We start from the raw sequence: 72,089 nt of genomic DNA on the forward strand, positions 1-72,089 counted from the left end.
CACGTTTGCTGTACTAGAACGGTTGTTCGTAGGATTCAGCAGCACTACTCCGAGGCCAGTTGTGACGAAATTCCTGAACAAGGTCGCAAGAAAGTAAAATCAACGAGGCGGACAAACAAGCGTTCTAGTACCAAAGGGATGCTGAGCTGAGATTTGGAGAGCACGAAACGAGGCAGGAGCACTAGGTGGGATGCTGCAAACCCTAGAACGTAACTTATATGAAGGTATCTTTTACGGATGGCTGTATTTTTGGAAATTATGGGCATGATTGAACAAAGCTTGTGACATCTATATTTTATTTTTTCCTTCGCCTCTTCGCCGCACCATTCGGGCAATTGAGGTCCCGTAGGGAAATGTCAGATTCAGGTCGGAATGAAAAATGCCGGTTCCGCCTAGACCCAAAATTGGGGTACCAGTTTGTATCCAGCCTGGAACCGCGCAGTTCTATCCCCAGTTTTAAACTCTGGACCGTCGCACCACCGGAATTCCCGCTGCGCTCACCAGTCGACTCTACAAAAGAATTTCGTGTTATGCCCTTAGCCGTTAAAACCAAGAGATCGTCGCGATTTCAGACCCAGGCGGACTGGGTCTGAAATCGCGACGATCTCTCGGTTGTAACCGCTAAGGGCATAACACGAAATTCTTTTGTAGAGTCCAGTGGTGAGCGCAGCGGGAATTCCGGCGGTGCAACGGTCCTGGGTTTAAAATTGGGGCTGGAACTGCGCGGTTCCAGGCTGGATACAAACTGGTGCCCCAATTTCGGGTCTAGGCAGAACCGGCATTTTTCATTCCGGCCTGAATCTGACATGTTCGTACGGGCTCATTGGCAGGCGAGGGGGCAAAGTCAGGCGTGGAAGCGAGAAACTGGGAGAACTGTGACGTCACACGCCTTGCTCAATTGCGGCTTTCTTTTCTGAAAATATGGCCAACCATTTGAGGTACTGCTGCACGAGATTTGTCTTGGGGTCAGTAGCATCCCACTTTGTGCTTCTGGTGCCTTGTTTTGTAAATTCTGTAACGGCAGGGCCAGCAACATGGTCTGGCAACTCAGCCACCTCATATAGGGGCTCGAGACACGAGCGCCCAACCCGCCATTAGAGGCTCGACGTTCGTTCGGTTCACACCGTTGTCTTGGTTCCTCGCTGGTTTCCGATACATGGTGTCAGAAGTGGCCTGCTGACTGTCCCTGCACCGACATAAGCCACAACGCCAGCTATAGAGGGATTCAAGCCCCCAGAGGGACTCAGACTCAGCGGAAACCTCGCCCAAAACCGGAAAAAATTCCGTCAACAGCTGGAGCTGTTCCTGGAAGCCACGGAGCCAGAAAAACCACGCTCGACGAAACAAAAAGCGGCAATACTCCTACACATCGCAGGACCGGACGCTCTGGAAGTGTACAATACCTTCCAGTGCACAGATGCAGAACGCGGAAACTACAACCTCCTCCTTGAGAAGTTCGAGACCTACAGCACGCCTCGCTGCAACGAGACGTGTGAGCGCTACGTATTCCGGTCTAGGATGCAGAAAGAAGGTGAGCCGTTTGAAAACTACTTTCGGGACCTCCAACTCAAGGTGCAATCTTGCACCTTTGGTACCCTCGCCGACTCGATGACGCGTGACCAAATCGTCTACGGAACCGCTGACAAAAAACTACGGGAGCGCATGCTTCGTGAAGACACCTTAACTCTAGAGAAGGCTGTCCAGTTCTGCAAAACAGGTGAGCTAACGGAAACTCACAAAAAGGCCTCGGAGGCACCAGAGCACCTCCTCGATCCAGTATCGGCATCGCAGAAAGAAGTCGAAGCACAGAAATGTAGCAGGTGCAATCGACAGCACGAGCCAAGGCGCTGCCCCGCATATGGACAATTCTGCTCGAAGTGCAAGAAAAAAAATCCCTGGGCAGCGTGTTGCAGATCGCGAGTATACGGGCACGACGATCGGAGGGTAACCGACGGCGTCACGTGCGAACATGTGACTTTGCGGTGCTGGAAGTGCAAGCTGTCACAGGAGACAAAGCCGACTGGCTGGTGGAAGCGTCGGTGGTTAACCAAAAGGTCCTACTTAAGGTCAGGGCCGTACCCAGAAAAAAATTTCGGGGGGGGTTTTCGGGGACAACGGCGGCCATTTTGAAAGTGTCTATTGCCTATTTTCGCCTATGAATCATGTGCGTCGGTGGCATATAATGGAGAGTTAGAGCAAACCGGAGAACCGGTCCCGGTTTGGTACCCGGTAGCCGACCGGCGCCACTGCCCGTGCGCAGAGGTGGAGATTAAAATCGGCTGGCTGCCAGTGCACCGACCAGGGCCGTACCCAGAAAAAAATTTCGGGGGGGGGGGGGGGGTCAGAACCCCCTAACCCCCCCCCCCCCCCCTGGTTACGGCCCTGCTTAAGGTAGATACCGGAGCACAAGTGAACATTCTGCCACACTGTGTATTTAAAAGGCTTAACAAGGCGGGACAGACGCGACCGAACGGTGCCATTTTGAGAAGCTACAGCGGCGACCAGATTAGTCACCTAGGAACAGTGTGTCTTCCAGTAGAATTCGACTCTCAAAAAATTGAAAGCCGTTTACCACTCCCTGTAATGCCGAATTGGAGCGCAGCTCTTGAGGAGGGGAGGGTACTGAGGGCCACGTGTTCTGGGGGAGGGGGTCACGTGACCTCCCGAGGGCACGTGACCTTGGTGGGGTTACGTGGGGGCAAACACGTGCCCCCTCAGAGGTCACGTGACCTCGGGGTGTCACGTGACTCTCCAGGTCACGTGACCAAAATTTTTCCGCTAGATTTAGCGGGAAATTTTTTCCGCTAGATTTAGCGGGGAAATTTTTTTGCTAGATTTAGCGGGAAAATTTTCCGCTAGATTTAGCGGGAAATTTTCCGCTAGATTTAGCGGGGAAATTTTTTCCGCTAGATTTAGCGGGGAAATGTTTCCGCTAGATTTAGCGGGGAAATTTTTTCCGCTAGATTTAGCGGGGATATTTTTTTCGCCAGATTTAGCGGGGAAATTTACCCATAATGCACCGCGCGGTTACGCCGACGGCGACGGCGACGCCGCTCAAGCCGGAAACGGGCGCCTAAGAGCTGCGCTCTAAAAGGCGACAATTGAATTCTTTGTCGTGAAGAAAGCTCGGCAGGCACTCTTAAGCCTTCGGGCAAGCGAAACCTTCGGGCTCGTGAGTCGAGTCGACAGCGTCATAAAAAAGACAGACCTGGAGCGGAAGGTTGCTTCGGACTTTCCGAAGCTCTTCGAGGGCCTCGGCTGTATAAACAACCCTTACAAAATGGTCCTGAAGGACGGCTCTCAGCCTGTTATTAAGCCGGCGCGAAGAGTACCTCACATGTTGAAGGAACCACTCAAGAGAGAGCTGGACAGAATGGAAGCCGCAGGGGTCATCACCAAAATGAGCGAACCCACTGACTGGGTAAGCCCACTAGTAATTGTCCGTAAAAAGGATGGCAAAATCAGAGTCTGCATGGACCCAAGGCACATAAATGAATTCCTCAAGAGAGAGCATTACCAGATGCCAAAAGAGAAGACATTGAGGCAGACCTGAAAAATGCAACACTTTTTTCACGCCTAGATGCCAACTCAGGATTTCATCGAATTCCCCTGGACGACGAAACCTCAAAAATTTACACGTTTGGCACGCCTTTTGGGCGCTATTGTTTCAAACGACTGCCGTTCGGCATCGCCTCGGCACCTGAAGTTTTCCAAAAAAGAATGTCCCAAGTTTTTGAAGATTTGCCAGGTGTAAAAGTCTACATGGATGACATTATCATCTGGGGGGCCACGGAAGCCGAGCACGAGGCACGGCTCCGTACAGCTCTACGGGCGGCCGGTCGTGCAGGACTCACCTTGAACGCGGAGAAATGCAGGTTTGGTGTGAAGGAGGTGGTTTTCCTGGGAGACAGGATCAGTGCACTTGGCATACAGCCTGACAAGAGCTTGGTGGACAGCGTAGCGAATATGCCAGTTCCCAAAGTCAAGAAGGATGTTCAACGCATGCTGGGTGTGTTCACTTATGTCAGCAAGTACCTGCCTAGGTTCTTGGATCGGACCACCCTCCTACGGAACCTGCTCAAGACGGAGTCGGTATTCGAGTGGACCCCCAACCATGATAACGAGTGGAAGACCCTCAAAACCTCGCTGACCACAGCACCAGTCCTTGCCTTCTACAATGAAGCACTGGATACTAAAGTGTCCACGGATGCGTCTAGCTATGGCCTTGGCGCAGCTCTCTTCCAACACCATGACACAGAGTGGAGGCCTGTAGCTTATGGATCCCGAGTGCTGACAGAATGCGAATCTCGATACTCCCAAATTGAAAAGGAAGCACTGGGAAGCACGTTTGGTTGTGAGCGGTTTCACGATTTCATTTATGGAAGACCCATAACCTTGGAAACGGACCACCAACCCCTCATCGCTATTGCAAAAAAAGAATGTAGGGGACATGCCCCCTCGCCTCCAGCGCTTCTTTCTCAGACTGGTGAAGTATAACTACAAGTTTCAATTCGTTCCGGGCAAGCAGCTAGTACTTGCAGATGCGTTGTCACGCGCACCGGCCCCAAGAGACTCACAACCCGTGCCTGAGGAACATGACGCCGAAGGGCATGCGGTCGAAACACTGTCAGACCTGGTGAGCGACACCACAATGACCAAGCTCGCTGCAGCTACAGCCGAGGACAAGGTATTGTCCGAAGTCATCAACGGCCTCCAGGATCACCGACCGCTGCCTTAGTCATCCCCCTACAGGTCATGCGCCGAAGAAATGTCCGTCGTTCAAGGAGTGCTTCTTAAAGGACTAAAGGTGGTTATTCCGAAGAGCCTTAGAGGAGAGATGCTTAAAAGGTTACATGATGGTCATTTGGGAGTGAACAAATGCAAAGCAAAGGCCCGTCTCCTAATGTTTTGTCCTGGAATGTCAGCGGACATTGCACAAATGGTTAACAACTGTTCAACGTGCAAGCATCATGCATATCAACAACCAGCAGAGCCACTGTCGATGAGAGCAGTGCCACTTCGCCCATGGGCGCGCGTTGGTGTGGACTTATTTCAGTATGGCGGGCAGACATACATGGTTGCTTTTGATGCCTACTCGAATTTCCCGGAGGTTGAGCACCTTACACATACCACGACAGATGCGGTGGTCAATGCGCTGTCGGCGATCGTCGCAAGGCATGGACTACCAATTGAAGTGTGCTCCGACAATGGGCCCCAGTTTAGTTCCAGCGATTTTAAGGCTTTCGCGCTCAAATACGACTTTCGGCACGTCACTTCGAGTCCACACTTCCCGTGCTCAAATGGTCTAGCCGAAAAAGGTGTTCAGATAGTCAAGAGGATCATGAAGAAATCAGAGCATGCACAAGAAGATTACAGGCTAGGACTTCTCAACTACAGATCTTCGCCTCTGGAAGACGGCCGATCACCAAGTGAACTTTTTATGGGAAGAAGAATCAGGTCGCGCCTGCCCGACTTCACTGAACCGGCTCCAAATGCAGTGCACAAGCATCAGCAGAGCAGCTGGGGCAGAAGACCGCTTCAGCCACTTACTCCAGGGAAGGTGGTTCACCTCAGGGAAAATAATTCCTGGGCAACGAAGGCTAAAGTCCAGGACTTGGTGGCCCCAAGATCCTACCAGGTCATCACGGAAGCGGGCAGAACACTGCGAAGAAACCGACGACACCTCCTTCCAACCCCGGAGGACTTTACCCCTGAAGGGGAAGACGGCGAAGCGGAGGACCACACATGCTTGGCTCCAACAACCAGACCCTCATTTGGAGACCAGCCTACTGGGATGGACACGGCGTCTACGGCCCCAGGGCCAGCAACCCGGTCACCGGCCCCAGTGTCAGCGACTGTGCCTCCAGCTCTAATGGGAGTTACTGTGCCGCCCGCGGACTATAATAGAAGTGGACGACGCCTGCGTCGTCCACCTCGGAGGCTGACGTACAATGAAGCTTTCCGTCAACGGCCTTGACAATAGTGTTGTTGTCCTGCCCTAAGAGAAGGGGGGTGTAACGGCAGGGCCAGCAACATGGTCTGGCAACTCAGCCACCTCATATAGGGGCTCGAGACACGGGCGCCCAATCCGCCATTAAAGGCTCGACGTTCGTTCGGTTCACACCGTTGTCTTGGTTCCTCGCTGGTTTCCGATACTAATTCAAATTTCAGTACATCGCCCCTTTAATTTTAACTTTCTAACTAAAAGTGTAGCTTGAGTTTTATTCAACTTAAGGGTCGTAAATGGAAGTTTCGTGTGCAATGGAAAAAAAAAAGTATTCACTCGTAACGGAAGATGTTTAGATTCCTCCTCTGTTCTAGTCATATTATCGAGAACAATTGTGATGTACTGAGGTAATGTGTATTTATTTTTGTTTTTTTCTTATAATTTTTGCTAGTTTGCTAGCATCTTAAGCACATGCTGTGGTATTTAAAAATATATGTGGTTATTTGTATGGAGGACATACCTGGTTATGAAAGTCACGTGTGCAATGGAAAAAAATGTATACACTCGAAACGGAAGGCGTCTAAATTGCTCATCTATTCTAGTCATTTTGTGGAGAACCATTGTGATGTACTCAGGTAATCTGTATTTTTGTTTTTTCTTATAATTTTCGCTAGCAACTTAAGCCGATGCTGCGATATTTAAAACAATATATGGTTATTGGTATGGAGGACATGCCTGGTTATGAAAGTCTCATGTGCAATGGAAAAAAAAAGTATACACTCGAAACGGAAGGCGTCTAAAGTGCTCCTCTATTCTAGTCATTTTATGGAGAACCATTTTGATGTACTTAGGTAATCTGTATTTTTGTTTTTTCTTATAATTTTTGCTAGCATCTTAAGCCTATGTTGTGAAATTAAAAAAATATATGTGGTTATTTTTATGGAGGACATACCTGGTTATGAAAGTCTCACGTGCAATGGAGAAAAAGTATACACTCGAAACAGAAGACGTCTAAATTGCTCCTCTATTCTAGTCATTCTATGGAGAACCATTTTGATGTATTCGGGTAATCTGTATTTTTGTTTTTTCTTATAATTTTTGCTAGCATTTAAGCCTATGCTGTGATATTAAAAAAAATATATGTGGTTATTGGTATGGAGGACATACCTGGTTATTTTGTGCTCACGTAATAGTTCAATAAATGATTATTTATTTAGTTTGGCTTTTATTGACTGAATTTTTTTCTAGATTTTTACTAGCATCTAGGCCTATATCTGTTGTGATATTTAATAGAATGCCTCAAGTTTTGTATTTTGATATGTGTGGGGAGGACATACCTCGTCATTTTTTTTGTGCTGACATGATAGCTCAGTAAATAGTGATTAATTTAGTTTTCCTTTGTTTTGTTTTTTCTCGTTTTATAACAACTTTTACTTGCAGCTTTATCACGTGCTGTTTGAATCCAGCCGATGCCACTTGCCATGCCTTGGGCAAATCTGTAAAGGTACTACAGCACACCAAGTATGACAACTCGTAACCACCTCATATGCAAGGCAAATGACCGACGAGCCAGAGCAGGGGGCCAGGACCAAGTATCGAGATTGAACAAGCTAAGCTCCTTGTTGTTTATGTTTGTACCATACACTTTTTAACATTGCATAGTTTGCATGAGGTAGCGCTCATTATGCATGTGGTGCATGTCACACTTCAAATTGGACACTTGTAATGACTCATTGAGATTGGTGGCAGACTCCTTTAAGAATTATGATTGAGAATGTATCCCACTGATCAATTCATAGAGGAAACTTTGATCTGTTTTGTGGAAGTATACGTGTATTAAGACATATCAAGCAATTAATAAATTCAGAAGCCTTAGGTATGAAACAAATTCTGTGATATTTTTTTTTTTATTTTCCTTCCAAATTTTGTGGGAAGTAAAGCTTAAATCATGGAAGAATTTCCTCTAACTTCCATTTGCACATAAGTTAAGCTTCACATTAAAATATTACCTTTTCTGCCATGCACATCTTGCCATCATTATCTGACAGGGCATCAAATGAAAAGCTGCTTCAAGTAGCATATGTGCCTATGCATTGCATACATATCAAATAATGAATTCAGTTTCTGTAACGAGGTCCTATGCTGGCACTGTACTTTTGCATCTCTTTATTTCTTCAGTTATGTGCTCTGCATACTCGCTGGCTTTCTGGTTGCCAACCTTGTATACTGACCCCAGTTTGACAGGTGCTGAGATACAGGGTGATTCATTCTCATCGAAACAGATTTTTGTAAACTTAAACTTCTGTTTTATGCAAATTATCTTTTTACAGTTGAGTTATACTTGTGCTTGCAGATACTTTATACAAGCAAGATGGCAGCTGAAAGTGGACTTATTGCCTAGAATCCATGAGTTGCTTTTTAGTTACTTGTTCAATGGCACCAGGACATATTTTAAAAATGGATGCAGTCACCTTCTTAGACCAGCTTATTTTTTGTGAGATGAGCACTAACCTCAGAAAAAACGAGTGAGAAAGATTCTTGCGCACAAAACGGGTTGTGGGATACAATACTTTCTAGACCACTACATACCGCTGCCTTTGGTGAAATAATATTTTCTTTCTTTTTGGTCTGTGTGCTCATTTCAGGATTTATAAAAAAAATGACTGGTTTAAGGAGGTGACTGTCTTCAATTTCACAAAAGCTGTCAGACCAGTAATTGAAAAAGTTAATTAACTAATTTTGGATAATAGTCCACTTTTAGTGCCACCCTGCCATACAAAGTGTCGGCTTGGCTAAGTGCTCATTTGTAACGAGATCTGTGTAAATAAGATAAGTTTTGTTTTACAAAAGTCTATTTCGATTAGAATGAATTGCCCTCGAGCACCCATTAAAATCACCTTCAGCACCCTTGGTTTGGGGTGCATTGCACCGTGCACCCTATACTACTTCACACCCCTATAGGGTGCTTGGCCCAGGGGTGCTCGTTTGCACCCTCAAAGGGTGCTCGTCCTGGGACAAGTGCTTTACACCCCTAAGGGGTGTAAAAAAGTTTAGTGTGTACGTCAAATGACAGCTTCCCTCTGAAGTCTCGCTATTCAACTCCCACCGCTGCCAGTCCTTTTGGCCTAACTTCCTCTCGAGTGTGCGCGCGCACTGTTAGTGACGTCGAAGATAACTGGGCGTCGGGAAATAGCGATTGGAACTGACGTAGTGAAGTGATCAACACTGCCGCCCCTGTATCTTGTTCAATTCGTAGTGAGGCATTCCCGACCTTGAGCGTGTACCAAAAAGGGACGATCGTTATTTTAATGCGAAAGCATTTACTGTCCCATGGAGCGAGCCAACGTCATCAGTTTGAAGCACGCCAAACGGCAGCTTAAATCCTTTCTGTAAGTGAAGCCAGCTCCCAGCTATGAAACCACGCAAAAAGCCTGGACAACGGCTCTTAGCTTTCCCGATCCCAAGGAAGCGGAGTAAAGCTGATGCATTTCGGCTTCGTCCAATTGGCTGGCGCGCGGCGACGAGGCTCCCATTGGCCGCTAAGTGTCATTTTCAACGACCACCACCCCATGGCGCTGCGTGTCCGCGAGGCGCGGTTCCACGCCCAAGGTCAGGGCGCGCGCTCGACGGTCGACGCAAGTACGAGGCAGACGACAGAAGGGAGCGGAGGAGCGGCGTGCATACTTTCGTATTTACAACTCATAAGAAATGGTTAGGTGTACCTCGAGCCTTTTTATCTTCGAGCCCATACTTTTTTTGCTGTCATCAGTTTTATCTGTTGCGACGTTTCAAATTCCCTTTATCTTTTCGATTTTGCTGAGTCGCCGCCCTGCAGAAAAGTTGAAAATAACCTTCGCGGTTGCACCGATAACAAATAGCGTTTCGAGACGGGCATGACGGAGCGCTGTGCCTAGGCAAGCTACATCCACTGTCTTTTGCATCACCGCTGTGAGTTTCTGCAATTCAGACTTGTAGTTATATTTTGCATAACATGCCTAGACGTCCATGGTGGCTCTCTCTATAGTCAAGGCTTTTTTTACCGCCTTCCTTAACGGCAAATCCTCGTCTACGGCACACAAAACTCGCTTTTGTTTGCTGAAACGTAGTTTCTTTTTTTCTGTAACAACTTTGTCACACCTGTTGACCAGTATCCTCTCCTTTGGGCTTGCCCAGAGTTGGAAAAGAGTAGACGGAAGCACGTACCACCAGACGTCACCAGCCTAGAGGAATGGACTCCTCCTGAGGGTCCTCTCGACAAACGTCGAGCTGTCATGACCTCTCTTTTGGATTTTATCCACAAGGCGGGGCTGACAGCCTATTTATCTATAAGTCCCCAAAACCCCCTTCCCCGGCATTGACCCAAGCTCGTAAGCTACCGGTCCTATCCCCTCCCTTCCTTCCCTAAGACCAATAGACGATTTCTGAATCTGAACCATAAACACCTGTGACCAAGGGACCGAGCTGGTCCCGAAATGTAGGGTATTTTGTTTTTATTCAAATTTGGTTAGAGTTTTAATTTTTTCAGTAAATCGATGTATTTCCTGACCAGACAGATTTCGCTCGAATATGTTTGCATTCAAAGGTTTTTAGTTGTACAAGACATATGAGAGCCCAACTACCCACAACAGAATTGGCGGCTGGAAATTCGACTTCTTTCCGCCCGAAAACCGCCGATCGAGGACTGGCCGGTATGAGTCGCGCTCACTCTCTTCTCCGTGGTAACGGGCCGTTTTCTGAGGTTTAGACACAACCACCAAATCTAATCCAAGTCGTGGGTCACTGAGGCACAGACATTCCATATCAAAATTTAAGAAGACATAAAATCGATTTTTTTAAGGCCGCAATACGTTGATTGAAAAAATCATGCACGCGGAAACATCTTACGTGCGGACTAACAAAAATATGTAGTTATCACTGACTAACAACCAATAAAGTAAGAAAGGAGCAAACTGCAGCTTTCACTCAAGGATTTTAGCTAACACAGTGATGTAATTTGTCTAAGTAATTTTGTTCCAGCAAACAGAAGTGGAACAGCAGAAGCTTATCCATTATTTTCGTGCGTTCGATTGCAATACAATCTTGAAAGTTCGTATGTCCAGCTAAAACACAATGCCTTTTTGTTCTTACGCTACTTCGTTCCCATTTGTTATTATACTTAAAGAGCAGTTTTATTGCCTCAAACACCCATCCAGATGTTTAAGTGTACTCAAAAGTAGAGCAGTTCTTTTTATTTAAATTATATGATAACAACGGCACAATAATAGACATCCGTATTGGTTGTACTCAACGAATATAAGGTTAGGGTGCATAATATTTTTCAAGAGCAAACTTGAAGTTTTGTACAAATTCCATAGATTGTGTAGAAGAGCAAAAACGACGTGAAAGAAAAGCGCTCCAAGACACACGTGCTAAGAACCAGCGTTGATGACGCGATTCACATGAGGCAAGGGCACGGAGCTAGCCATCACACCGTTCCAACCACAAACCGCCCGATGAGCAATCTTTAATTGTAGGTTCTTGTAGATATGTAAATATATTATTTTTTCTGTTTGCACTACTTCTAATTGTAATCAAACCATCTACAATTGGTGACCCGGACGTGATGGCTAGCTCCAGACTATAGATAAGTTGGTTCGGGATTCCCTCTACTGTCACGACTGATCGCGGACGACAGTTAGGATCATCTCTTCTTCGCCATCTTTCGCAGTTCATGGGGGTTAACCATATTCACACCACGTCATACCACCCACAAGCCAACGGGATGGTTGAAAGATTACACCGGCAACTAAAAACAGCTCTCATGGCACAATCCGTGAATCCTTCCTTCATCATGGGTTAACGTTTTGCCATTGGTGCTGCTCAGAGTCCGTTCCGCGCTCGAGAATGACCTGCATTGCAACACTGCTGAGCTAGTGTATGGCACATCTTTACGTATTCCAGGGGAATTTATTGAACCTCCCACAGAACACGACATTGTTTATATACAGGATTTCGCATGCCGTGTACGTCAACGCATTGTGCAGCTGCGACCCTGTCCCACAAGAACCACTCAACTGACTTCAATATTCATGAATCCAGCATTGACAGATGCCACCCACGTTTTCGTTCGGAACGATGGAGTGAAACGTTCACTGCAACCACCGTATAACGGACCGTTCAGGATACTTCGCAGGAACCCCAAACACATGACTCTGCTCATCAACAGCCGAAGAAATACAGTTTCTATCAATCGATTCAAACCTGCGTTCTAAGAATCTCTTCAAACTACCGCGTCAGGTCAATCAAAAAGAAAGTCCGCTTTTTTTTTCTTTTTTTTTTAATCACGCCCAACTTAACACTCGTCACCAGGCTCCCTCACTAAAAAAAAGGGGGGGGGGTGGATATCTGTAGAAGCACAAAAACGACGTGAAAGAAAAGCGCTCCAAGACACACGCGCCAAGAACCAGCGTTGATGACGCGATTCACATGAGGCATGGGCACGGAGCTAAACATCATACCGTTCCAACCACAAACCGCCCGATGAGCAATCTTTAATTATAGGTTCTTGTAAATATGTAAATGTATTATCTTTGCTGTTTGCACTATTTCTGATTGTAATCAAACCTGCTACAATTGCAATGAAACTGTAATGCTTTTTTCAGCTAGCAAACAAAGCTTTTGTGAGTTATTATACGCACAAACTACCTTTTATAATCAATTTTACATGCTTATCAGTACACAAAAATATGATGTGCTCTGCAAGTTTTTGTTGCCCATCCAAAATATCTCAGACCAATAACATTATTCAGTTACTTGGAAAATGAAACCAATGATTGAAAGTTCCATAGAGTTTTCTTGATTATACCATTTTTGTTTGTTACTCCCTGGAAACTAGATGTTTTAGGTGTTCGTGTAAAGGACATTAAGTTCAACTCAATTTTTTTTTTTTTGCCGACTGATGTTTTTTATGAAGAAACAGGCTGTGAATTCCGCTGTGCGACAAATAGTTAGTATGGCTATAGGCGTACAAACGAATAAATTCTATAAAAAATAAAACAAATATTTAGAATTTCATATATTTGTGAGAATGCGTTCTCTGATTACTATCTTGGTTGTCATGGCAATATTGCAGCGATATTCCTTAAAACCTCTATAAAACCTCAATAATTTGGATCAATCCTTACAACATTACTCTTTCGTCTGGCGGATGCATACAATGCGTGATCAAGAAGTTCTCATACTAATTTTGGACCGGAAAAAGCGAGGGCAGCACCGTGACGCTTGCGCGGCAGTCGAACGCAGGGACCTTCCTCCGTCATTGAGCCAAAAGGCGTCATTTTGCGAACATTTAGAAGTGCGCTACACAAGTTCTTTTTTACCACATTCACGATCATAATGGCGATCTCTTCATAGACTGCAGACCAAAGCGAGAGCGAACATCAATTTTACGTAAAAATCAGCAAATCGAAATCAGAGATCTCTGAAATTGTTTAGAAGGCTTATGTCAAAAAAGCAGCGAAGTGTGCGAGGTGTTTTGGGTAGCACTTTCGCCTCAATAACGGCGGAACGTCCTTGAAGTCAAGGAGAGGTTGGATAAAGAAGAGTTAAAAGTTCGACTAGTTGGTAGCAGTTCGTAATAGAATAGAAAGCGCACAAAAACAAGGACGAAAAAGAGAGGAAACGTACGACAAACAAGCGCTTGTCTGTCGTACGTGTCTTCTCCTTTTCGTCCTTGTCTTTTGCGCGCTTTCTATTCTATCAAGAGGTCGGATAAAGTCGCCCAACCGCATTTCGTCTTCCAGCGATGTTCGGCCGTTCCTGAAGTGCGAGGGTCACTTAAAACACTTCGCAACTTTCAGTGCTTTTTCGACAAGCCTTTTGAATCATTTCAAAGGTCTCGGTTCTATATCTTCCGAGTTTGACACAGAATCGATGTCCGGGCTCCTTCTGTTTTGAAGTATATAATGAAATTTTAAATGAATATACATATCTCGGTGTACACTTGTGGGAGCCGGGGGTGAAAGACGAGGCAGAGGGCACGTGACAGGCGGCCGGCAGAGAAGACATGAGCTGGCGCGAGACATTGCGAGCTGAGCGAGGCTGGAAGCTGGACAAAGAACGACGGAGCCGGGGCTGCCTAGCCTGGCCCATAACGAACCCCGGAGCGGTCCACCAGCGAGGTCTGGAGCAATACCGGTGGAAACGGCGAGCCCGGGCCATATGACCTGGGCTATGACGATCCCGGGGTGGTTCCGCAGCGAGACTCGGGCATTGATAGCCCGGGACAGCCAGCCTACGCAGCGCTGGCGTGGAAAAGCGATCCGCAGGCCTGGACACGGACCCCGACTGTGAGCTCTGATCGACGGGCGACAACAAGGGTCGGCGGGCCTGGACTACCGGCTCTCGACCACGGGCAACCGAGAGGTACAGTAAACCCATTCGCTGTCTTCTCGTTGCTGTATGTCACTCCCTGGGTGACGGGCGGAGCGCATACCGATCGGGCGGGATTATTAGTAGAGGGATCTCCATAAAGAAACCCACATTAAAATGGCGCATCCAACGTGGGGCCCGTTCGGTATGCCTCTGCTTCTAGTCGTCCCCAGAGAGTCCCACGGATTCGTTGAGCGGGTTGTTCAGTAACGCTAACGATGCCCGTTGAGACAAAGCATGTTGGAGTTTTGGTGACTTGTCTCACAGCAGAGCTCAGCAGGTGTCTCCTCGAATCGAGTACTTGAAGGTCTCGAAGGACGAGGTTGCGGACGCGCTTTCTCGGGTACCCCAGAATAGTGGTTGGCAGAAGGTGCCGTAACCGGGGGGAACACGAGGAGCGCGGTTAAGATGTAAGAAAGTCGTCTTCGGAGGCAGAGGAGAGCCACGGCATGTTCGCTGGAAGGCAGGATAGCGACTGGCAGGAGGGAACACAGCCAGGACTTATTCCACATTTAGGATTTAGGCTTGGAGTGATGCGGTAGGCAAGCAAGCGCTTGTCGAGGCCCGGGGTGCAGATGGGGTTTTGTCAGTGGGTGTCGGAAAGATTGCGGGAATTGCAGTCGACACCGGGAACACGGGCGATCGAGATTGTCAGCGGGTGTTGGGTAAACTGGCGTAAATTGCAGTTGACACCGGGAACGCTGGCAGGCGAGTTAAGGAGCAGTATGATTTGTAACCGCTGGGCCAAGACGGCTAGTTGTTTCGCGTCACTCCAACAACCGACGAAGGGCAGAGGAACGACTCTCCCTTGAGGGGGGTCGTTCCGAGAAAGCTACGAAATGTTTTATAGGATACTTTTTCGGCTTCACTCTGGCCGGTCGTGGCAGTGACAGCAAGACTTTTGATAAGTTATGTCGCGTCACGACCTGGCCGGGGATGAGGCGGTAGCCATTTAGGTGGCTTGTAGTTGTCCAGCTTGCCTTGAGGCGTGAACGGTTTAAGCGGGCTTGCTCGCTGAGCTACCGCCCCCTCCGAGGACCGAGCAGTCTCTAGAGCTCGTATGCACGTGGACGGAATGGGACGCTGACGCTTACATCGAGTACCAAATGGTATATGTAGCCGTTTTGGAGCGCGGGTATGGAATATCACCGTCCCGCCACAGGCTTTGGATCCCTTCGCTTGCGGAAAAGATGGACTAGGTTTACTCCATCATTACCTGTTCAGAAGGAAACTCACGAGTTGAGCAATGCAGCTAGTGGTTTTGCCGCATCGCTTGCTCCGAGGTGAGAAGGGCACCCGAGGTATAAAGACGCGAGCGTCGTGTCTTACTTCTAGGCTTACTCGGCGAGATACAAACGAGGAGGCTTGCCCGGTTCACATCGCTGACTTGAAAGGGTACTACCGTTGTCGCGATGGGGAATACGTATAACATGAGGTTGCGGTAGGACACAAGAAATCCCCTGTTCTTGGCAACCGAGGAGCGAGCTCTGGAATGCAGACTTGCTGAGTTAGCCGCATGGTACATGAACCCGTCGGCAAGCTATGTGGCGGTAGTGGCTATGGCCACTGCCACATTCTGCGGCAGAGTATTTGTTCGTTGTGTGTTGTTTTAACAGTTTGTTCTGCGCAGAATAGCTTCTTGGAAAGACGGCCATAGACGCTGTAACCCAGGAAGCCCACCGGGAGGGAAGACGGGACCATTCGTTTTCCCAAGTGCTCAGGGTGGCTGACAGTTGTTAGGCCTGACGAACGGTTCAGGCGGGCAGTTCTAAGCCCGCTGTGACCTCTAAGCGGAACGGGGCAAGTCCGTCTGCGTCAGCCGGACCAGCTTAGAGCAGGCCCCCTGCTGCATCGCGGTGAGTGGGACAGCGAGCGACAGACAGGTCGGCATTGTCTGCCGGCTTCGCTAGCCACCACCACCTACGCCGCTTTCGGACGCTGCAACGTGGCCACTCCGGCAACAGCAACAGCGGCCGCCCATGAAACCCAGCGGCTCCCAGAGGCCCATGAAGTCCCCCGAAGTCCGGGCCTTGAGGGGGGAGAGTGTGGGAGCCGGGGGCGAAAGACGAGGCAGAGGGCACGTGACAGGCGGCCGGCAGAGAAGACATGAGCTGGCGCGAGACATTGCGAGCTGAGCGAGGCTGGAAGCTGGACAAAGAACGACGGAGCCGGGGCTGCCTAGCCTGGCCCATAACGAACCCCAGAGCGGTCCACCAGCGAGGTCTGGAGCAAGACCGGTGGAAACGGCGAGCCCGGGCCATATGACCTGGGCTATGACGATCCCGGGGTGGTTCCGCAGCGAGACTCGGGCATTGATAGCCCGGGACAGCCAGCCTACGCAGCGCTGGCGTGGAAAAGCGATCCGCAGGCCTGGACACGGACCCCGACTGTGAGCTCTGATCGACGGGCGACAACAAGGGTCGGCGGGCCTGGACCACCGGCTCTCGACGACGGGCAACCGAGAGGTACAGTAAACCCATTCGCTGTCTTCTCGTTGCTGTATGTCACTCCCTGAGTGACGGGCGGAGCGCATACCGATCGGGCGGGATTATTAGTAGAGGGATCTCCATAAAGAAACCCACATTAAACCCACTTTACCCACTTTACATCCGATCTGCGTTTAAATTCGCATGTTGAATATGTTTCCTTTAAGGCCTCACGGACTCTAGGGTTTTTTGCGTCAAAAACTTCAGAACTGTACCTCAGTCGCTCAGAGAAGCCATTAACGTTTTACACGTTCGTTCTATTCTGAAATATGCCTGCGTTGTCTGGGAACTTTATACCGCCTTTTTGAACCAAAAACTTGAAAAAATACAACATTTTTCTTTGAGGTTTGTTTTAAATAATTACGATCGGTGACTAAGTATGACCGACTGGAAACATAAGCTTAAGAGGCAATTATAAAATGATCGCAAAAAGTTCCTCCGTCTCAAATGTTTTACCGATATTTATTACGGTAAAACCGGTGTAGAAAATGATACATATATGGAAGCACCTTTAAACGTATCCAGTGGGAACGACTATGCTTTAAAAATTTTAGAAATTACTCTTAAGGGGAACGTACAGCGACAATCTTTTTTGTAGAGACCGATCACCATTGGAACTCCCTTCCATCGCGCTCTCTCCCGATAGGTTCCAATCACGCCTTTTTTCACGCTCTGAATGTGTGAATAGTTTTGTGCGTCTATATATTCTTTGTCCCCCCCCCTCAGTGTAATGCCTGATGGCGAAGTGTGTACCTGACTAAGGATAAAGATATAAAGAAATTGCCATTGTGCCACGGCTCGTGGAAACAAAAACGCGTGTAGAGCAACTCCAAATGTTCACAGAGCGACGCCCTTCTGTAGAACGAGACACGAAGCTTCCTTCCTTTCGCTGATGCGCTCGCATCACTTCGCCGTCCTCTCTTTTTACGCTACAAAGTCAGACCTTACGATTTTTATCACGCCTCGTATATCTCATATTTTGCACCTCAGTTGTTCAACAAAGGACCAGCCAGGACGTCCTGCCTTTAAGAAGTTAATGGAGACCAGCTCTTAAAGAAGAGATGACCTTTGGAGAGCTGTTATTCACTGTGTGGACAAGAAAATTAACTAGTTCGCTTGAAGCATGGAGTAGTATGTGCACAGCAGCTCAATGTGATAAATACAAACACGAATCACGGTTACAGGCAGGCAATAGTGGCTACCATGTGCCGCGATACCTTTTAATGTGGAGGAAGGTTTAACTTGCAATCTAAATGGTAAAGCATAATACAGATATATTTTATTCACTCAAGCGCGTTGGGAATACCTTAGTCAATATTACCTCTAAATCAGATGCCCTTGCCGAATCGAGATGCTTGACCCAAACTGCAGCATCCTGCCTAATTGTAGAATCTAGCCAAATTGCAAATTTCGCCGAATTGAAGCGTTTTGGCAGAATTGAAGATTCTAGCCAGTTTAGGCGTTTACCCTCAATGAACCCTTCGGCCAAATCGGTGCTTTCAGCCATATTGAGCAATCAGCTAAACGGACGCTTTGGGCGGGTTTGGGTGACATCATACCTCCCAAGTGTGGAGTGTATGACTACGCCTCCCTAAGCACGTGTAAATATATTCTTGGTGGCAAACATCTCTGCCCGAACCTTGGTGTTCTAAATATTTTTTCCTAGTAAAAACAATTGAGGGGTAGAATTTATTGGCTTCGCACCTTTTTGTTGAGATTTATAATTCAGAATAGTTTGAAAAACTATTACTTGATTTTTATTTAAACCATGAAACGGTGTTGGTGCTGATTTTCTGGACGCTCATGTTTGGCGGAAAAATCACCAGAGGGATGATTGCGTTTGTGGTGATTGGTTGATGAACAGGTTTTTTTTTAATTTTTTCCCAGCTGTCTTTTTACACGTAATCTTGAGATTTCTATTTGCGTTCTAAATAAACGAGTGTTGTAAATGAATGCATGTCGAAGCATTCCCTGTGCGAAGCGCATAAGAAACTATTGTCTTTACTTTTTGTATAAAACTTAAGGACAAATAGCGCTCGCTCCAGCAGTGTGTTTGGACTGTCAGCAGCTCGCCTCGCAAAACTGAACAGCCGCGTCGTCATCAATAGTTGCTGGAAGAGAAGCTAGGCCGCCCTAGGGTGCTTAATGTCACATTCTGTTTAGGCTTATGCCACCCTTTGTAATACTCGATGCCGACAGCACGCGCCCGCGGGTGACATACAAAGAAATCGACGAAAACACAATGTCGCCATAGCACAGTCAGCGCCACAAACGCGTGCAGGGAAACGCTCTTTCACACGCTTCTGAACAAAAACAAAAAAATAAAACTGTCAGTCTTTCCACTCTGGTGAAGAAGGAAGACCAGCGAAGCTGTACTATGGTAGGAATGAAGTAATGGCTGTCCGCAAGTGGCAAGCCAGAGTTGAAAGGCTGGAAAGGTTGTTGCGATATATGAGCGACGGCAGCAAACAGACGACCGGCAGACACAACACTCTGGACAGCTACCGGCATCTGTAAGCGACGGCGGCAACCAGAGTTTTGTGTCAACATTTGTTTGGTACCGGACACAATCCTAGGGAACCTAGCTCTTAGCAGCTCCGCTTTAAAAGTGTGGAACAAAATGGCCAGATGTTTTCATCCTCGGCCAAGCGCCTAAGTGGCCCAAGTCTTAGATCATAAGGGATCGTGCAAAGGTATCACGTTTTGGGCTGAAATTAAATACACAACAAAATTACGTCCTGTGTTTTCGGTATATTCTTGAGGAACTGTTGGTGCAGAGCGTTTATAGCTCCCCTGTAACATCACGGTGTCCTCTTACGCCACAATGTCACGTGAGACCGTCACGCCTACATCGGTCATCATGCGACACCATCACGTCATCGGAGCTACAGTCGACACGAGGGAACTAAAGCGCTCAGAGCTGAACTGGCCCTATAGAGGCTAGAGCACTGCACGGGCCCGGGCCAGCCCAAAAACCCGAGCCCGGCCCGGCCCGCGGGCCGGGCTCGGGCCGGGTAGCACGCATTTTCTCAGGCCCGGGCCGGGCTCGGGCTTGAACAAAATATTATCCGGGCCATGTCGGCCCGGGCCGGCCCGGGGCGTGGCTGAGCAGTCGTGTGCGACAAATTTTAAATTGTTGATAACGAAAAAGGTGCCCATTGATCTTCTCGGTTCAATGAAAACAAACAAGCGAAATGCAAAATTACTAAACTGCTGTTAAAAAAAAAAAAAAAAAAAAGACGCCTTGCATTTGGAAAGCTTTCACGTGGATAAAAGGAAACGTATGGATTCCTCCACCATAGTGGGAAAGTACGGTCAAGAAACCGAGGGCACTCCAGTCGCAGGTTACAACATGAGTGCATTTTTCCTCTGCGTTTCAAACTGAACACAAGAAAAATAACGTGAGCTTGATTTTGCTTTTGTGCAGGGAGCCTTACTATGCCGCCAAGGATAAGCTAACTAGATATTTTTATGCTTATACAGCTTTTTGAATATGCACTTGCGTGATTGTGATTGTTTCTTCACAAAAACATGTAGAGAGAAAAGTTCTCTAACACGAATCGGAGAACGAAAAGCGCGATATCTCTTCAAGAAATGCATAAATAAAGAATACGGCACTTTTTTCGTTAAATCACTTATACAATGCATATTTCGCCAATATTCTCGAAAATACACCAAGTCGGGATATTTATTTTGTCAAAAAATCTCGATCCAAGTCCAAAAGGAATTTAAATCAAATATGCTCGCTTTATGCTTAGACAGTATTTAGGTTGAAGCCTGCAAACTTTTTTGGGCTCATGAATATAAACTGTCGGGCTCGGGCCTGACTCAGGTTTATATTTAAAACATTTTTGTCGGGCTCGGGCCGGGCTCCAACTTCTGTCTAAAAATTCTGCCGGGCCCGGGCTATGTCTCTTCCGGGCCGGGTTGGGCCGGGCCTAGAAATTAAATATTCTGTCGGGCTCGGGCCGGGCCCGGGCCGTGCCTCTGCCAGGCCGGGTCGGGCCGGGCCTAGAAAATCCGGCCCATGCAGGGCTCTAATAGAGGCTGCGTATATAATTAAGCACTTGATACAAACGTTACTAATAAAGAGTTCTAGAATAAGGGACCCCAAGACATTGGGCCTCCAGAGCCGCTTGGGGCGTCGCATTAAGAATGCGTAGAACTTCTGCGCCTGCGGAGCGCGATGTCCCAACTTGAACCGGGCCTTCTATTCTAAAATTTTCTATTTATTCCTGGGACGGACCATATTAGAATTAAATTCAGAGAAACTAGTGAGAGAACCTCAAAAATGCCGCACAGCCGGCCAGGACTGGACCACCTTCGCAATGAATAACGAGATACTGTATAAAGCAGTAACACTTTATGTGGGCACGATATCCAGCGACGCTTGAGTTGAGCTCTGGTGTGTCGCAGCTCTCGTCGTAGATGTCGTACTTCTGAGACGAGCCGGAGAGCATGGTGTAAATAAAATCGCAGCAGCTGGCATTCCGACCATAGTTCTCGTAGTGAGACTTGGTCACAAACACTTGCAGTGCGTCGTCTGCATAAATACAAAAAAAGACAAATCGTATTATACTCGATGTCTCCTAATGGATTCGTGTAAAAGCAAAATTATATTAGAAAAACATTTTGCACAGTTTGTTTTTGTTACTGACAGCTTACGAAATGCAGGGCAGGGCGAGTCCCGGGATTCTTATCATATCCGAGTTCCACTAGAGCGAAAAGAGAAACAACCGACAAGCCTCGAAGGCGTGCAGCATTCACGGGACTGTAGCTTTGGCAGGCTTGCAGTCTTTCAGCGCTCGTGAAGTAAGCACGAGAAATTGCAAGCCTGCCTAAGGTACCTTATGCATGATGTACGTATTTGAGCCATAGTGTTGTAATAACGGTATTGTTTGAGGATTGTCGGTGTCGGTAGTTTTTGCTTGTTACTTCTGTTTGTTTGTCAATCACAGAAAATGAATCATTAAGAGACAGGTACAAGTTCTTTGGAGGAATATTCGGTGGCCACGGTCAGTTTAAGAAACTCAGGTCTTCAAGGGCTACCTTGCGTTTTAATATATGTCCTTCACTAATGAGATCGCTGTATTGGGAGATTAGAACGACGAATGCGAGATGAAGAAGCGCGCATATAATGAGCCACGCACCTCGTTTTTTTTTTTTTTTTTAAGTTGTTAATATATATTAGCGCTGAGATGTTTCCGTGGCGCCCTCTTACGTTTTCCGTTCGTAACGGCACGATCAGGATTTGCCTCGCCGTGATTGGCAGGGTTTTCTTCTGCCTCGCCATGATCGGCAGGATTTGCCTCGCCATGAACTGACAATTCCGCAGCCCTTATTGGTATAGAGGAATTTATGGTATGGCCGATCGCAAATTTCTCCCACAGCGACCCTTTTGGTCGCGCGCGCGACGACAATAGTGTGTTTAAAGACAGGTGCAAGCTGTTTCGCGGAATACTTTAACAATCAAGATCAACACAGCGTTGAAAACTTGGCACCGCGTCTGCGCTGCTACGCGAGTCTAGCGGTCAAAAAAAAATTATACTATTTCTATATTTGCGAGAAAAAAAAAAGAACTATCGCTCCCGTCTGCCGTATGCAAAGTCATATTGAAGTTTATATTTAAGGCCGATGCTTCAGGCAGATTAATATCCGAAGAGCAAAGTAACAATGCCGCAATTTTTAAAGTCCGAAGTAAAGCGTCTAATACCCTGGTTACACTACCGCTCTCAACTCTCATAAAGCCAACGATCGTTGGCCTCTCCCAACAGCCGCTGAGCTCAACTAAGCTGTCCGGTGTTACACAGTGCATAAGCCTTGCAACCCCAGTCGAGATTCGCGTCAAGGGACACAGTTGCAACCGAAACGAAACAAAAACTGATGTCAAATTACCTTTTCTTAAAGTGGTGGAAATGAATTATAAGCACAGGTTTCATTCATTATAAACGCTAATAAAAAATATTTTTTTTTTACAGTAAGGAAACGACACTCAGAACGTTTCACACAAATTCAAGTAAGAGAGATAACGAAAGCCTTATCGTAATCGACATCACAATGGCCGCCTTCGTCGAGCTGTGGATTCCGCGACGTGCCGTGATCGTTCTGGCGGCAGCTCTGGCCCCGAATCAGACCTCCTCCAACAATGCTTGCTGCTACGATACTTTCTAGATACGTCCCCCAATCTTCCGCAGCCGTAAGTGCTTAGCTGGCGCTGGCCATGGGTAGCGATGCGGCGGACGCCGCCATCTTTAGCTTTATTGGGGCGAACCCCCACCAGTTGTTGACTCTGGTAGGCCAGCTCAGCAGATCAGCAGATTCGTAGAATCTACTGATTTTTGTGCAAATCTACTAACTTCTTGGGGATCAATCTGTTGAATTTTTTTTCTCCGTCTGGCAACACTGTACTCCTGTTTGCTTACAAGAAACTGGCTTAAGTTACATGTAACACCATATTTTCAACTTATGATTATCTGAATGCTTAAAAACCTAATCCGTTCAATAATCTAATCTTCCGCATATCTGCGACATCTGCCGTAATTTTCTCTGTGATCCGCCTATAGAGCTGGCAACTACAACTTAATAGAAGCATGGCGTGTCAAGGCCCGAGCATCTCATAATCATTATCGCTCTGCAATCAGTTCTATTGCTGCATTAGCTGACAATAAAGCGGAAGAGTGAATAACGTGGCAAGAACCGTGAGCATCGTAAGGCCACGCCTTGAGTTTCTTAAGCAGTGGCTATATTAACAAATCAGGGGAAGATTCGGTTTGAGTAATTGCAATGGAGACGTATTTCTATGACTGGGGCCACCCGGCCATTTTGTTGAAAGAGATCAGGCTGCATTTTCTGCATTGATGTGTACTCAAAAATGAGAATTCTGTGCCCTTGACAGAAGATGACCAATGTATGGTGCTTCGTCTCTATTGCTCGTAAACCTCTGCTGATCTAGTGTTTGATCGTAACCTACTCAAAATATAATAGTTGAATTAGGACGTCGATGGTTCATACTATGAGGAACACAATCACTGCAGGTCGTACCTTTGTAATAAAAAAACATCGCAACCTGTTCATAAAATATTTTTTTTTAAATCTTTATCGGGTCAATGCCCGACGGGCCTATACGGGTATTTGTTCTCTAGACACCTGATTAACTGGACTTTGCTCTTTTTTTTAATAATTCTGTGATTTCATGCGCAACCATATGGGATAGCAGTAGTCTTTGTTATACGAAAAAAAATAAGTTGCATCAAAAAAGGTTTTGCGCGGCGACTGGTTGCCTAATTTTTTTTTTTACATATTAGCTTGTCTTCAAAGCAGAGACAATTTGGCGTTTGAGGTGCGCCCCGCGAAGGAGCTAGAGGAAAAATAGCCTAGCCTTAGTTATGCCCTGGTTTTAAAATGTATCTCTTCAACAACCGAATAACTGCACGAGCACAATATCGGTGTACTTCGTCATAGTAAACTGATTCCCGACATAAAATTTTTGCAAACGAACTTCCAAATTGGACATTAGAAGCCTCGCAGTGCTCGTTTTTGCAGTTATAATTCCTGCAAGTTATTAAAAATACAAAAGTATAGTTCTAGGAGCTCTCTATTATTGTTAAGTTCGGCAAATTTGACAATTTGTCATCATTTGGGCAATATTTTATTATGACAAAATTTTTTTCGATAGCTTTCGCGACGTCAGACACACGTACATGTGTCTAATGTTGCGAATGTTACATCTGCACATTTAATCCTAGTTTCCTTCTTATGCCCCATGGCACACAGACGTAATAAGAAAAAGGCACACAAAGATTTAAAAACACAGGGCGGATTCTATTTTGATTGCGCAATATGTTGATGGGACGATAATGAGAATTATACATTGTTCGAAGCTAACTAAAACATGACGAAAACGGCTAAAACAAAGAAGACGAAGTAAAAAAAACAAACACGAGAGGTCGAAGCTATACTCTCAACTAAAGTTTTACCTATGAAAAACACATGAAGCTAGCAACGTAACCTAAACAAAAAGCATCAACAATCACCTAGTCTAACATCATTTTAAATGCATGCGAACTATCCCAGCTTTCTACCTTAGCATCCAGTCATCTATCAAGCACCACTCTAACTTTGGAGCCGAAACACTTCTAACAACGAAGTTCATATTAGCTTCCGAAAAGCAAACATCTTTATCTAGCAGAGCCACCGACGTCACGGTGACGCATAGGTCCCCGAAACTGGAAATAAAAAGTGCTTCTATAAAATATCGTATTTTTTTCTTTGTGTTTGGCCAGGACGCAACTTTACCGAAATCAGGCACGCACTCGCACTTGTGCTCTCCAGTGTGTTGGCCAGAGCCTCCCGACAGTGACCTCCCGCGAATACAAATGCCCACTAATCCAGTCATTGAGACACATGCTCGTCTGGCCCACATAGACCTTCTTACAAGATGGGAGGAGTTTGTAAACAATGGATGAAACACAAGTCGCAACCGGTCTACGGTACGCTGTAGTGCGCATGGCTTTTGGGCGACTATCCCTATCACCACTCATGAACACACTTGTATCAATTTTTGAGCTGCCAAAAACATCACTGGTGCCCGTACGTCACTCCTACTTGGATTGTTTGTGGCGTTCCTTGAAGTATTTCAGCTCCGAAGCTATGGTGCTTGATAGATGAGTAGGAGGTTGTTCATGCTGTTTTGACTACGATGTTTTTATTTGTCTTTTTCCCTAATAAGACTTTAGTTTCGAGGGCAGCTTTGTCGTGCCGTGTGATTCTTTAATTCGCCTCCGTCGTTTGAGCTGTTTTCATCATGTTTAACGTTTACCAACTCGCCCAGCTCACTACCCTAGTACCTAAAACAGCTTGAGCAATCGGTATTTTAAGCTCATCGAGTTGTGATTGAAAAAAAAAAAACTTACTAGAGCTTTATATATATATATATATATATGTTTATTTGTGATAATAAATGGACCTTACCACTTATATAGGTCATCCTGGTTACCGCACACACATCAATGTCGCCGTAAACAGCGTGGTACTCCATTGGTTCACCTAAAAAACATATGAAGAAACATATTTGGGCAGTTATTCCAAGCCTATTCGGAAATGTAATCGGCCCTAAAAAAAAAAACAATATTCACCCATACGACTAATATTGCATAATACCCTACGAAAGACTAATACAATACAATACAATACAATAATTATTTTGCGTGCTTACCAACAGCCGGTTGGCCTTTGCGGTAAAGCACAATGCAAGACTTACATTTCCGTTACAGAAAATATATCCCAAATCAAACCGATTTTAAAATCATGCACATGTGTAAAACATATGGGGCAAAGTTGTACAAAAAAAATCAATGCCGCTATACTTCGTGTTAAGGACATGTTGAATTCGTGATACAGGTGACAAGTTAAGCTCATCTGGATAAAACACTCTACGATTTCTAGAACTTGTGTTAACAGGAATGCGAAAATGTAAAGAAGCAAGCAAAGCAGAACTGTCTATCGATCCATGAACCAACTTATGCAAATGGAGAATCGTGTCAAAATCAGTCTACATATAAAACAATGAAAACGTCGGCGCTGAAAGTCACATTACTCGATTAATGTATCGCTATTTGTAAATTTATTAAAGACAGGTGAAAAAAGGCAACGCCATTTAGTGCCGTCTGACAGAGAAAGTATAGTAGACAACATGGCGAAATATCTTGGTTACCTGTCCGTTCCTCTTTGAGGAAAATTCGTACAATATGTAATGTGGTTTTCTTATATTGTAACATGGGAATAAGGGTCGTATGAATGCCCAAGTTTCTTTTTTCTTTAGGATTTTTGCTTTGTTACCTACGTAAACACGTGGCCTGAGCGACCAAAGTGTGCTTCGCGAGTTGGTACATTCGGCCGTTCATAACGTACGGGCGAAGAACAAAATTAGCATTTATGATATAAAGTATGTGGCATGGCCTGCCGTATTTGCAATAATGACGCCTCAATTCTCTGCTTGCTTAAAAAACGCAAGGCGGGTCGAAGTATCCGCATCTCTTTTTTCAGCAGCCCATTCCTCGTTTAATGAGGGCCTTCCAGGTATCAACAAAAAAGTCGGGGCACTTGCGCAACCCGTAAAGTGAAACACTGCGACAGCCAAGGCGCGACGTCGGAGCCGCTCAGGTGTCATTTCGGAGCAGATGGACCGAACGAACGGCAAAGGTGCGAGAGCACACCAAAGAGTCCACGTAGGCGTTTCGCATTAAGCCGACTAACACACCGGACCCAATTCTATAGCGTTTTGGAACCAACGAGGGTGTATTAAGTAGAGAGCATTCCGTGAGCACGTTACACTATTTTATTATGCACAAACTATAAGTGCTTCGTGGTAATTGAAAAACACTTCGGAACTCGCGCGCCCGATATTGAAATCGAGGGAACGACGAAACTGCACGCGCATGCACGAGCCGTTCCCTGTCGTTCATCTGACTGCCCGGACGTCCTATGCGATGCTATTGAACACAAACTAGCTCCGCCTTGTGATCACTGAAGAACGTTTCCTCAAGCGCGCACTCGAATTTCAAGCGTGTGTCTCCACCAGACTTGTACCGTACGCATCACAAGTAATCAAATTACTTGTAATCGATTACTTTTTGGAGTAATTCTGTAATCAGTTGATTACTTTTATTATGCAGTAATCACGAGGGTAATCTGATTACTTTTTGAAGTAATAAAATTTCTTGTAACCGTTACAATTTGTCTACTCCCCCCTCCCCCCCCCCCCCCCCCCCCCCCGGGCACACGCCTTTTTTTATAAAATGACAAATATAAAATTTGCTTTTTTTTTCGAACGGAAAAAAGAACGATTTTTGCGGAGCCGTAGGAACTTGAGGCCAATTTCTTTCTATGTACAGTTTCTGTAAAATGTCCGTTTTTTTTTAGCCGGGACTGGGAGAGGGAAGCCCCAGGGAAGCCACAGTGCGTGACAAAGGCCATTCAGGGCGAAGTTTGAGGAAGCAGAATGTATCTTTGTGAGTCCTTCGTTCAAACTAGCCCCCTCACGCACACACACACAGAAATAATAAAAAAAAAAATCCTGCTTAGGGTACCTACTCGCAGCCCGTAGGAGAACCAGAACCGAAGAATGCCTAAATCGGATGCAAAATATAACAAAGGCAGTTAAAATATTTCCCCATTTCCCCTACGTCGTCTTTGTGACAAGCAATGTTTCGAGTTGAGAAGTCGTCGGGGCGATCTCTTCCGCTAATGGATACTACACATGATCCGTTTCAAATCCTGGAGCTGCTGCTCTTTTGTATAACATGCGAGCTCATCCACATGTGAATAATAAAATGAGCGACGCAAACTTTGAGCGACAACCCTTGCTCAAGCTTAACAAGATCTAGAACCCCCTCCGCTCCCCCCCCCCCCCCCCCCCACACACACACACACTGGCGACCGCCCAAATCATTAAACGTTTTCAAACGAATTCTATGCTTGTGTCCACATTGTGAAGGTGCAACGACCACGAAGAGGGAGCCAGTTTTTTTTCTTCAATACTTGTGCAAATGTGAAATATAGGTTGGAAGCAGTTCATTGTTACGAGCGCCAAAGATGTGTCTTCACACAATAAAGTAATCGGAAAAGTAACGATTACTTCTTTAAGTAATGTCCAATTACTTTTGCCGTCGAGTAATTAAGTAATCTAATCGAATACTTTTTAGCCAAGAGTAATAGTAATTGTAATCGATTACTTTTCTTTAGTAACGTGTACAAGACTGGTCTCCACCTAATTTCACGTCCGTGGTTTCGCCGGCTAAAAGTCCACCTAGCTTGATTGATTTTATCGGCCAAAAACCTTTCTGGCGTATTTAATGAAAACGCTTCGTTTGTGCTGCTTCCATGATGAGCAGTTTCTTGTTTATGTTACTTCGCGCCGTCATTGTGTCATGCGACGACGTACTGACACGTGACGTCATGACATGACGTAACTCACGGTGTTACCTGACGTCATTAGCCCGCGTGGCGTCACTGTGCAACGTGACTTGACATGACAGTGTCACGTGATGATGTCAGCTGACGCCAGGTAACAGGTGACGTGATGCGGGGCGTGACGCCAGAAGCGTGACGTCAACGTGGGATGTTTTGGTGGAGTGCCGAATATAGGGCCCGCGTCGATGTGGAGCGGAGTCGACGGCGCGAAATCCGCGAAGTGTCCCGCTAACTGCTATCGCTGTAATAAATGCGCACATCTTAACATCGTCCCGGAGCCCATCAGTTTGTTTAGTTTTAGAGGTGTTATACAAACCTCGCTTACCGACGCCGGATAAAGTGTATAGAAGTCGCTGCAAAGCATTGAGATTATTTCCTGGTTTTCCAAAGTAATATTTTTTTTTTAATATATGACATTAAAATGAAGCTCTGTGATGCTTTCAGCTTTGTTGTTCACTGTTAACCATACGCCTCTTCAATTATGGTTGGTGGCGTAGATTACTGAAACTGTCATCATAATGCCTCGCTTGACAGCCTTAGTCTCGTCCGCATACATTGAGCTGCTTGCGCATCAAGAAAAACTCAGCGTGCATAAACGTGCATAAAAGAAAAAAACAAGTTCAGAAACAATATCGGTACGACTTCGTGTAAGGATTAGGGCCTAGTTCAATAATTGTAAATGATTTCCCGCTGCGCGATAACGTCCGCATGTTTCTTCGCGTTGTCACAGATTGCTTTTTGTCAAAAACTGCGTCTTGAGTAACAAATAAAAATAAGAAAGAATGGGATTCACGTTTTCGTCCACGTCACGCACGAATCGAAGGTTTATCGTTGCATTCACAGCGGAACGCAGCAACGCGTTAGCATCGCATCTCTCGTACGAAGCGCGGTCGCTTGTTTACGTGGGGTCTTTCCCGGTCGGGTCACTGGTTTCGTTTTCTCGCCGCTGCCAAGATGGCGGACGTAGTTCTCGGCGCGGTACTAGATGGCGCTCTACATTTCGCACATGGTCTATTATACAGTCGCCGGCATATGAGCTCAACCGGCCGAACGCGGAGCGGATAAGTGAAAATCCCGCACGCGGCGCGTCGAGCGTTGCCGCGTTTTGGGAGCCAGGCTATTGGGGCCAAACCATTCCGTTATCAAAGGGGTGGACGCATAACTTTTATCGGAATTCCAGCCTTTAGAAGTGTGAATCGCAAAAACATGGCCGATTAGAATTGCCATCTTCGGGTGTTGGCCCCAAGTGCTCAGAGATGATTTTATAACTGCTGATAAACTGGAGCTTGCTTTAGGCGTAGATAAAGTAGCAGTGTTCGATCGATGCTTACAAATGTAAAAACCCTATCTTTTATATAATATTAGGCGTGACAACAATGGTCCCCCGGCAAGCGAGAAGTGGCCGACCAGGAAGCCATCTGCAAAGTCATCGTGTAGAGAATTACCCTTGGCGAAGCAACACGCTACTGAGCGCAGAACAAGAGGGTCTCGATAAAACGCGTTCGTGAAAAGTGCCCGAAGTGGCCGACACAAAACTTTTTTTTTGTTATCTATAGCATATTCTTATAGATTAAATAAATTATTTCGAAATAGCTTGTCATTGTCTAGTCTAGGTTTAAGAAAGATTGTAAGAAAGCTTGTGGCATAGGATTTCTTTTCCGTAGGAAATATTTAAAATGACACACCGGTTTTACAAATAAAAAATAGCATATAACACGTCAGAGATATTATGCAGTGAAGACTTTCGATAGGCCGTGTGCGTTTACCTACAACCGGAAGCGGGACTGTAATCGGCCGTGCTTCAGATTCGCGTTCCAAAACGCGGAATGCTATTAAACTTCCTGCGTCCACCCCTTTGTTACCGGAATGATTTGGTCCCAATAGCCCGGCTCCCAGAACGCGGCAACGCTGGACGCGCCCCATGCGGGATTTTTGCTGCTCCGGTTGGCGTTCGGCCGGGGGAGCTCATATGGCCGGCAACTATCCACGTCCGCTGCCTCGCATGCTGGGCAAGCAGACGTCCCTTCCGGGTAAGACATCTGTCGCTCTTTTGGGCCGCATGCAGTTTCGGTATCTTAGCCTTCCCACAACTTACAGTGATACAACATGAAACAGATTTAAGATGTATAGATCTTAAAAACAGCTATGACTCAGTTTGAAGATGGGAAACAACTCTCCAATTCGAATGTTCCCGTTAAAAAAAATATTTTAAATGTTATTAGTGGCGATTATGTAACTAAATTTCTAAATATCACTCAGTGCACGCGATTTTACGTCCATTACAGTCAATACCCTTATCCCAAAGAACTGCTTCTTGAATTCAAGTTTATCTTTTTTATTTATGATTCTCAGTTGTTGTTGACATAAAGAAATACCTAACAAATAAGCATTTTGGTACAAGTTAAATAAAAATATGCGGTGGAGTGCACTGTTCTGTGCAATTTTTTTTTTTTTATTGTGTAAAAATATTGGTTTACATAGTTGCTATCTCCTGTGCTACCGGCATAATTTCGTGCGCCCGCTCATTAGAACTCTAGTTTGGGCCAGTTGGTTGTCCATACCTCCGAAGTTACGGCACACAAGAACAGAGAAAGTATTCTCTGGTCTTGTGTGAGAAAATATTCTCTGCTCTTGTGTGAGAAAATAGACAGGACGACGTCGTCCTGTCTATTTTCTGTCCCTTCACGTTTTGATGTTTCCTCTCTACCCCAGTCTCAGGTTAATTCAACATGGCTCATTATCAAAGCCAATTCTGGACACCTAATAATCCTCTGCCGGGATTGCGGTTGCAGGGCATGTCTAACCAGCGGCTTAGTGCAAGGCAGGAACAGTAATCAGATCACTACGAAGATTCTCGAAGTCGAAAATGTAAAGCAGCTAAACGACAAGGGTGTTCGCAACCCGTCGCTAATTTTGTCAGAGAAAGAGTTACATTACTTAATAACCGCAAGGTAAAGAAGACATTATAAATGATTTAAACTCTTTTCCTAGCGCGTCGAAAAAAAGAAAAAAGCTAACGACGACGAAATAAAAAAAATGTGGGTAGCGCTGCGTAAGTGTGTCATTTTTGTGTGCCTTTAAAAATTCTGTCTGCTCTTGTACGCTACCCTACCGAAAAAAAAAAAACAGTTCAAACTGGATTATGGAAGAGGAAAATCTAGCCCTTGATGGTATTAGACTGGTGGCAGCTGAAAAAAACCGTTTGCTCTACTGACGTTTAACCCATTTTAGTTCAGTTAGTAGAGCGCTCCACCGGAAATGGAGAGGTCCCGGGCTCGGATACCCGGACCAGGCGGGTTTTTTCGGTCGCGCACCAGTCAGTTAGCGCTGTTTGGATATTTTTGATCGTCCTTTATCCCTCATGTTCCAAGGATTGTTTTCGTGGATTTGTTGCGGAAAACCTGAAGTACAGTTTGCAGACAATAGTCGGCAAACTGGATTTCAAGTTTCGAGTAAGGAATCCAGTTTGATTTTCTTGTTCCGTAATCCATTTTAAATTGTGTTTCTTTTCTTTTCTTTTTGTCGGTAGAGTATAAAATCAAATTTATGCCCACTAATGAGTGTTTCATGATAAATATCCTAGTTAGAAATCGGATTGCAATGAATAAGCTGCCAATTGGCACCGACTTATTGAAAGCGTGCGGCAAGACATTAACGTTACGGTGAGGATCCTAGCAGCATTTCGCATGGACATCGCAGGCAGCAGCCAAACTTAGTTTCCAGTCATGTTCAGCTTGTCTGAGCGCAGTGCTATACAAAACGTTCAAGGTCACAGTTCGCTCTATCTTTTATTTTATTTTTTTATTTTTTTACACAGGCCATAAAAATTGAAAACGCATCCCCTCCATGCGCAGATAGAAACAGCGCGACCATTTCGACTCCAGTACGTCGATCCACGCCAGTCACATGAAAGCTGGCGAAATCGTGTGGGCGCCTCTCTTCTTTGACCTTGATCCAACCGAATAGCTCTGGCGGCGCGCCGCCAGAGCTATTCGGGATGCTTTTCAGCCGATCACAACTCCTGGGCTCAGACTGCTCTGACATTCTCGGACCAGTCATAGATGTGACACTTCTTCGCATTGGTAATGTATAAAACAATATATTTACAGCATACGAAGGTCGCCTGAGTAAACTGTACGCTCGCAAAGTGATAAAATAACGGCTGTGATATGGCTTGAGCGGATATTCCCAAGACAATATTAGCAACTTTTAGAATAACGTACCGGAAAGCTATGAGTGCCGAACAAAATACTCTCATCGCCACACTGCTTGAGCCGTACGCAAACCGCGCATTAGGTTGGCGCATGGTGACGACGCTATTTATTTGATTACGCGTAGCTTCTGGAATCGCTACTGAATAAGTCCCCGTCACATAAAACGCACCGCTTGACAAAAAAAAAAAAAAGCCGAAGACAGGCGAGTTATGTTTTGTATGCATTTTGTGGCCTAATACGAATTACAAAAAGTCAGAGCTTTCACGTGCGCATTGTTGGTAACCATTAGCCAAACGACCACTTACCGCCTTCAGGAACCACTTTTACCCGGTTATTGACGGTGTAACCTTCTCCAGGCACAGTTGTCAGCATCATGTTTCTAAAGAATATGATAAAAAAAAACATCGCTTTAAACATTAATTCCCAGTATATTAAATATTTCAAATACTTAGACTGCTGGCTATCAGACTAGGTTGCTTGTCGAAATATAGAGCCACAACTAAGTTAAAATTGTCAGGTCTATAGAATGTTCCCTTTTTAGAGACCGAAGTATTTTGTTAACCACCAAAATACGACCAATATATGGCCGAATATGCAGATGTTCCATTGGATCCGCACGTCCAGTAACTTTAGTCCGGTTGCCTGTTCGCGGTGAGAAGCTCGCTGAGGGCGCTTCTGTTTTCCTCACTATGGGTAGTGCACGAGCTACCCACGCGGTTATGTTTTAAAAGAATTAAAGATGTTTACCACTCCCTGTAATTCCGAATCAGAGCGCAGCTCTTGAAAAGGAGGACGGAAGGGTACGAAGAGGAGGAAACTGCCCTGCCTCCTCTTCCGTACCCTCTCCTCCTGCACTCGTCCTCCTCTTTCCATCTCTCCTTCTCCTCCTCCCCTCTTTCATGCTCCTCCTCCTCTTATCCTCCCCCCCCTCGTCTCCCTCTTTTCCTCCCCCCACGTGACCCTCGCGACCCTGGTGACTCTCGCGACGTCACTCATGAATGCCTCGTGAAGGTTGTGACCTTCACAAGTGAAGGTCGTAACCTTCGTCGTGACCTTCACGAGTGACCTTCGTGACGTCACTCCCGACGTCACTCGTAGCCCTCGTAACCGTCGTTTGTCACCTGTGACCCTTATAACGTCCCGGGTGACGTCACGTGTGATGTCATTAGGAGAAACGTCCCGTGATGAAACGCGCGGGTCACGAGTGAGGCCAGCGCGTTGCGTTATGGGACGTTTCCCATAGTGCAACGCGCAAGATGATCGTGACGCTACTCGGGACCCTCGTCACGTCATACGTGACGTCACGTGTGACGTCATTATGGAACGTTTCCCACAATGCTACGCATGGGACGCTCATTATGTCATTTGTGACCCTCGTGACATTACTTACGGCCCTCGTGCCGTCACGTGTGACGTCATTATTGAACGCTTCCCGTAATGCAACGCGCGGTTAAGCCAACGGCGACGCCGCTGAAGCCAGAAACAGCGCCTAAAAGCTGCCCTTTAAACAAAATTGGGGTATGTGTATGTTTATACAGTCTGCCTCCACGGGCAACTTGTCTCCTATAGTCGGTTGCAAGCTAAGAAAAAAAACGGAAATGCCTTTCAGAGGGAAATGTAATCCCACGCCGAGAAACGCCAGCCAATTGTTTTCATTGCGTGACGATTCCGTGGACCAATCGCGATCCTTTTGAAAAAAAAGAGCTCAACATGGCTGCTGGCCTTAGCAACGCGACGCTAGTTTCTCGTGACAATTATTCTGCTTTTTTTGCACCATGTTTTACGTGCCCGAGGTTACGCCGCGAAATCTTAATGGTATCGGCTTGCGTTTGCAACAGTTTTTGTGCGACAACGTGAGAATCCAGCGACGCTATCGCCAATGAAAATTTCGAAGCGGGCGCGAGGCTTAGCACTGCTGAGAGGTGAGAAGCTACGCCGGACGTCGTCTGCTTCGTTGGATTTCTGTCGCCTCTGCCCCACGTTGCTACTCAACATAGTACCGGCCCCGCTGCTTTAATTCGCTGTTGCTTCCGCGGGGTGAGCTGAGATTGCCGTGCTTATCAGTCGCAGGTGAGATCTGCCTACCGGGAGTCCCAGCGCGCTGTTCCGTCGTAGAATGGACCGCATAAATCAGTCGGGGAACGGAGCGCGATAAAACTTTCCACGGAGGTGTATTTAGACGGTGCGTTTATCATACGAAATTTTAATGAGCCTAGGTTTCCTAAACGAAAAGCGAGAAAAGAAATGTCGTAAATCTATGGAGACTGGGACGCGGTCCGCGTCCCAGTCTGTCTGCCCATAGAGATTTACGGCTTTTCTTTTCTCGCTTTTCGTTGAGGAAACCTAGGCATGATATTTTAGTATGATAAATGTCCACGAAGGTGTATCCGAATTCACCTTCATGGAAAGTTCCATCAGGCTCCGTTCACCGACCGATCTATGCGGTCCATTCTACGACGGAACAGCGCGCTGGGACACCCTGTATATAGTATACCTTGCGTGAGATGAGCATAAAAACTTCCAACACTGAGTTGCTTCACCAGACGTCGTCCGCACTATTGGTGGTGCTACAGCAAACAAATAAACATTGCGAAAATGGGTTTGTCAGTGGTATTCATTTATATGGCAAGCCTGCCGTTTTCAGTTTTCGTCGTGATCAGTCGTAAGGTAACACGATTGCCACAGCAACTTCCGTCGGAATAGCGACCTGATAAAGCCAGTGATATTTGAGACTCAAACCTTTCCCTGGTGTCATTTTGGTTATCACCGTGCAGGAGACGTTGGTCACTGTGCGAGATATTTCAAACCCTGACTTGCACTCCTAAATCATGGGCCCCTGGGGTCAACCAACTTGAGACACTGCAACACTACCAAAAAGAGAAACAACACTGCTGCTATGCCCTCGACTGTGAAAACCAGAGCACCTTAACACCAAAGAATGCCGTTCATTCTAAGCAAAAACAGTTCCAGAAGCAAGTCAGGCACCGTATTTACTCGAAAATTAGTCAACCCCTATATATTGAACCCCCATAAAAAAGAGAAGATAATACAAATATAAGTGGACGTGTATAATAAGACAACAGCACAGGAGCAGCAGCAACTGGAGAACGACACGGCCAGAGAAACAGCTTAAAAATAATGATAGCAGGTCGAAGAAGGTTCGCAAAAGAAGAACAAAATGTGACGGAACTAACGAATCGACCCTCGCAGTCATGATAATGTCTTGTACTTCGCATCTCTCTTCTGCAAGGTGGAGTCACTGTGCATGCCACTGCTGTTAGCTCTCTTCAGTTTCATTTTGTTAACTGAATTCCATTATTTTGATCTGTTTCAAGATGATCGGTATGAACTGAACACACTTGAAACATGTTTACAGACGTACAGCGCAGATGTAGTGATGGGCGCAAGGGCAGCCCATGATCTTTGATGACGATTACAAGTCCACAAGCTTTGGTCACGTTGATCTGGGTCCCCCTCAGTCTTTGGTTGAAGTTGTTGAATTTGTTGTTGTTGAAGGTGAAGTTGTTGAAGTTGAAGGTGTAGGCTTCACACTTCCTCGAGCGGCTCCACACCAGACAGGTCGCTCCCAGATGTGTCGTCTTCACCCACTTCGATGACGATCGGCTCTAAACGGGCACTTGAAGCACCGCCTCGTCTGTAGCCTTCCTCCACTCCAACGACATGCCTCACAGCATTGCGCCAGTTGTCAGCCGTGACCTTTTCGGCTTCTTCCTTGAGCAGCCTTTCAGCGTCGCTGATCTTGAACGTTGTGTTACTGGCTGCAACGCCGTTCTTGATCTGTGCCCAGATGAGTTCAATGGGGTTGAACTCACAGTGGTAAGGTGGAAGTCTCACTACCGTACAACCAGCCTTCTCTGCAGCAGTATCGACGCGATACTTCAAATACAGTGGCTCGACCGACGCCACGATGTCAAGGAGCTGCTTCTTCTGCATCTTGGCATCCCACGAGATGTCCTTTGACGTGAGCCACTGCTGGATCACCTCCTTCCGGGAACCCGTCGTTGGCACTGCTTCCAACCGCCGCGAATGGTAGGAAGCATTGTCCATTACGATGACACTCCCTGTCGGCAGCATCTGAAGAACAGCTTCGCACCACTTCTCAAATAGTGTTCCGTTCATCTCCTCGTGGTAGTCGCCGGTCTTTACACCGCGGAAGACGCCCAGGCGCCCAGCGACGAAGCCGTCCTCGCTGCCGATGTGCGTGGCGATGAGGCGCTGGCCCTTCCTCGACGGCTGCTTCAGGCCCGTCGTCAGACCCCTCATGAAGGCGTCGTGGGACGAGGTCACGGTGCAGTCCACCCATACCGTCGAGACAGTGTGCCCTGCCGTCACCCTCGTTTCGTCGAGGTAGAAGATCTGCCGACCCTCTTGCCTGTGACGTGCAATGTCCCGCAAGTACCTCTCTTGCCACGTGATGATCTCGTCTCGCTCGATCATGCGCGAGTTTCGACCAGTCTTCTTTCGCTCGAAGCCAATGTCATGCAGAAGGCGAAGCATAGTCCATTTCTGCAGCGAAGGGAGCTCAGGGCTTGCACAGAACTCAGCCATTATCGTTGCGACGGTCGGGATCTCGTTCTGGCGAAAAAAACGGTGCACACAAGATCTTGATGGGTAAAGGCTTACCCCTCATTATATTTACATATATACATCTACCAAAGGCTACCGAGGGTCCACGGTGATTCGCTCGAAAAGGCTCTTTCACGAGCTGTCTCTGGTCAAGCTTCTGCTTCTTCTTTGTCGGTCCCCGATTGTCCTACAATCTCACTGCACACAGCACAAAGTCGCCGTACTTCACGCTGCGCCGTTGCTTGCCTGAACTCGTAGGTCGCTTTCGAGAGGGTGTCGCAACCTGTCCGTCATTCTCTTTCGCCTTCTTCCTGATCTCGTGGACGGTCGACACGCCGACACCAAGCAACCGGCTGACAGTTTTACAGACCTCGTTAACTGTCAAGTCTGGCTCGGTATGTCGCGTCCGAACGTAAGCGTTCAGGATCAGCTCCCGCTGGCCGCTGTTCAAAACCCGACCTCGCTTGTGCTTCTTGAAGAACCGCTTTGGTGTCGCCGGTAAGGCTTATGGGCAACCTGGCGATTCCAAGCGGTTGGCCCAGGCTGCCCCTCCGACAATCATAAGTGGTCATATTGACCACGAGGGGGCCAAGGGCAACTGGCCACGCGAGCGGCGCTCCGCCGCTGATAAAAGGCCGTCGCAGCGGATGCGCGGGGGCGGTTGGGAACGCGGCGCAGGCGATAGCGGTCATTAAATGTTTACGTGTTGTTGAACCGGTGTGCTGTGTCATTCTCCGAGACGGGTAGCAGCAAGGGAAATCCCACACTGGCGCCCAGACGTGATATGCTGCTCGTCTGGGAGGATGGCAGCAAACTGGGTTCATTCTTACGTTTTACATAGTCAATTTTGCGTTCCTGAGTTTGCCCAAAGTTGAGGGGGCGTTTCTTCGCAAGCCCACGTTCATCGACCTGCGCAAGTCTCCACTACAACACGATGTCGTCTACAGAGGACGCCGACAGAAACGTGAGTGAGGACGACCTTTTGACGCTCGGTGCACTCGCGGATAACAACGCCAGTGACATAAAACCAGCGCTAAGCCTGCAGTCTCAGTCCCGATAGACGCATCATTAGAGAGTGGTCTAGCAGAACTAAGAGTGGCCATGACCATGCTTCTTAACATACAACGAGAGCAGATGATGCGCTCAAGACCCACTCCTGCTGGAAGTACGCCCCCCAGGGACTTCCTAAGGCTCTCGCTTAGCGTTCCGGTTTTTTCGGGGTACGCAGATAGAAAGTCAGTTGCGATGTTCGTCTCGGAACTGCGGGACTACCAAGCTGCGTCGGGAATTGACGACCAATCCATCCTCACCCGCCTTTTTCCGGTTGCACTGACAGACAGTGCAGCACTGTGGAGGCAATGACAAACTAAATTCACAAGTATGTCAGATTTTGAGGCACGATTTAGGACGGAGTTCCTGCCTCCGGATTACAGCGTGCGGATTAAGGACGAGCTGCGCGCGCGCACACAGCACCCAGAAGAGTCACTTATTGAGTTTGTAAGGGCTCTCCAGGGCCTGTACGATATCGCCGACGCCGCGGCACCGGACGCGGAGAAAGTACAACGCGCCATCCGCCAAAGCCACCCGCGTTTCCATCTCCATCTCAGGGGACGTACATTTACGAATTTAGACGAGATGGCACGGGAGGCGATCACCTTCCAGGCCGACATCCTCGCGGAACTAAGATACCGACCCCCTCCACCGCAGAACATGACTCTGGAATCATCATTTGCGTGGTCTGGAAACGCACGTGCACATAGAGTCGAGAGAGAACAAGACGATTCCAGTCAGGCGCCCGTCTCCCGAACCCCAAATCCTTGTGCATACGAATCACGAACCCTAGATCCTCGTGCATACGAATCACGGAGGTCCAGCGGTTACGGTAGGCACACAATCACAACGCTACAGCCCCTCCATTGGTCAAGATGAGTTCTTGTCCTCTGGACCGGTAACGCGGAGCTTGGGAGAGGCAAAAGAGAGAGGGACACCGCACGAAGCCGACGGGCGGGTCACGCCCCGTTGTTTTCGATGCGACCAGCAAGGACACATACACCGGGACTGCAGCGAACGGCAGCGGCCGCCTAAGACACAGGGAAACGGCTACGGCCGGCGGTGGTAAGAAATTTCTACTCTCCGCCGGCCGCGTCAAAAACACAATCCACGAGATCGAGTCGCCGCAGCCGCCTCCGGGCCTCCCGGAGGCTCACACGGGCTCCGGGACAGACGCTTTTCTATCGACCCTCGGTGGCCCTCCATCACTTTTTCTTCCTCATAACACTCCTCGTTGTGAGACTCCTGGCGTGTCCGATTTTCCATGGAGACCCGGGCGCCCAGCTCACACCGTTCGCGGTGTTGAGACTCCCGGCGTGTCTGCTCGTGCATCGACAACCGGGCGGCCAGCTCACAACACTTTCCGTCATGAGACTCCCGGCGTGTCCGCGTTCGCGTCGATAACCGGGCGCCCAGCTCACACCGTTCGCGGTCTTGGGTGTAGATTCGATTCTACTCGCAGCTGGGACTCGCACCAGTCGACGGGGGTAGGAACAACCTCACTAAACGAGGAACCGACAGTGCTCATCCCAGCTGTGAGTAGAATCGAATCTACACCCAAGTCTCTTGACCCTCGTATGACTGTGAATGTACTAGGTATACCAGTAGCCGCTCTTTTAGATACTGGAGCAAACATATCGCTTATTGGGGATGCTGTATTTTCGGAATGTAACAAGAGAAAGATACATCTTCGGTCAGCAAACGTGAAATTGCAAGTAGCATCGGGGTCCGTACTGCCTGCTGCCGGCGCAGTCAGGTTACGAATTTCCTTTCATGGTAGGAAACGAAGACAACGGTTCGTATACCTCCCAGAACTGCCGGTGCCCATGATCCTGGGTGGAGATTTTATCGCAGCGGAGCGGGTTTTGCTCGACTTTGCCCAAGCTAGATATTGGTTGGGTGGCGAAATGAAATTAACGCCGTTTACCAGACGGCAGGATTGTATTCGCGGCCAAGCGTTCCCGTTAAACTTTGCCGGGCAGATGCCTTTACTTCCAGACAGCGTGCTCAAAGCCGTGCAAAAGTGTTCCGGTGAAGACAAACAGAAGCAGCTCCAGCAACTGCTGGAACCCTTCTCGCCGATGTTCACGGAAAGACCTGGGAAAACCGATCTCCTACAGCACCGCATCGAAACCAAGGATGCACCTCCCCGGAGGTGCAATCCGAGACCCATAAGTGCTCACAAGCGCGAACTTCTTGATGCGGCGCTATTGGAAATGATGGACACAGGCGCAGTTCGTCAGTCAAAAAGCCCGGAGGCTTCCCCGGTAGTCCTTTCTCCAAAGAAGGACGGCACAGCAAGGCTTTGTGTTGATTACAGGCGCCTAAATGAAGTGTCAGTCAGAGACAGTTACCCGATTCCTAGTATTTCCTCAGTAATGTATGCCCTTGGAAACGCGACTGTTTTCACAACCCTCGATTGCAGCCGCGGATTTCTTCAAATCGAAGTTCATCCGGCTGATGTAAAGAAGACCGAATTCATTTGCCATAGGGGGTTGTTCAAATTCACTCGCCTTCCCTTTGGTTTGTCCAACTCTCCCGCCAGCTTTCAGCGCCTAATGGACGTTGTCCTCGGTGACGCGAAGTACGAGTTTTCGATGGCGTACATGGATGACGTAGTGGTCTTTTCACGAACATTCGAGGAGCATCTCGTGCACCTTCAGATCATACTCGAACGAATGCGTCAAGCCGGCCTTACGATTCATCCAGATAAAGTCCAGTTGGCATCGCCTGTAATCAACCTTCTCGGATTTGTTGTGGATAACGGAACGCTGCGGCCAAATGAAGATAAGCTGCGCGCAATAACGGAGTACCCACCCCCTTATGACGTCAAAAGCCTAGAGAGATATCTCGGAATGATTGCGTTTTATAGAGATTTTATTCCGCAATGCGCTGAGATAACTGAACCTCTGAACCGATTGCTCCGCAAAAAAAACGAAATGGTGCTGGGGGCAAGAGCAGCAAACCGCATTCGCGTGTTTTTCAAGGGCTGTGACTGAAAACGCGTGTTTAAACCTGCCCGACTTGAATCGTCCGTTCGTCTTGCAGACCGACGCAAGCGATTACGGATTAGGAGCAGTCCTTCTGCAGGAACATGACAGCGTTCTTCGTCCCGTAGCTTTCGCCAGTCATACGTTGACCGGAGCGGAGCGAAACTACTCAACAACCGGAAAAGAGTGCCTGGCAATTATTTTTGCGCTTAAGAAGTTTGACATTTACCTTGACGGCGCTTCGTTTAGCATTCAAACTGACCACATGGCTCTCTCGTGGCTCAAAGGGCTTCAAAACCCTGCAGGACGACTCGCTCGATGGGCCCTTTCGCTCCAGCGCTACAAATACACAATCGAGTACAAGCGTGGAGTGGCTAACCACGTTGCAGATGCGTTGTCCCGTGCTCCACTTCTCGGGCAGGAAATGCAGGTGGATCCCGACTTGGTGGCACTGGCCAATGCGGCGCCCATCACACCAGAGTCGCGGTGGGGAACCCTGGTGAGCAGAGAAGAGCTCCGAGCGGCCCAGCTGTCCGATGGACTTTGTCAGAAGGTGATGCACCAGCTGGCAGAAGAAAACTCAGCCGACGCTGGGAATCCCAGAGACTTGGACTCATACCTGCTCAGCAGCGACGGCATCCTGCTGCGATACATCCCCCAGGCGGACGATGGGTCCAGCGGCCCGCCATTCCGGTCTGTAATACCACGTAAACTGCGTAAGTCATTTATAAGATATATGCATGATCCCGCCTTGGCAGGCCACAGCAGTGGGAGCAAAACTTACGAAAAGTTGTCCCAAATTGCAACGTGGCCAGGAATGAGGCAGGATGTGATGAGGTACGCTCGTAGCTGCCCGGTTTGTCAGAAGGCAAAACCCCGAGGTGGCCAACCACGAGGTTTAATGCAGTCGGTCGAAAGCAAGTACCCCTGGGAGTGTGTTGCCTGCGACGTTGTCGGTCCCTTTCCCCGTAGTCCACGCGGCAATCAGTATTTGCTAGTAGTGACCGACCATTTCACAAAATGGGTCGAAATGTTTCCTTTGCGCAAACTAGACTCTAAGAAAATCTGGGACTGTCTTCTCGAGACGTTCGCGCGCTTTGGCTTTGCCGCAACGCTTATTACAGACAACGCTTCTTATTTTGTTAGCAAGGTATTCGTGGATGCGTGCAAGGCGCTAGGCATACGGCACAAACGGACTTCGCCATACCATCCACAGGCGAATATCACGGAAAGAGTGAACCGTAACCTGAAGCAGATGCTTGTATCGCATACAGAGCGACACAAAGACTGGGACGCGAAATTAGCAGAAATGGCATTCGCTACCCGCACAACAATCAACCGGTCCACGGGTTTTACTCCGGCCCAACTTAACTTTGGAAAAGAGCTCGTGTTTCCCCTGGGAAACGGCCTCCTTTGCACAGATCCTGCAAGCATGCAGCGCACAACCACGCAGTTCACAGAAGATCTCCGGACGCGTTTCACGGAGAACCTGCGTGAAGCTCGAGAAAGCCTCGACGTCTCGAGGCTGCAGCAGGAAAACCAGTACAACAAGGGGAGGCGAAATCTGCAGTTCAAGGTAGGAGATCTGGTACTGAGGCGAACTCATCCGCTGAGTGATGCTGCTAGAGGCTTCACGGCCTCTTTAGCAAAGAGGTGTGATGGCCCCTACCGTGTTAGTAGCAAGCTCTCCAACCTGTCTTGTGAGCTGGTGCATTGTGAATCTGGTGAAGTGTGCGGGTCTATTCATGTCGCCGACCTAAAAGCTTTCTATGAACCCGAGGAGGTAGATGTGTCGCAGGTTCCAGATGACGACTATCCGGACCACCTCTCGGAAGATTCCACACCGTCTCTACCGCGGTACAACTTGAGATGGCGGTGAAGACGACCGGGAGTAGCACGAGTTCTAAGTGTATTATCTTCATGCCCTCTTCGGTGTTTGTTTGTTGTTTTTTTTTTTGGGGGGGGGAGAAGAGAAATGGTCCGCGCTCCCGCATGCACAGTGGGACAGGCATCTTTCGTGTGCGCGGCTACTTTTTCCTACCGCGCCATGGCCTCATGTTGTTTTTAATTTCTAGTTCCTCGTGCCAGACAGCGGCGACGCAGCTCCCATCATCAGATCACCCCCCATGGCTGCATCGGTACTGTCCAGAAGTACTGACGTCGGACCCGTGCTCGCTCATCTGAGAAGACCCTTGCTGACCCAGAAGGAAGGCCCCCCCGAAGACCATCAAAGACGTCCTCTGTTTTCGTTTTTGGAAGGGGGAGATGTGTGGGCAACCTGGCGATTCCAAGCGGTTGGCCCAGGCTGCCCCTCCGACAATCATAAGTGGTCATCTTGACCACGAGGGGGCCAAGGGCAACTGGCCACGCGAGCGGCGCTCCGCCGCTGATAAAAGGCCGTCGCAGCGGATGCGCGGGGGCGGTTGGGATCGCGGCGCGGGCGATAGCGGTCATTAAATGTTTACGTGTTGTTGAACCGGTGTGCTGTGTCATTCTCCGAGACGGGTAGCAGCAAGGGAAATCCCACAGGCTGCACCAGGCTGTTTGGTCCAAGAATAATCAGGGGAATCACTTTCCGATGTCACCTCAGTGGGATCCATGACAGAAGACAAAGAGAGCGGGGCGCGGTGGTGGTGTCGATGACTTGGGAGGGTGCCGATTTGTGAAACCCCGAAAAGTATAATTATTCTTGTTTTCTATTCATCCAACAAAATAAAGGCACATATTTCGTGCGCAAAGCCCACAAAATTAGGTAAATCACTAAATATGTATTATTTGCAGGAACTTAAGTGCTTCCCTTTCTCTCAATCGAAGGCGCTGGAAGACGGTATGTCAGACAGTATCTTTGACAGAAAATGAATTGGGAAGACGGTACAATGGACATGACTTTCTTTCTTTACTAAACAGCTATTTCCTTGACAAAAACATATTCTAACTTATTTAAATGTCCTGAATGAATTAAATAAATATTGCAGTAGTTTAAGACAGGTTTCCTGGTGGAAGAAAAAGTAACGTTGCTAGCGAACCACTTTCTCGACGGCGGAGGCACTTCAGATGGGCGCAATGCGCTTGTGGGTGGAGCTAAAAGATTGTTCTCAGGTTGCAGCCGACTATAGCTGTAGATGAGCAATTTAGCCAGTGCAGTACAGCCGCTAGCCTGGGGTCTTTAACGTACACTACGCAGTAGTGATACACGACCGCACGCCGGTACGATGCTCATCCAGATACGAAAACACTTGACCGCCGTGGTAGGTTCAAGTGGTTTGCGAGGACTCGTACCGCGGATGACGTCGCTTTGGGTTCCTCCGGTGGTGGAACAGGTTTTCGTAGCGTCAGCCGGTTTGCTCCGAGGTCAATGACGGCGCCATACTCGCTGAGAAAGTCGATTCCGAGGATAACGTCCCTCGAACAGTCTGGCAAAACGACGAACTTGACAGGGCACGTCTCACCGTGGATCTCGACGCGAGCAGTGAATCTCCCAACGGGCGTGATGAGGTGCCTTTAGGCGGTTCGTATTTGAGGTACATCCCATGACGTCGTGACTTTTCGAAGGCGGCGGGAGAGCCTCCCACTCAAGACTGAATAGTCTGCTCCGGTGTCCACGAGTGCTGATGCGTCATGGCCGTCGATGACGACGTTTAGGTTATTGGACACAGCTGCAGGGGCGTCGTTTCGGTCTCTGGTAGCGTTCGAGTGGGGGCCCTCCGACGTTCCTGGAGGATCTTGTCCTCGGTCGTCTTCGGCAACTCCACCTAAAGGGGTTGCCGCGCCTAGTTTCCCCGGCGAGGAGCGAGGGGTGACAGGCTTTCACGTCGGGGTCGGTGCCTCGGTGAAGTTGGACGCTGTGGCAACGGCGACCAGAACTCTCGGCGGGACGCATGCTCGGGTGACTGAAGTCGTCGCAGGTACTCGTCGATCTCCCGAGGGCGTTCACCATAACGGGGGCGTGGGTCATTCGGGTGGAACCCGCGCAGCCCGAGTCGTCGGTATGGGCATTGGCGGTAAGTGTGGTTTGCTTCCCCGCAGCGGAAAGACAGAGGGCGTCGGTCAGGCGTTCGCCACTCGTGCTGCGGCGCAGGAGACTGACGTCGGGGCGGCGCGACATAGGCTTGAGGAGGAGGCGGTGGCCATCGGGCCATTGCGGCGTAGGTCAGGGTGGGCTCCTCGGGTGCTGCTACGCTGGCAGGAGCCTCCGGTTGAATTACCAGCTGAACTTCTTCGCGTATCACTTCGGCAACCGGCTGGTTGGCAGTAGGCAGCAGCTCCCTGAGATCTTCCCGGACGATGTCGCGGACAATTGCACGAAGATTGTCAGCGCTGGTGCCGCCCTCGTCGAATCGGGAAGATGTCAGCGTCAAAGCAACAGGTGTGCCGGATGTCGGTTGTAGTGGCTGACTCGGATTGACAGGGCACGCTCGATGTTAGTTGCTTCGACAACGAATTCATCGACAATGGTTAGTGGGTTGCGAACAAGGCAACCAAAAATGTCACACCTCACTCCTCTCATCAGGACGCGCAGCTTCTGCTCCTTGGTGGACTGAGGGTCGGCGCGGCTGCTCAGGCGAAGGACGTCTTCAACGAAGCTGGTGACCGTTTCGTTGGGCCCTTGAGTTCGTACTTGCAGGAAGTCTTCCGCTCGCTGTCGTCGTGTCTGATTCGTAAATGTCTCTTTCAGGCCGGCGATACAGATGTCCCATGACGTAAGCGACGCCTCGTGGTTCTCGAACCACTGCCTCGCGGTACCCTCCAAAGAGAAGTAGAATTTTTGGAGGCGCTGCCCAGTGGTTCATCCATTATGGCGTGCTACACGTTCGTAGTGGAAAAGCCAGTCCTCCACGTCCTCGTGGGTCTCGCCTTGGAAGGTCGTCGGGGTTCGGTGGGCAACGAGCAGGTAGATGACGGCGGCGGCGATCGGGGTCTGCGATGGCTGGTCGTCCATCATCGGCTCGTTGGCTGCTTGGTCCTGGGTGGCAGAAGTCCGTATTCCGGGTGTAGAACTTGGGTGCGGCGACTTGATCGGGTCTCGATCTGGTCTTCGATGGGTCCTTGGGTTCGGATTTGTACTGCGGGAACTCGGAGGGCTGCGCTGCACGGGCATGCACTACCCAGCACCTCCACCAAAATGTCACGAATGACAAGTGATGATGCGATAATAACTGAAAAAAACTAAACGTTTAATGGAACGAACTTGTGACCAAAAATAAAAGAAAAAAAAAAAGATAACAACAGAGCGTCGCGGGCGTCGAAGGTGGCGAAGCAGCAGGATAGAACGCTCAGGCGAAACTGACTTGGCTCACCACGCGAAACCCCTTATGTACCGCGTGGGCTTCTGGGATAACCGGCGTAGAAAATTCGAGGCGTAGAACATTCGGACCTCGAACGAGAAACAGGATTCGCGAATTTTCCGGAACACTAAATTGCAGGAATAAAAAAAATACACGTTGCTCCTAGGAATCGAACCTGGCTTTTCGCGTGGGAGGCAGGCGCGATAACCGTTAGGCCACACGCGTGCTGCCGACTTGGCCAGCTGCGCGCGCGGCAATATGTGAAGGATCCGTAGTGGCTGCTTATATCAGCCATTTCTGGACTAATATCCGAATTTATGAACTACATAAAAAAACTTTTGGAGCATATCACCTCATTGAATTTAAGAATTCTACTAATAGGGGACTTTATATTGATCTGTTAAGATCGCATCCTCTGCCGACAGTTCCTTGATACTATTGAATCAGTTTCATAAGAGGTTATAGAACTAAGTTCTATAACCTTGTATTAAACATTAACTGGGATGATTTATATAGTGAAAGCGATCCAAGTATATGCTACGGTATTTTTATAACTAGGATTAAAGAATGCTATGACAAAGCGTTTCCCTTCCGAGATGTTAAAAAAAAACAAGAATATGAGAAAACCATAAATCGCTCATGATACGTATAGAAGAATAGGTCGGCGAGATAAACTCTATGATACTTTTGTCAAAACAAAAGATGAGTTGGTGTTACACGAATATAAAAAAGGTAAGAAATAAGTTAAACAAAGAAATTAGGAAAGCATGAAAACAGTATTACGGCGATAAATCCGCGTTCGTTTATAATTTTTCTAAATTATAAACGATGTGTTTATGTGTTTATGTGATGTGTTTTAACTCTAGCCTCAGAATATACTTCCAAATGAACTGGTAATTGATGGTCTCTCATATTCGAATTCATTCTTTGCTAACAAGTTTAACGATCTCTTCTTAAATTGCGGCGCCTTCCCCACTACATCCGTATAAAGTAGTAGCTTCCAGCCTTATTTGTCGCCAGCTAGAACTACAAATTCAGTTTTCCTCTGCCCTGAGACGGGGGAAAAGATAAGGAGGCTCCACCAGAATCGAAGCAATAACACAGCAGCTGGATAAGATGATATAACAGCGGCATAAATTAAAGCAATCGCGCGCTTTCTAAGCTCCCCACTAGAACATATCTGTAACACATCGCTATTGACTGAAATATTTCCGGTAAAAAATGAAACTTGCAAGAATTCGTGTTATGCGTAAAGGTGGTCCACACAACAATATAAATAACTATATGCCAATTCCCGTGCTACCTTTATTCTGAAAAATTCTAGAGCAGGTGCAATTTTAGGCTTTCTAGTTACCTTGAAAAAAATAACATAATTGTAAAGCAACCGTATGGATTCCAGAAAACAAATCCACGGAAAAATCCTCGTTATATATCAAAAATAAGCTAATTAACAGTTTTGAAAATCAATATTATACAGTAGGAATTCTGGATTTTCGCAAGGCATTTGATTCGACTAAACATGACATTCTTCTAAAAAAAGCTGCCGCATTATGGCATGAGGGGCACAACTTGGAACCTAATTCATAGCTATTTATCTGGAGAGTCACAATATATAAAAATCAATGAGTATGAATCGCAACTAATGAAAATAAATTATGGTGTGCCTCGGGGGTCTATTCTGGGACCTTATATTTTTTCTGTTTTACATAAATGACATAGTAAACATGCCGCGAATTTCAGATATTATACTCTATACAGACGACAATAATGTTTTTTTTTTTACTGAAAAAGATCTCAGTGTATTACAAGGTTTATCAAACATTTCGTTACGCGAACTTGTGCTGTGGCTAGAGTCTAGTCAAATAGAATTCAATATTAACAAAACAAAAAATGTTATTTTCAAGCCTGTGCTTAAGCTACTCTGTAGTAAATTCTCGGTACAACTTAGAAACTCAGAACTAGAAAGAGTGTCCTTCCTAATATTTTTAGGTGTCTGGTTCAAAAAAACCTTAAGCTGGACAGATCACATCAATCATATTCGCTCTAGCAAACCAGATCTATTGGAATCATGTATAAACTCAAGCATCTTCTTCCCTGTTGGCTTAAGTGCCAAGTCTACTACAGTCTTATGCAATCCCATTTACATTACTGCTTACTAGTTTGGGGAACCACAACGAAACCAAATCTAGACAGACTGTTCGGCCTACAAAAAGAGCTGTTCGTTGCATTGAAAACCTTCGCTATACCAATTCTTCAGCCCCATATTTCGTAAAATATCGAATTTTAGACATCTCTCTGCTCTTTATTTTAAGACTAGCGATGTCATTATACCCCGAGTACAGCAGTGACCAAAATGAATTTTGTGAGATCTACCACCCTAAAACAACAAAATATAATCCAAGAAATGGAATATACAGAAAGCCGAAAATACGGACAAATTATGGCTCACAAGCTCTAGCACATAAAATACCACAGCTTTTGAACGACCATTCAAGTGTTTTTGAATTAATGAGGAATTCTACTTCCCTTATTACCTTAAAAAGTAACATGAAACGTTATACTTTACAATAGAAAATAGCGCTTTGGTTATGCATTGGGTTGAATAGAATATCATCAGCTCTGGCCACCGTTATTTGTGTTAATTCGCTTGAAAACCCCTAGCTCCTGTCAAGTTGTACTTTGCTCCTGGTGTGGTTTAATAATTCATTACTCTGTAGAAGGATTGTTTCGCGCCTACTTCGCACAGTGAAATATTGTTTGATAAGATTTATTGTCGTTTTTACTTGTGTTCATTTCTAGTCTGTTTTGATTCCCTGCTGAGCAATGTGTGGGATGGTGGGGCCTCATCAGGTACATTTGTTTACCTTTTGCTCCTCCACCTGAGACTCAAGGACTCCAAATGAAGATTATTATTATTATTATTATTAATATTATTATTATTATAGTGCCACTTAACACCTCCTTGATAGAAAGGCCGTGGTGCTGACCAACACCCTCTTGATTGGAAGGCCGTAGTGCCAATCAACAATTTCTTCGTTAGTGAAGGCTGTAGTGCCAACCAACACCCCCTTCATAGGAAGGCTCTGGTGCTGACGAACACCTCCTTCATAGGAAAGCCGTAGTATAAAGCAACGCTTTTTTTGTTATAAAGGCTGTAGTGCCAACCAACACCCCCTTCATAGGAAGGCCGTAGTGCTCACCAACATCTCCTTGATAGAAAGACCTATTGCCAATCAACACATTCTTGATAGGAAGGTCATAGTGGCAATCACCACCTACTCGATAGAGAGGCCGTAGTGCTGACCGACACTTTTTTGCTAGGAAGGCCGTTGTTCCAATCAACACCTTCTTTGTTGGGAAGGCTGTAGTGCCAACCAACACCCCTTTCATAGGAAGGCCGTAGTGCAGAACAGCACCTCCTTGATAAAAAGGCCGTATTGCCAATCAACACATTCTTGATAGGAAGCCCATAGTGCAAATTACCACCTCCATGATAGAGAGGCCGTAGTGCTGACCAACACCTTTTTTACAGGAAGGCCGTAGTTCCAATCAACACCTTCTTTGTTGGGAAGGGTGTAGTGCCAACCGACGCCCCCTTCAAAGGAAGGCCGTAGTGCTGACCAACACCTCCTTGATAGAAAGGCCGCAGTGCCAATCAACACCTTCTTTGTTAGAAAGGCTGTAGTGCCAACCAACACCCCCTTCAATGGAAGGCCGTAGTTCTGACCAACACCTCCTTGATAGAAAGGCCGTAGTGCTGACCAACACCTCCTTGATAGAAAGGCTGTATTGCCAATCAACACATTCTTGATAGGATAACCATAGTGCCAATTACCACCTCCTTGATAGAAAGGCCGTAGTATTGACCAACGCCTTTTTGGTAGGAAGGCCGTAGTGCCAAACAACACCTCCTTGATACGAAGGATATTGTACTTAATTTTCTTCTCCAGCTAAAAAGGGCTGGGATTGGACACGAGAGTGAATCGGCGTTCGGTCGAGACACGTGTCCCATCGGAGAGAACACGAGTCTGAGCCGAACGCTGACCCGAGACTCGTGCCTAATTCGCGCCTCGCGTTGTCCCCCTGCAGCTAACGGGGAAACTAACGGTTAGACTGGGATAAGCTGAGCTAGTTTTCTGGGTGGATTACGTCATGTAAAACTTGACACTTGCTCTACGCGTGTTGCTTGGACGGTACTTCATCTTTGACTCTGATTTTGTGCCTCAACGGCGGCAATAACAGTTTTAGGAAGGCATTGAAGCGGAGTGATCCCTGGCGCGGTGTTCAAGCTAGCGTCCGTCAAGGTGAGAGCAGATGCTCCGAACGGATAGAGTGCGTGCCTAGGTGCTATGGGAACGAGACACTCTTTTAGTTTCGTTTCTTTCTTATTTGTACTCAGTTGCACCATCTGCAAGGTGGAGACGCCGTCGACTGAGGCTGCTCGGGCGCACGCCTGTAGTACTTTATTTGGCCAATCGTGCCGCAGCGTTCGCCGTCCTGTGTGCCCTCACCAATATATATATTTTACCGTAATCGCCCCCTACAACGCGCCACCTCCACCATGGGGCAACGAACTTATCACACCAGACAAGCCATTGCCCCAAAACCGTGTCACCAACATCATCGGAGGCCAAATGACGCAAGTCTCCAATCACATAAAAAAGGAGCCGAACATCTTGAAAACAAAGAGGTGTTCTACATTGACGCAGCCTGGGGCAAGCGAGGACGCACTGAGATCGCCTGGTATTCGTCCAGTCGAGGCGAAACTAGGCCACAAACGTTGGTAGGACGTGCAGTTCCTTCGCGGCGGAGCTTGAAACAATTCTGCTCACCACTCCATCTGCTACGGAAGTTCGGAAGATCCACTTGACGAAGACGGTCATCTACACCGACGCAAGAGAAGCTCTTCGGGAGCTGTGCCGCCCAGGTAGACTTAACCCAACGGTCCCGCAAATCCGAACCTACATCCGTTCCACGCAAGCACATAAGCATAACGGAAAAAAATTAAGAGTACACTTAAGGCCTGTTCACACATACAGCGGAGCGCTAAGTTAGTGCTACGTGAGCGCTTCAAGGAGCGCTCATGTGGCGCTTTCAGCGTGCGACTTCGTTCTAATATAGCGCCTGGTTAGCGCTTTTGTAGCGCCTTGTTAGCGCTCCAGTAGCGCCTTGTTCGCGCTCCAGTAGCGCCTTGTTAGCGCGTCAGTACCGCCTTGTTAGCGCTTCAGTAGCACCGTGTTAGCGCGTCATTAGCGCTTCTTGTACTGCGGTGCTGCGGATTAGCAGGTGCACTGCGGTTCCGGTTCCTGCGGTTGGGTGTGCATCAGCAGCACCGTGGCGGACATGTGGGATGCTGAAATAGAAATGCGACAAATGCTCTTACATACGCGATGAGTGCATATCTGTGTGGACGGCTTAACTCCCAGAAGAGCCTTCTGGGTGCGCGAAATCTTTCGCCACCGAGATACCGACGGGTACCCGGCGAACATTGTTCCTAGGCTGAGGGACCGAGACACAGAGCTCTTTCGAAGGCGATTATTTTTACCTGCGCGTCCTTGAAACCAGCGTCAAACATATCGAATTGAAAGCGATGAGTTGTAACCAATCAATTAGTCGCTCAGAGTCCATGACTCTGGGTCGCCTGCCCGACCCTCTGCTTAGAGAGCCGCTCTTTTACCTCCTCTTCTTTCAATGCCAAATGAAAAACAACAACCAAGGAATCGCCGTGCACGCGCTATTCCGCAGCAGCAAGCACGGCACAAGGGGCGTGAGAGCGCTAACAGAGCGCTTCTGTAGCGCTAACAGAGCTCTGACAAAGCGCTTCTGAAGCGCTAACAGAGCGCTACATCACGCGCCAGGAAGCGCCAGAAGAGCGCTCCTTCGAGCGCTCACGTAGCGCTAACTTAGCGCTCCGCTGTATGTCTGAACCGGCCTTTAGGCGAAAGCATTACAGTCCCGGTAAAGAAATGTTTTGAGTAATGTTTCTACACGTAGTAAAATTTAGGACAAGGTATAGGACGACGTCGAGGACGGCGCCCTAAAGATCAACGCCAAGTACGGCACCTAGGACGACCTCTCGGACGACGTCGAGGACAACGTCAAGGACAGCGTCTAGGACGGCGCCGAGGATGGCGTCTAGGACGACGTCGAGGACGACTTCTAGGGCGACGTTCTAGAGATCAACGCCAAGTACGTCATCTAGGACAACCTCTCAGACGACGTCGAGGACGACGTCGAGGACGACGTCAAGGACAGCGTCTAGGACGGCGTCGAGGATGGCGTCTAGGGCGACGTCGAGGACGACTTCTTGGGGGGCCTTAAGGAAAACGTCTAGGACGACGTCGAGAACGACGCCTAGACGGCGACGTCTAGGGCGACCTCGAGGACGACGCCAAAGACAGCGTCGTCCTTGAGCCTACAATTGAGCGGCGCGTGCTTGGTGACGTATTTTTATGGCAATCTTTCGGGCACAACGACACCGCTTTTTCGAGCATTGCGACAATTAAGACTGTCGCCTTTATAACGATCGCGTGGGTTCCCGGCCAACTAAACATTCCGAGAAACGAGCGGGCGATCGAGGCCGCGAGGGCGCAGCTAGATGCGGTAAATTTGCCTTCAACACGTATTATCCCTCAGCCCGTCCATCAATATCAATACATCGACCTCCTTGAGAATAAAAAAAGGAAAGACTGGCTCGAGGGCCTAACTCTCCGCACTCCTGCCGGTGGACCATCATCCGATCCCGCAGAAATTTTCCTGTTGGAAGAGTGTGGCGCTCAGACGGCTACAAACAAATACCGTAATGATGACACCGGTCTGGCAAGTCCGCTTATTCACCACATTCTGTGGGAGTTGATACCACGAGGGCGCCACAGTATTTGGTGCCCCAGTAGACTTCCGCTAGTACATTTATTTATTCTTCAGCAACGCACAGCGGTCGGGTAAGAAGAGTTTCATTCAGAGAAGTTTCTGTAGTAGGTTTGTAAGAACATTAGTGCATTGTACAAAGTAGTACAAATAACAAAAGGAGGAGAGACAAATGGAAAAGAAGAGGAAAACCGGAAGCGCGCAGGGGTCCGCCGATATGGGGTGGTATGAGCTTGTTTGCAAACAAACATCGGTGAATATAATCCAACCAACCCCGGCGATCCAGGCCCGGACCGAAATGACTATACTTCGTTTCAGCTTCGATCCAGACGCAGCCAAAGCTACAAGCGCGCGCTCCGGGCTTTCAGCATCCATGCCAAGCACGCGCGCTCTGCAGTGCAAGCACTGTTCTGGGCCACATGCTCGCGATTGTAGCATCGGCTGCGTCTGGACCGAAGCTGAAACAAAGTATAGCATTGCTGGGTCGTGGCGACATGTTCTCACTCAATCTTGTACTGCTCCGGAGTATCGCTGGAAAGCGCTGAAGCGCTTGCGACACTAGCACTCGAACTCCGGCCAATCGCGTTCCCTGGATGGACCAAACCAAGAACCGTCGTCTCAGTGAGTCCAAGTAACGGTATTCATCCCTCATCTCATTCCTCCTCCCTTCTCAGACCCCCCTCATCGCATTTCTCCTCCTTTTTTTCGCCCCCTCCACGCCAAAAGAGGCCAGGCGTGTATAAAAATAAAGCACGTTTCGAAAACAACTCCACATCACGCATCCTTTCGCCTTGAGTACATCTGAAACTGGCTTCATACCGCCCCTGTACGTTTCGCGCAAAAAACAAATGATCACGTTAGGCAAGGCGAACATGGTGGCGCGTACCAGGCCAGTTGATATGGACATCAGTGTCCACTGCGTTCTCTATAAAGCAAAGTTCTGCGTATGACGGCTTGAAAGGCAGATATAAAAACAAGCATTTTGCTTCTTAAGATTGATTAAGTTGCACTTACTTGGGTTCTGAGCCCTTGTAGCTGAGGACGATTGGGTAGCCGTCCTCCGTTTCTGGAGATTCCTGCTTGGCTTTCAAGCATTTGCCTGAACCAAACGCTGGATCTTCCTCGTAGTTCCTGTACGTCACGTACCACTCGTCCTGGAGAGGAAACACCTGTGGGACATAAATAAACAGGTTCGTTACGACACAGGAGTAGCAAAGCGAGGTAGAGAGTTTTGGAATAGGGGAAGGCAACGCCTTGGTCCCAGGAGGAGTTGGGGCTGAAGAAAACATTACAGCGCACAAAAAAAAAACCTAAAGAGAAGAAAGGAGTTGTACAAAGGACTAGTGCTGACTGACGACGAAATTTCTTATTGGAAAACAAGCTCAGCAGCAACAACCACAAAACAAAATCTCTCTTTCTCTCTCTCTCTCTCTCTCTCTCTCTCTCTCTCTATATATATATATATATATATATATATATATATATATATATATATATATATATATATATATATATATATATATATATATATATATATTGTGACGAAGAGAAGATCTACAGCGCTTTATGGAAAAACACCGTGGCAGAGGAAAGACGAGGAGGAAGAGGTTCATTCGGGCAGAGCGCACGACGAGCTGGGTTCCCAGCGGCCTTTCTTTCAACCTGACTACTTCACTGTAAATAATATACCCCCATCAGTCTGTAGCATCGGTTCCTTACAACTGATGGAGGTGCGGGTTTTCCCAACTATCCAGACCTCACTCACAAGTGTTTTTCTATCTTGGACCACTAAAATCGATGCCACGCCAGGGATTACTACGCAAAGGAGCCTCGGACGGTGCAGCGCAGGACACCACTTCTGACCAGACACTTCCTGTTGCTGGTGCAACACCATCTTATGCGCCGCAGCCCTCCGTCAGCGGGACCCGCTCTTCAGCGGGACTGGTGACGACGACATTGAGGACTGGTTGAAGTCGGTTGAAAGGGTGAGCCTCCACAACAAATGGGATGACATCATGAAGCTAAATAACGCCTTTTTTTTATTTGGTCGACGTTTGCAAAACTATGGTATACCAACCATGAGTTAGAGCTGGCGACCTGGCCCCAGTTCAAAGCAAAAATCCAGCAAGTATTTCAAAAGCCTGCCCAGCGGAAGCTCGTCGCGAAGAAGACATTGGTGAAGAAGACAGAAGACAAAGCCTGCGACTGGCATCACGCACCCAGCTGCACGATGAAAGCTTCGTTAGCTACATCGAAGATGTCCTGAAGTTGTGCAAGCGTGTTGACACCCACACGACCGAAGATGAAAAACTGAAGAAGATGAAAGGCATTGCTGAAGATGCTTTTCATATCTTTGTTGTCAAAGTGCCTGCGACTGTCTCTGAAGTCATCGACATCTGACAGAACTTCTCGGAGCCGCGCCTTCGGCGTTTGCTAGCTAAACGTAAACTGGAACCTCCCATAGAGCCGGCTGGCCTGACAACTGCAATCGAGGGCTCCTTCAACAAATTGGCCGAACTCCGATGCGGCATTCAAGAGATCGTGCGCGACGAAGTGGCTTGCCAATTAGGAAAGCCTTCGACCTCTCCGGAGTCCTTTATCTCGCCTTCGACCAGAGCGCTAATTCAGAATCAAGTCAGAGCCGCGGTCCCTTGCCCCGTTATGCCGCCCGGTGCGTCACCGCCGTTTGTGCCTACGTAGGCCGCGATGGTAACACGTCCAGTAAGTGCTCGGGTCTTCCAACCACAGCGACCATTTTCACCTCCTCGCTGGCAAGCACGCAGGGCTCACCTAGGTAGGAAGCCAGAAAAACGTCCCATTTGCTTTTTCATGTGGTTATGTTAGACATTTCGCCCGTTTTTATCGCCGTAAAAACTTTTAGAGTTACGCCCCCCCCTCCCCCTCCCTCTCCTCTCCCCCCCCCCCCCCCCCCCCGCAAGCACAGTATCGACCAGGTTTCGGTTCAGTGATCACTATGCATCCCAAGATTACGCTGGTCTACAGCTTCGGCAAACGCAAGGCAGATCTCCATCTCCCAGACTGCGTTCACTGTCTCAACTGCGACTACGTATTACATTGTCCATTGCAGAGAGACACTGCAAGGAGCCGTTCCAGAGGTGAGACCGTAAGAGCTGCAGATCCTTCGACATTTATAAGTCCTCGTCCAGTTACCCGAAATATGATAGATGTAGTTATTGATGGTTCGCGCACTGAAGCATCAATTGACACCGGCGCTGCAGTTTTAGTTCTTCAGGCTGACCTTTGTCGTAAGTTGAAGAGTGTCACAACCTTGTTTTCCGATCGCCCCTTTAAGGCTCTTGGTGCATAAAACATTGTCCCTACAGGTGTCTGTACAGTACGTTTTGTCATTCAACATGTGTGTTACTGTGTCCAATTTCTCGTGTTGTGTTCCTGCTGTCAGGACGTCGTTCTTGGGAGGGACTTTTGAAAAGCAACAAAGGTTGTTATTGATTGTGGACGTGCAGAAGTAGATTTCGCTGAAAGCCCCCTTCCCGGCGACAACATTGCTGTGGACACGATCAAATTATCCATCCTTGATGACTTACGAATTCCTCCATTTTCTTCACTTTTTTCACCGATTCAATTATTCAGCCTCGGCGTCTCGACTCCCTGGTTGGGAGTGTCCGCTTCTTTTGTGATAGTGTGGAACCTGTAAAGTCACGGTGCAGAGGACAAGTCGTATGTGATTGGTTGATGACGACGAGAACGAACTATATAAGAGGAGGTTGTTGAAATAAACTTGTAGCTGAGTTTGAGACCTATCTGTTTTTTCTGTTACTTCTGCTCTACAAAAAAAACCCAGTCTCAGGGTAAACGACGAAATAATTCCCTTCCGAAGCTTTCTTTTTTTTTTTTTTTTTTGTAAGATCGGCACTTTTGTCTTTTTTTCTCTGCTTCGCCTTGACAATGGCACCGCATTTTTTATGGCTCTAAATATGCCTTCCCTCCCAATAATTATTCCTGAAGATGAAGTCATTGCTTTCGCTGTGCCATACGAAGCTATCGAAGTTTTTGATTACGAAAATTTTCTTTCTGAATATTGGTGTTCATTAGCGCGGCAGAGAGAAGACAAGGACCAGTTCTTGTTAGCCACTGAAGATAACCACCTTATTCGTCCCCAAAGAACTCAATTCTCAACGTCCTGCGCAAGTCAATCTCCATATTTGTTCGCCGGAACGTTCCACGTCGGGCGTTCACCACATCGATACAGGCAACGAGAAACCCCTATGTCAACGCCCATATCACGTTTCAGCGTCTGAACGAACCGTCATCAATGTCCAGGTCACCGACATGCTCGACAATGGTGTCGTTAACGCCCTCTACGAGTCCATGGGCGCCACCAGTCGTTAGTGTCGAGAAAAAGGATGGTACCGTGATATTTTGAGTTTACAACCGGAGATGAAGCAAGATCACCCGAAAAGGCGTATAACCAATACCAAGAATCAACGATGCCCTCAACTGCTTACAGGGAGCTGAGTAATTTTCTCCCCGAGACACCGTTGAGGCTATTGGCAAATTCCTATTGCTTCCAACGACCAAGAAAAAACAGCTTTCGTCACGCCCGATGGCCTGTACCAGTTCACCGTCATGCCCTTTGGCTTGTGCAACGTGCCGGCAACATTCGAAACGTTTGATGGATGGACTGTTGCGCGGCCTCAAGTGGAAAAATATGCCTCTGCTACTAAGAAGATGTAGACATATTTTCAAACAGATTTGAGCAGCACCTGCGTTGATTGATTGCCGTATCGTCATGTCAAAGCGACAACGGCCTTCAACTCAACGCAAAAAATGTCGATTTGCAGCACGACAAATTAAAGTGCTTGGCCATCTCGTGTCCAAAGAAGGCGTTCAACCCGACCCTAGCAAATTTCAGGCCGTTTCTGCTATGCCCAAGCCAACCACTCAAAAAGGAAATGGAAGTTTTCTGGGACATCGGAGTGCAAGGCTGCTTTTGACCAGCTGAAAAATATCCTAACATCAGTGCCGATACTTCAGTATTTTGATCAATTTCCACCCCACTTGCAATTTCCGGGAGCTTCCGGCATCCATTAATTTCTTGCTTGTTTTTTTTTTTTTTTTTCTCACAGTTTTGTGAGGTTTTCGACGAAATAAATGGCATTGGCCGGGCCAATGGCACCCGTTTTCCACTCTAAAAGCTGCAATATTTTTTGAAAAATTTATGTAAGCAAAGATATAATCAGCCTTGATAAAAGATATAAATTAATCTAAATAAATGAATTTATCCCACTTTAAATAAATCGTAAAAATACGCTTTGCATGCTACGATCCTGTAATGTAATATGAAAATAAGGTTATGTAGTATATTCGCTTTGTAAAAATATAAAGATAATTCTCCCCTTCGTCTGTAATTTAGAAAAATTCAAATGACACAATGTGGAGTTAAGGTCCTTTTTCAGGGTACGAAACTGTTGTTGTGGGCCATTAGGACGTTTAATAAAACGAAAACAAAAAGGAGGAAAAAATTAGATTGTTCTGGTTTCACTCTTACTTCCTTTTTTGCCAAATGGAAGACCCAAATAGCCTCGCCTTATGCCTTATTGACCCATTGCTAAATATTGCTGTTTTTTTTTTATTTGAAGGCAATTGCTTTCTTCAATATTTTGGCATTACAAATCGACAACTTAGGCTCACTTTCGTGATAACTTAGATTGTCGTAGCATGTAAAGGTGATTCTTGCGATTGATTTAACTGGAATAAATTACTTGGGCCCATGCTGTATAAATTATGCTTCCTCGTGTTCAGCCAAAATAAGAGCCCACGTGGTGAGATAACGTCTCTGAGCAATATCTTGGCATGGGCCAAGATCGGGATTTACTTCTGGAAGTTTCTTACTGGAGCTGATGCATTAGACGCTTAGAATTGCAGCAATTGTGAGCAGAACCCGAGACATTGTTGCAGCGTTTGCGAATCAGATACACTGTCTCCTATGAAAAATATTCTATTTGCCGTAATTTGTGGAACAAACAAAACATGGAGGTGTTTTCTTGTTTTCGCAGTTTGGGCGAGCGTGGGTTTAATTGTGTGTAACTATGTTATGAAAGAAGGGACGAAATATGAGAAATTAATCTAAATGTCAAAAAACAACATGTAATTAGGGCTATATTTAAAGCTCATAAAATCTAAAAAAACAAAAACTTTATCTGAGCCTTTGGTGCAGGATAGCGAAAACATCGTCATTAGAAAAACGTATGCTCATTCCCCGTTATTCTTTATGCCAAGGAGAATTTTTTTTAAAAGCTGGAATAAATCTCAGCTACATGTAGTTATTTATTTATTTATTTGTTTATTTATTTGCCCTAAACGCCCTTACGGGCATTACATAATGGGGCAGGGGAGCGATGGTACAAAGTGTAATACAATTGGGAGAGGTGCAAAAATAATAAAAAACGATCACATAGTTGGCATAAACAATGTTAAACAAGCACTAAACAGCATAAATAACAAGAACACTGGATGGAAACATAACACAAAGCAGCACTACATAAGTTGATACATATTACTTCACGAACTAAGGAACATATCAGGTGAAGTGATTAACGCGATTTCTCTGGGCAGGCTGTTCTATTCGCAGATGGAAAGAACCAGAGGAGAATGCTTGAACAACATAGTGCGGGCAAAGATGGGCGATGCTTAAAAGTGATGATCTACGCGAGACGAAATACGATGAGCAGGCTGAATGAATGAGGTCCTGAAGGGAGATGATCCATGATAGAGCTTGTGGAAGAATGACACGCAGGCAGTTCATCTTTTGTACCGAATGGTTTGTTTTAAGTTAAGGTTACGTTTTATGTTAGACGCACTGGAAGTACGGGAGAAGTCGCGAGTTAAAAATCTTGCAGCATTACTTTGAAGTGCCTCAATAGGGTTGGTTAAGTATAGCTGATGAGGGTGCAATATGATGGATGCATACTCCAACTGCAAACTGACGAGGATAGTGTAGGCGGGGAGTTTTGTTTCTTTGTTAGCATAAAATAAAGAGCGTTTACGAAACTCAAGAGTTCTGAAGGCTTTGCGGTTTACCTGTTGAATATAAAGATTCCATGATAAGCTAGCTGTTAGGTGGATGCCGAGGTATTTAACTGCCATAACGTTTACAATGCGGTCCTCTGAATCGTGTACACGTGATGAGTGATTTGTAATTCCGTTGTAAAAGTGACAGTTTTAGTTTTGTTAGTGTTTATTTGCATTAACCATGTGGTGCACCATCGCTGGATTATGTCTGGGTCCCGCTGGAGTATGCGAAAATCCAAGGGGTTCAAAATTCCCCGATATATGATGCAATCATCTGCGAAGAGGTGTATGGTAGATTGAATGTTAGAATGAAGGTCATTTATATAAAAAAAAAAAACAATAACGGACCAAGGCCAGAGCCCTGAGGGACCTCGGACTTCACCGCCATAAGGGAGAAGACACACGTGTTAATTACAACAGATTGAAAGCGGTTTGTTAAAAAAGCAGTTATCCCCTCAATAACAAAGTGTTTATACTCATAGCTTCTAATTTGTATATTAGTCTGTTATAGGGAACTCAATCAAAAGCTTTAGCAAAATAAATAAAAATATCATCGGTAGGGCAAGAAAAGTAAACAGAAAGGTGAAGATTAGTAATCAATTCAAATAATTGTGTTTCGCAGGAATGACCGCGTTGAATCCCTTGCTGATTAGAAAAAATAAGGCTGTTTGAAGCAGGTCCTAATCTAGGATGAATGTATATATTCTAAGATTTTACATGCAACGGAAGTGAGCGATATGGGTCTGTACATATTGAAATTATATTTATCTCCGCCTCTAAAAATTGGAATAACATGAGCAAGCTTCCAGTCATCAGGTAGTTTACCACTGGAGAGGGAATGTTGGAACAACCTGCAAAGTAGAACTCCAGATATGTGGTTATTTAATTTTAAAAGGTTAGTAGATATTCCGTCGGGACCTGCGCTAGAGTTCATTTCTAAACGATCAATGGCACACCCACTTCCGTAAGAAGAAAGGACAATATCGTTCATTATATTTTCGGTAAGTGAGGAAATAGCAGTAGGATGCGAAAACACGTTCGTCTCAGTAAAAACACTGCTAAAAAGTAATAAAACCTACAGCAAATCGATGTAAAGTTTGTATTGATCCATCGTCACAATTAATACAAGGTAATATTGGAGTTCGTTATGAATTTATCACTTTCCAATTTCTTTGTTTTTGCGTCGGATCGAAGTTTCAGACATCATCATCAAAAAAAAAAGTTGCTTGGCATTTTTTTTTTGTTTTTGCAGAATACTGAGTGAGCTTGGTAAATGGTCCTATCGTGCTGACCATGTGAAAGCAGGGGACGACTGTACAGACGTTTTTTCTTCTTTTTTTTTTGTAGATAGTGCTTAATCCTCGTCGCAAAACATGCTTTGGGCAGGCTAGGGGCGATTTTTATAGTGGGTACACATACAACCTGAACCTCCAGTAACTTATCCCAAGAGAGGATCCAATAGCCGTTTTGAGACCGTTCATCAAACCCACTCAGAAATGTACTAGAAAATTCACTTAATACATGATGCAAAGTTTCCGCATCAAATTTTTTTAAATGAAAAATGTCTTTGCTATTTTTGATTCGTTTGTTTACAGTCAGGGTTAAAATCGCTGTGGATATTACAATGATCACAGATTTTGTCAACGACGCGCACAGATGCATGCTCAGGATGGGTGGTGAAAATTAAATCTAAAACTGCATGTTCGCGTGTAGGCCTGGTAATCATTTGCTGCATATTCAAGTAGTCGGGCGTTTTCAACAATATCCGGTACTCATTTTTGGGAGGGGAATTCGTCGGACACTGTAAAAGCAGCCCAATCAATAATGGGGTAGTTAAAATCGGCACCTTATATAAGAGAGAGCTGTGAGGAAATTTAAAATGAACTTCGTCAATAACTGTAGTTATATTTTCATTAAGGTCGTGTAAGCAGCTTTGGGCCTTTAACACACCCCGGTTGAACATGTCTAGAAAGATAGTTTAGCGGTAATCCATAAAATTTTGAGCGAGCTATGAAAGCAATGCAAAGAGAATGGAATGGGTGTTTCTGACAGCTGCCATAACTCCGCCTCCCCTCGTACCAGTTCGTTCTTTGCGATAATTAGTAAACGAGTTAGCAAGAGACAGCTCTCAACTCGCAATATTCGAAGTAAGCCAGGTTTCAGTTCCAAAACAACATCAGCAGAACAAGAGTCAATACAAGCCATCAAGTCATCTTGCTTCGGCAATAGACTGCGGAAGTTGGCTACCAGAAAAGAAAGCGGGCCAATCTGCGTAGTTGGGCCAGAGTTGGTTTCATATTTACTTCGAGGTCATGGGCCGTGGTCTATCGTAATGCCTCGGGAAACTGAGACAACCTGATCACTGCTTACGTCATAGGAGTAAGCAACGTCGTTCAATGTAAGCTTATCGTATGATAGATGGAATCTATTTGTACCTCGGTTTTCTTTCGCATAGTCACGAAGTTTTTTGTGGGCAAGCTCCACACTGGGCGTAAAATCGTTTTCAACCCAGACTTTAGGGGATATCAGGTTTTTAAACTTGGGAGCATTGTTTGAGACCTCGCACTTGCTTTTGTAACTCAGAAACTTTGTAAATATTGGCCTATTTGTCCCAGCCCTAGGCCGCCCAATCCAATACGCGCACTTGATTTCACCGGAGGTAATGTTTAGATGGATTAAGAAAAACGCGTGAACGTTTTTTTTTTCTGTGACACTCCAGGTTTCACGTCCTTGTTGAGGTAGGCATTTCACTATTAGGTTATTTCCACAAAGTCGATTGCTTAAGTCGTCAACGACACTAATTACATTTTCTATTTTGTGTTGCTTGGTGGGGATTTTTTACATATCTGTTTCAATATTAGAGACTGTCAGATTCGGAAATTTCACTTCTTTCAAGCGAGTAACCTCGCGAAGAGATTCTCCAAGATGCGACACACGTCGTGCTGTCTGCAATTCCTGCGTTAATGCCCACTAGTGTAGCTGTAATTTCTCTCTGTTTCTTTTCGTTCGAAGCAATGACACTCTGAAGGGACGCCAGGACCTGATCCAGCTTGTCAGGTCTTGGTTTAGCCTCAGCATCTCCCGCGCAAAGCAACAGTTGCGCAATGCATATTGACAGATTGTTCATAGCTACTCTTAAAAAGCAATTGTGGCGCAGAACTGTCGTTTTACCTCTGCGATACACGAAAAAGGCTACAGTTTTGGTATTTAGAAGAAATTGGCACCGACTTTATGATTAAAAACTTATAATGCATGAAATGCATTACAGGCAAATGGTGAGGGAATTGGGGTTTCTCGTGATATATATTTTCCCGCTAAAGTTAGTAGGGAAAATGAATGGTTGTATAGGTCTCACGACGTCAAATCACGTGATCTCGATTTTCCCCGCTAAAATTATCGAGTAAGTGAATTGGTGTATAGATAACGTGACATGAATTTCTCACTAAATTTAGCGGGGAAGCTGAATTGATGTCTTGGACACAAGACTAATTTTCAAGCTAAGTTTTTCGGAGAAATTGAGTTCACATATATACTCTTAGCAAGTTTCGTGTATTTAATGAATATTTGGGGTGAAAAACACGCTATTCACGCAAATCAGCATCAATTTACACGTTGAGAAATGGATAATTCACTCAAAAATCATGCTAGGTTGTAAAAATCGTGTTTCGGTTTGGTCATACACGCATAACTGTGTAGCCGACCTCGAAAACACGCATCACCCCCGCGACGACCGCAGCATCGCCGGCTCTCGAAGCACCGGAATGCTTGGGGACACACCTAGAAAGGACAGCGGAGACAAAAGCCGCATAAGGAAACAATGTCTCGGAGACAGATATGCACCAAAAGTAATTGCGCCATGTCGCAGGACGTTGGCGAAGACCGCGCTGGCCCGCGCTCCTCAGGTGCTGCCATTGATTCTGGTCGATGGCAATGCGGCTTCCCTCATGTCGCCCATGTTCGTGCTCATTTTAGGGGTCTTGATAATAGTTTCTTATGCACAACAAATAAACTTGTGGGTCTAATTATTCGTTCTAAACAGTTAAAATTGATATAAAAAGCGTGTCCTCGATTTGAACACGTGACATTGCATTTGGTTTCGTTTGGCTTCATCACTTCAACTGCAAGCGGCAACGGTCATGTAATAATACCAGGGAAGGGGGAAGGGGGGGAAGGGAAGGTGCCGCCGCTTTTCATGCACCCTCCTCAGAATTTACGGCGCTCCGTGGTGGTCGCCATATTAAAACTTTATACCAGTGTTGCTGCTTTTGTAGGTCGATCATCATTAAGTTAGAGCTGACAGAAAAAATCTGGCCACGGCGCAACGCCAACGTACGCTAAAAGCTAGAGCCGTTGCTTTCGTTGTTTTTGTTCGGTCGGAGAAAATCTGGCAACAACTCATGTTTAACATGGCGCCGGTGTCGTTTTGCTTTCACGGGACACGAGAAACTCTGCAGTTTGCCATCACATATAGTGAAGACGTGACCGGAGAAGTGCGCCTGGGATGTTCCCGGAGGACGGAAACGACGGAAAGTATCATTCATAATCGTCGTGTGTGCTTTGAAAGCAAAGGGAGTCACAGGATTCACGGGTGCGCAACCACAAGTTAAGGTTCACGACAGCGCTGCCTTGACTTCGGCGATCTCGTTCTGTTTGGTGCAACACGGCGATGCGACAAAGAGCTGAAACGTTCGTGCTGTGTGGTGCGGTGCTTGGAGGTAGGAACCCACACTAACACGGAGCGCAAAGTGGTTGTTGTAGGGTTGGAGGTCAACCGGTTCAGTCCCGTCGTCGCCAGCTGATCCGGTCCAACTGGTCCGGGAGGACACGGCGAGCGTTTTCAAATGTAAGTCTTCCTTTGTTCAATTTCAAAATGTGGAAGATTCCAGACGCATACCGTGAGTAAAAAGCTGTGGGGCGTTTTCAACAAAATTACGTCGTTTTAATTGAACAATGGGCTCCGCATTGTTGTCCTATATCTGCCGTTTTTATGCTTCGTGTTATTGGACTGCGTTTGCACAGCGACCTGTCTGCACAGCGACGCACACCGCTCGAGTAGATGAATCGGTCCTACAAACGACCGGTTATTCAGAATTTCAAGGAAACTTAAGTGACCACCGATATTTTCCTGTAAATATCGTGTGAGTTTGTTGCACTGATCATGCGGTGTGAATAACTTAGGGCAAGATTTCCTACTCGCCCACAGATGCATGAACTGAGACCATTTTTTACGTAGTGAACATAGTGCTTTTTCTTAATTTTGGGAAGAGGCGCTGGAGCATTTATTATGATACAATCACTTGAGAGTTGAGAAATTGGGGAGAGCGAGCAATTTTTCCCAACTTTGTCTCTTTTCTCTCTGGCACTGCTCCTAGTTTCAAGTTTCAGTTTCAGCAGGCATACCTAATAACAGGTACAAACTGCTCTAAAGCAGGTAAAAGAGTGAGAGTTCAGGACGGTGCAAACTCCGTGTTTCACGCTTTAAGCTAGGCGAGTGGGTAAGCGCTTTTGCGAGGTACGCTGAATATGCAAACGATTTTGTTATGCCCGTCATTTGCGTCTCTCCAGCAAAACGAATAGGATGATCTACAAAGGCGCAATCACAAACCAATATTTTACGATAACAATGAGTTTGCTTCGATAGACAGTGTAGTTGTATTTTAACCTGCTCTCTGCAACACCGTGTAATGACGAAGAGCTGGAACAGTCAAGGTTTGTGCTAGCCTACCGGATGACAGAAACCCGCATCGCTTGCCCGCATCGGCACCGAGTGCACTTGGGCAGTTGATGCTCAAGCCTTTCATCCACGGCTTGTCGCCAGCTGATCCTGTGTGGAAGATTTCCAACGTGTACTGAGGGCGGGAACTACGAGCGTGTTGCCTTGCATTTGCAACCGAAACCAAAGCAGCAAGATAACTGCCTTGCGTACTCCAAAATGTCGGAAGCAATAAGTTTCAACAGGTCGAGTACGTCACCGCGGATGTAGGCTAGACGGTGCCCACTGTTTAAGCGCTTGCAGTATCCACGAGTAGTACCAGGAAAGCGACGTCAACAGAGAAGGAGCTTGCGATTCAGCATAATGCAGTGCCACGGGCCCGTGAATCTTCAACGTTCGGGGTGGTGGCGGTATAAGAAAAAACGCATCAGCGCCACGCCAGTGATCACGAATAACACCGGTCACAAACTCCCAAGCCCCATCGCTCCACTCGACACCCACACGACATAGGACAACAAACTGCATCAAAACGCCCCAAAAGTAGAGGCGTCTGCTCCCGTACGCGTACCACGCGTACTGCAACTAGCGGAAGTGAAGTGTTGGGCGGATTTCCTTCACAATAATATATAAAAAAATGCTTTGCGCAAGCATCATTTCCTTTTAATTTTGGATACATAATGACAAAATCCCAATAATTTGTTTTTCTATCTGATTCAAGCTAGTTGGACTGCTCATAACACTGGTCAAGCAGGAAAATAACAAAAATTTCAACTTTTTCATGACTGATTTAACATTTATTTTTAATACAAAATTATTTGTCGCAAGGAACTAGCATTATAGATTTTGCCTCCATGCTTTTTAAATGCAGACAGTTCTTACACACGGCGGTACATTGCGCCGTGCTTTGTGTCTTCTATAAATCTGTAACGATCAGCGATCAACAAGCTAACTCGCACATGTCGAGCTTACATGCGCCGCGGGGAGAAATGAATGTCGAGTAGGAAATGTCAAGCGCAGTGTCGTTGTAGTGTTTGCGTACATATCGGTGCTCTGTAATATGTGGTGCTCGTGTTGCCTGCGATGTATGGTTGCTGTCTACTCGTGATCGTTCGCAGTGTGCGAACAAACACGTTTTTTTTTGTTTTGTTTTGTAGACTGCTAAATGTTTCACTAGGTGGCGCAACTTGCCGCCCCATTCCAAATATTGTGCTCCAGTTATTGATCCATGTAAGTTCGGCATTCGTTTATCCGTCTAGCAGTTGCGTTGTAGCCCAACGTCGCTACGCCTAGGTGGCACGAGTCGTTGACCAATTCTAATATTTCGCTTCCTCGAGTAGTTTATCTATTCTAAAAAATTCGGCATTTGTTAATCTGTCTTGCAGTCCCGTCGTAGCTACGACGCCGGTCGGGCTTTTCGGAGGCGCAATGGGGTACAGTGGGTGCATCACTGGGTCGCGTGTAAACTCACCCCTCCGCCGGCGTTCACGCCGCTTTGTGGTGACAGTCTGCGTATGACTCATTAAAAAAATATTAGCTCACCAAGCCCACCCATATGCGCCGCTTCGCGGCGCACGGCCGGCGGCCCAAACCCCGCTGACCCACATTACACCTCCGAAAAGCCAATCTCTACCGACGCCGCCAACGCCACATACGTACCTTTGCACGTAGCTACGTCCGCCGCTTGGAAACTGTTTACTGTGTATAAAAAACATCGATCGAGAACACGCGCGTCCTGCGTGCTCTCATTTCGGCAAAAAGCCGCGCGGCTCGCTGGGCTCGTCTCTCATCTGTTCTCCGCTGCTGGCCGCCATGTTTTATAAGCAGCACGCTCAGCCGTGTTTCACGGAAGGCAAACACGATGTATCGTGTTAAGTTTACACCGCACCGCATGTGTAGACGAATAACACACATGTCTGCCTGTAAAACAAACACGTTTTGACATGTCCGCTATGGGACAACGGTTTACCGTCTAGGCGTGTTATTTTTGCTAACAGCGTAGGTGGCGTGCCGAAAATTTCTCCAGGGTGTTAAGGTCACGTTACGTAGGTGACGTCACGTGACACCACATTAGCGCCAACTTTAGCTGGGAAACTGAATTGGTGTATAGGTCATGTGACGTCAATTTTAGACACCAATGATGTGCAGTCAATATAATAATAATAAGAAGACGAAGAATAATAATAATATTAATCAATCAATCAGTATTTCGTTAAGTGTCCAGGAACAACCTCTCGGGCCATATGGTTCACACTGGAAGTTCACACTGGAAGCGGATCCGCAACCGCAGACCGGATCCTCGCGCTTTCAACCGCAAAGCCGCTGCGATCGAGAGGTTGGGGCGCGTTTTATCCAACCGCTTCGGGACCAATTCTTCCCAACTATTTTCGCAAAACCACGAAGCGGCAACCAATCCGAACTCGACGCTGACGTGACGTCAGTGGCTTTCGAAACAAGATGGCATCTGCAACTGGTAAGGCGTCCAAGGCGCTGTAGTCCTAGCGTTGAAGCAGCCAAATACACGAGAAAAGTGGCGTGTTCACGTCCGTCACTTGAATCCCCCGCGAAAAGAATTGATCCGTAATCTTTACGGGCCTCACTCCGGTTATTTGGTTCGGGTAATGGCTAGTTTATTATTTGGGGTGTCAAGGCCAGTCTCTCTCTGCCTCGTTCGTCTTTACCTGTAGACGATTGGAACACACCCCCAAACGATCAAAATGGCAGCTTTTATAACCACTAAGTCAATCGCGTGAACTGCTAAAAGCTTTCGACACCGCGCATGGCCACCACGAAGGCCGATTGAGATGTCGTAAGCCCAATTGCGTAGCCAGCGGACTACCGCCAAGCTGGCAGGGTACCTGCGGTAGCTGGACCTGTAACGTTTACTACTACCGAAAGGAATAAAGGGAACCTACTCAAGAAATGAAGTGTAGGTACCAGACGACGCATAGGTAGTCTATATGGCCTATATCTGAGCTTAATGTAAAAAAAACCATAGACTTGATCGGCGTGCGAGTGACGAGGGGAGAGTCCGCCGCCAACGAAGCTACTACTGGCTAGCACCGAACATATTCCCCCGTCCCACGGTCCAGCAGTTCCGCTCACAACTCCGAAAATGGTAAGCGCGAACAATGCAGGGGAAAAACTGGCCCTCTATCCCGAAAACAAGGTCAGCTATTCATGCGGGAAGAGCCCATTTTGAAGAAAGTGTGGGAGGCATCCTCCTTTGAGTCATCAAGCCGGGCCTGCGCCTGGCTGGGTTTTGCTTGTGTACAATGCCAAGGGAATCGCAGTCGGGTTGTGCGGGTCTTTGTCTCTTTTTTCGCTTCCCGCAACTCATAATGCGTGCGAACAGCTTAAAGAGAAATCCTCAGAGTGCCAAAATAGCTCATTTCTGGCTTTGGATAGTGGATTAAATGGATTTTGGATTGTAAAACAGGGTTGCTGAACGCAAGTCTCAGGAGATCACGCGTGATCGCCGAGAAACCGCCAACCGCGTCTCGGTGTGTCTGAACGGGGTCGTTTGTGATCCGCATTCGAAACCGCTTCGCAACTGCATCTCAACCGCCAGTGTGAATGCGCCATTAGTGCTGGCACACTTGTGAGAAAAGGAAAATATTAAAGCGGGAGCACCAGGGCAGTGGTGGAACGCAGTCCACCAGTCTGACACTATTGATTGATTGATTTGAGTTTTATAGGGCGAGAGCTACCAGGGCCAAAATCCGCCAAGTACATAAACAATTGCAGAAACAACGGTTGAAGAAACAGAGCTATAGTAGCTGATGATCTAATAAGACCATGAACCTGAGTCGTGCATTACATGAACATGAGTTCTGGGTATAAAAAAATATGATGTCTGAATTTTAAGATTAAACTGACCATAATCTACCACATCTTAAACTATCCCCAACGGGAGTGGTATATTTTATGAATAAAAGTTACAACCGGTGTATGTAGCAACTTATTTTAAGAAATTCTGAAACACGCCGAAAAGGGACTAGAGGTTAATCACCGCGAAGGAAGGCAAAGTGAAACGGGAGATGATATTTAAGCAGCTCTGGAAAACATGCCCGTAGCTGTTCATGTGAGTGCCTGCAATTCCACAAGGTGTGTAATACAGTCACTACTTTGCCGCAATGCTCACACGGTAGAGCGTCTTCACCACAAAGCATATGCAGATGTGTCAAGCGGGAGTGGCCAATCCTCAATGGGGACATCGAAACTTCAGTGAAACGATTCTTGTGATGGGAACTCTCCCACACCTTCAAACACGGTTTGATAGCGTGTAGTTTATTGTCAATTTCCCTATCCCATTCTGACTGCCATACCTTATTATTTGCTCTTTTAAAAGCTGGCTTAAAATCTTCATATGGCAGTCCAAGGGATATTTTCACGTTATCCTTGATAGAGGCGGTTAGCTCCTCTGCCCCTTCATTACCGATAATTCCTACATGGCTCGGTACCCAGCAGAGTTTAATATCAAGTTCAAATAGGAGAGCACGGTGCGTCTTTACATGCACTTGTTGAGTAAGCCAGTTTTTTTGTGTCGGTAAGAGAGCAATCTGAGAGCAGGGCACTCTGAGAGTCAACAAAAAAATAACTTTTATCACATAATTCTCTAAGATATGTTGAAGGGCCATCATTATATCATAAAGCTCAGCAGTGAAGATACTTGCAATGCTATCGATACGTCTTGCTCTCTTGTACTGTGGTGAAAACACTGCAGAACCTACGTAGGATGAGGTTCTGGCACCATCGGTATAACATTGTAGGTAATCTTGATATTTCTCCAGCAATGCTAAAAACTCCTGCTGAATCACAAGAGGTTCGAGTGATTTCTTATGCAATTTTGCCAGTGACCAGTCGCATGAAACATTTACTGCACTCCAGTGAGGAATGGTCTCGACCCTTGTAATCATGTTATTGTCAGGGACTGTAAGCTGCAGGGAAGTTGAAATACTTTGAAGCCGAAAGCTTAATGGTCGCACAATGCTAGGCTTGTTTTCAAAAAGCTGTAAGAGACAAGAACTCTGTACACAGCTAAAGGCGGGATGTGTAGGGTCAGATTTAACTTTGTATCCATAACACAAGGTAAGATACTGCCTCCTTTTTCCTAAATTAATTGGCTAAGTATATGCATATAAGCTCATTACAGGTGAAGTCCGAAAAGCTCCTGTAGAAAGTCGAAGACCAAGATGATGGACATGATCTAGCATTTTTAAAACAGATTCCCGTGCTGATCCATACACAATTGCACCATAGTCCGGACGGGAGCGAACCAGGGCATTGTATAATCGGATGAGACATCGCCTGTCACACCACCAAGACATGTGAGAAAGTACTTTGAGGATATTAGACGCTTGCAGGCACTTCGTCTTCAGTTCCTCGATGTGGGCCAAAAACGTAAGTTTCTTGTCAAAACAACTCCCAAATATTTGTGCTCTTGCTTTACAGGTACAGATATACTATTGAGTTGTAAACTGGCCTCAAGTGACAGGCCACGCCATGGTGAAAAGGGCAC

General features: G+C 46.9%; 1 long non-coding RNA gene across 1 annotated transcript; it reads right to left on the reverse strand.

Moving 5' to 3' along the window:
* Positions 1-21,249: 21,249 nt before the first annotated feature.
* Positions 21,250-54,905, reverse strand: LOC121048109. Its single transcript, XR_006078302.1, has 3 exons — positions 54,820-54,905; positions 25,813-25,887; positions 21,250-21,385 (listed from the first exon to the last, which is right to left on the reverse strand). It is a non-coding gene; the product is annotated as an uncharacterized LOC121048109 (long non-coding RNA).
* Between the last annotated feature and the right edge of the window lie 17,184 nt (positions 54,906-72,089).

Source organism: Ixodes scapularis, unplaced genomic scaffold (genome assembly GCF_016920785.2).
Source record: "Ixodes scapularis isolate PalLabHiFi unplaced genomic scaffold, ASM1692078v2 PGA_scaffold4__175_contigs__length_147842914, whole genome shotgun sequence".
In the NCBI taxonomy this organism is placed as follows: domain Eukaryota; kingdom Metazoa; phylum Arthropoda; class Arachnida; order Ixodida; family Ixodidae; genus Ixodes; species Ixodes scapularis.